Source organism: Scomber japonicus, chromosome 10 (assembly GCF_027409825.1).
Source record: "Scomber japonicus isolate fScoJap1 chromosome 10, fScoJap1.pri, whole genome shotgun sequence".
NCBI lineage: Eukaryota > Metazoa > Chordata > Actinopteri > Scombriformes > Scombridae > Scomber > Scomber japonicus.
In genome coordinates this window covers 33530489-33591436 of record NC_070587.1, presented here as the reverse complement: position 1 = coordinate 33591436, position 60948 = coordinate 33530489, and the positions used below count along the sequence as shown (strand labels likewise).

The 60948-nt window shown below is 42.1% G+C and overlaps 2 protein-coding genes and 1 long non-coding RNA gene across 3 annotated transcripts in view; all 3 read right to left on the bottom strand.

Annotated features, from left to right (window-relative positions):
- Positions 1 to 696: 696 nt before the first annotated feature.
- LOC128366624 (DENN domain-containing protein 4B-like) lies at positions 697 to 24548 on the bottom strand. Its single transcript, XM_053327360.1, has 28 exons — positions 24160 to 24548; positions 20882 to 21137; positions 20432 to 20501; positions 19952 to 20121; positions 19131 to 19372; positions 18056 to 18122; positions 17396 to 17454; positions 17029 to 17173; positions 16727 to 16902; positions 16075 to 16175; positions 15580 to 15795; positions 15244 to 15389; positions 14739 to 14872; positions 13265 to 13379; positions 10175 to 10381; positions 9113 to 9241; positions 8821 to 8965; positions 8124 to 8276; positions 7355 to 7592; positions 5908 to 6196; positions 5220 to 5324; positions 4679 to 4854; positions 4406 to 4562; positions 3327 to 3566; positions 2682 to 2778; positions 2186 to 2351; positions 1410 to 1468; positions 697 to 884 (listed from the first exon to the last, which is right to left on the bottom strand). The coding sequence occupies exons 1-28, from the start codon at positions 24501 to 24503 to the stop codon at positions 739 to 741; spliced, it is 4548 nt and encodes a 1515-aa protein (XP_053183335.1). The 5' UTR covers positions 24504 to 24548; the 3' UTR covers positions 697 to 738.
- A 22700-nt stretch (positions 24549 to 47248) lies between these two features.
- LOC128366634 (uncharacterized) lies at positions 47249 to 48547 on the bottom strand. Its single transcript, XR_008321874.1, has 2 exons — positions 47728 to 48547; positions 47249 to 47695 (listed from the first exon to the last, which is right to left on the bottom strand). It is a non-coding gene; the product is annotated as an uncharacterized LOC128366634 (long non-coding RNA).
- A 4747-nt stretch (positions 48548 to 53294) lies between these two features.
- LOC128366627 (CREB-regulated transcription coactivator 2) overlaps positions 53295 to 60948 on the bottom strand; it is a 41260-nt gene continuing 33606 nt past the window's right edge. Inside the window, 6 exon segments of the mRNA XM_053327364.1 lie at positions 53295 to 53736; positions 54826 to 55030; positions 56405 to 56476; positions 56989 to 57207; positions 57875 to 58237; positions 59403 to 59884. Of these exon segments, the coding sequence (XP_053183339.1) occupies positions 53546 to 53736; positions 54826 to 55030; positions 56405 to 56476; positions 56989 to 57207; positions 57875 to 58237; positions 59403 to 59884 (1532 nt within the window). The 3' untranslated portion in view covers positions 53295 to 53545.

Sequence of the window (60948 nt, the reverse complement as noted above, 5' to 3'; positions counted from 1 at the left end):
AAAGTCTCAAACCTCGATCATGTCGGCTGAGAGACGATTAAACACTAAACAGCTTCATATTTAACAACTTTCCAGAAGATGTCCCACAACATTTAACAATCATTCCCTTTTTTAAAAAAACCCTCACTGCCTAAGATCTGAAGTTCCTCTTCTTCTTCTTCTTCTTCTTCTTCTTCTTCTCGTGTTGTGTTCATGGACGTCGGTTTTTTTCATGGACGTCGTTGTCCTGTGTCTAGTGACGATGACGAGCTCCTGCAGTGACTTCACTTTTCATCAGTTTTGTGTTTTTTTTAAAAGAAGAAAAAGAAAGAAAGAAAGAAAAAGAAAGAAAAAAAACAAAAAAAAAAAAAAAAGTTCACGACCACAGCTGATCCCTTCTGAAACATGCACGAACCCATTTCCCCTCCGCTCCTCCTCCTCCTCCTCCTCCTCCTCCTCCTCGTCATCTCGCTCTCGCTTTGGGTTGCTCCTTTGCCCGACTTCTTTTCTTTTTTTTTGCAGGATCTTGAATGGAGACGAAGAGCTGCTGGATTCACACCGACGAGGCAAACGCAGGTACAGGAATGACCACCAGGAGGCAGCAGAGAGGTGAAGAAGACAAGCAGGTGAAGGCAGCAGGGGATTTTTGCCGTTTTCCTTTTTTTTTTTGTGTTTGTTTTTTTCCCCTTCCTCTTCCTCCTCTAAGGGAGATGAAGGCTGGGATCATCAGGAAGTGGAGTGTCTTGGTTGGTGGGCTGATCAGCACTCGAGCGGCGGGTGGAAGCTGCGTCTGCAGTCGATGGCTTTGGGGCTCGGAGGCTGAGCTCGTTTCTTACGCATCTCCTCGCGACCCATCGTACCGCTGAGACGAGAGTACGCCGCCTTGTACTTCTTATCGAACGCAGCTGACAGGAAGAGACAGGAAACAGAAAGATTAATATCAAACTTATATTCATCTCCACACTGAAGCCTGACTCATATACGAGCTGATAATATAAACCAGAGGAGTCAAACTCATCTTCATTCAAAGGCCACATACAGGGCAGTTTGATCTGATGTGGGCCAGATCATTAAAAAAGATGGAGGGAAGGAAGGAAGGAAGGAAGGAAGGAGGGAAGAGAAGGAAGGAAGGAAGGAAGGAAGGAAGAGGGAAGAAAAGGAGGAAGGACAGATGGAAGAAAGGGAGGAAGGAAAAAATGAAGGAAGGAAGGAAGGACAGACAGAAGGAAGGAAGGAAGGAAAGAAGAAAGGGAGGAAGGAAAAAAGGAAGGTAAGAAGGAACGAATGAACTAAGAAAAGAAGGAAGGAAGGAAGGAAGGACAGAAGAAAGAAAGGGAGGAAGGAAGGAAAAAATTACGGTAAGAAAGAAGAACAGACAGAAGGAAGAAAAGAACACAGGAAGGACAGTGGGTCAGAGTGAGGAGTCTTACCAACGTGATCTTTGCCCATAGCTGCCAGCGTGAGGAAGAGGAACTCTCTGTATAAACTCCTGGTGGACAAAACACATAAGATTCATTTTAACCACAGTCTGTCTGCTCATATATTCATTCATTCATCCTTCCTTCCTTCCTCCCTACTCCTTTTCTTACCTCCTTCCTCCCTACTCCTTTCCTTCCTTCCTTCCTTCCTTCCTTCCTCCCTCCCTCCTTACTCCTTTCCTTCCTTCCTTCCCCCCCTCCTTACTCCTTTCCTTCCTTCCTTCCTTCCCTCCCTCCCTACTCCTTTCATTAACTCCTTCCTCCCTACTCCTTTCCTTCCTCCCTTCTTTCCTTCCTTCCTTCCTTCCTTCCTCCTTTCCTTCCTTCCTTCCTTCCTTCCTCCCTCCTTACTCCTTTTCTTCCTTCCTTCCTCCTTCCTCCTTTCCTTCCCTCCCTCCCTCCCTCCCTACTCCTTTCCTTCCTTCCTTCCTTCCTTCCTTCCTTCCTTCCTTCCTTCCTTCCTTCTCTCCTTCCTTCCTCCCTCCTTACTCCTTTCCTTCCTTGACCTGAGGAAAACAGGAGGGTTAAAGTAACATAATTGTATTTATATATCTTATTTATGTCTGTAGACCATCAACATTAATTAAAATTAAATTAATCAATTTACAACATTTACTTCCTCCTCCTCCTCCTCATATTCCTTCCTTACTCCTTTCTTTCCTCCCTCCCTCCCTCCCTCCCTCCCTCCTTTCCTCTTCCTCCTCGTCCTCCTCCTCCTCCCTCCTCACCTCTGTATCCTGGGAGATTCCCGCTGTTTGGCCAGCGTGTCGATGAAGAGCGTGACGGCTTTGTGCACCTCGTTCATGCCGACCCACCGCAGCACTTCCTCCAGGAAGGCCAGCGTGAACGGGTGGTTGTGTCTCCGCCAGCTGTGGCTCCTCATGGGGACGCCACCTGGTGGACGGAGGAGGAAATGAGATATACTATTAGAGATAGGAGGGGAGAAGGCTCTGTGTGTGTGTGTGTGTGTGTATGTGAGAGTGTGTATGTGTGTGTGTGTTGATTTGTATGTATGTGTGTGGATTTGTATGTGTGTGTGTGTGTATATATATGTGTGCGTGTATATGTGTATATACGTGTGTGTGTATGTGTGTATGTACTGTATGTGTGTGTGTGTGTATATGTGTGTCTATGTGTGTGTGTGTGTGTGTGTATATATATATATGTGTGCGTGTATATATATGTGTATATGTCTGGATATGTGTATATGTGTGTGTCTCTTACTGTGGATCCTCCAGAGGATGTAGAGGGGGGGCCACTGGTCCGTGTCTGGAGTCAGCGTGTCCCACAGGAGTCTGACTCTGACTGCAGAGTTCTCTGACTGGGAGACAAACAGCAAACCATCAAACCTCCATAAACTAAACATTCATCGTACAAAGAGTCATAATTAACCTTCTAATGGTGATAAATACTTCAGGTTTCTACTCGTCATCATTTGTTCTCTTTTATAACATTATTTCATGATGATGAGGAAGGGAGGAAGGAAGGGAGGAAGAAGGAAGGAAACGAGGAAGAAGGAAGGAAAGGTGGGACGAAGAAGGAAGGAAAGGAGGAAGGAAGGGAGGAAGAAGGAAGGAAAGGAGGGACGGAGGAATGAAGGAAGGAAGGATGGAGGAAAGAAGGAATGAAGGAAGGAAGGAAGAAAGGAAAGAAGGAAGGAAGGTAAGAGGGAGGGAGAAAGGAAAAGAGGAAGGAAAGAAAGAGAAGGAGGAAGGAAGGTAGGAGGGAGGAAAGGAGAAAGAAAAGAGGAAGGAAAGAAAGAGAGAAGGAGGAAGGAAGGAAGGAAGGTAGGAAGGAGGGAGGGAGGGAGGGAGGGAGGAAGGAAGGTTAATGAACATGTATTTGGTTTCTCTTCCCTGTCGTCGTTACCTGTGTGAGCTGGTTGACGAGCGGCGAGGCGCGGACCAGCTGCAGCAGGTTGCTTGGCAGACCGAGGCGCTGGAAGTACCACACCAGGTTCCAGAAGATGATGGAGTGACTGTCCAAGAACTGAGGCTGAGCCAGCACCGCCTCGCCCTCGTTCTCCAGCAGACTCTCCAGCTCCTTCCTCAGAACCAGAGGGCTCAGGTAGGCCACCGCCACCTGAGGAGCGCCGCCCGCCGACGAGCCCTGAGGAGGAAAACCAGTCAGCGAGACACCAAACCAGAACAACAAGCTGACTGAAAAGAGACAGAAATACCGCTTTTCCACTGAGCTAGAGCTGGAGCTGGTGCTGGTTCAGAGCCAGAGCCTGACTAAGCACCGGTTCTTTGCTTTTCCACCACAAAAACTCCAGCCCCGAGCCTCAGAAAGGAGCCAGAGCAAGCACCAAGTCTTTGCTGGTCTAAAGCTAGAACCGATTACGTCAGCGGACTGGGGGCGGGGCTAACGTTTATTAGCCGGCTAGCGGGGTTAACGGTTTTTTTAACCGGCTAGCGGGGCTAACGTTTATTAGCCGGCTAGCGGGGCTAACGTTTATTAGCTGGCTAGCGGGGATAACGGTTATTAACCGGCTAGCGGGGCTAACGTTTATTAGCTGGCTAGCGGGGATAACGTTTATTAACCGGCTAGCGGGGTTAACGTTTATTAGCCGGCTGTGGGGTTAAAGATTTGTTGATTAAAAGTACTATTTTTATCATTTTTTTACCAGAGCTGTCATCTGCTTCTTCTCCTTCTTCTTCGTTTCCGGCAGGCTAGATGCCTTGCGCCATTTTGCTGCCTCTCACTGGTGAATCATGGAAGTGCTTCAAAGGCGCGCTGGCTATGTTATACAGTGACGTAATCACGTGGCTCCTTGCCGGTGGAAAAGCAACAGGTTCATAAGAGGAGCTTAGATTAGCACCAACTGAGCACTGGCACTAGCACTAGCTCCGAACCAGCACTGGCTCCAGCACTGGCTCTAGCACTAGCTCCGAACCAGCTCTGGCTCCAGCTCGGTGGAAAAGAGACAGAAAGAGCTGCTTGGTTACCGTGGTGGTTCTGCTGTTCTCCGAGTAGCTGCTGGTTTCAGAGCTGGAGTCCTCGCTCAGGCCGTTACACTGGTGTCGCAGCGACGCCTCATGACCACTAGGGGGCCTCACTGCGCTCTCCACCTCGTCCTCCAGGTTCCAGTTACTGCGCTCTACACTGAGAAGCACAAGAAGAGAAGACGGCTTAGACCTGGAGTTTATTCCACTGAACAACTTAAATGAGTTTATTTCAGTTATGTCTGTGTAATAAAGGTTTAATAAACTGCTCTCTACCTGCTGATGGGTCCGAGGTCACAGATCTCAGCGTTGAGGAACGGGACGAAGGAGGCGGAGCAGTACGGACACGACGAGTTCAGGTTGGAGTCGTCTGACGTCCAGCCGGCCATGATCTCCTCGTCATAAACCAACAAGTTACAGTTACGACACAGAGAGCAGCTGGACATCAACACCTGGACAGAGAGAGGAGGGAGGAGTTAGAGAGAGGAAACAGCTGGATATCAACACCTGGACACAGAGAGGAGGGAGGAGTTAGAGAGAGGAAACAGCTGGATATCAACACCTGGACACAGAGAGGAGGGAGGAGTTAGAGAGAGGAAACAGCTGGATATAAACACCTGGACACAGAGAGGAGGGAGGAGTTAGCGAGGAAACAGCTGGATATAAACACCTGGACACAGAGAGGAGGGAGGAGTTAGCGAGGAAACAGCTGGATATAAACACCTGGACACAGAGAGGAGGGAGGAGTTAGCGAGGAAACAGCAGTGTTTAACTTTAAGAGCAGAAAACACTTTAATAACATTAATGAATCATTTACCTCGAGCCCCACCCCCTCCTGGTTGGCGTCCCAGGACCTGCGCAGAGGGTACGCTGGACTGGGCGTCTCTGTCAAGTCGAGGTCACTTCCTACAGACAACGAACTCTGATGAGAGAGAGAGAGAGAGAGAGAGAGAGATTAGAGAGGGAGAGAGAGAGAGGGAGAGAGAGACAGAGAGATTAGAGGGAGACAAAAGTCCTGCTGTCCAGCTTTAAGTACGAGTAAATGTACATTAATGACATTATAAAATGAAATACCGATATTTGTGTTACCATCATTGCAAATTTTAACAAAATACTAATCATGACTTATGAATTAACATTTTTAAATGCAATTAAATCATGAAACTAATATTAAATCCAAAATATAATCAATCATGAACTTAAATCACTATGAAATACTTAAATTATTCATGTCATTCAGTAGGGATGAGTATTGATGCTTTCACTAAATATTTGCACAATAAGACTTTTGACAAATAATTTGGATATAATCACAAAGTGGCTATATGTCTTTTTCCATAAGATTAATCAAATATTAATTAATGCCTGATGGGGAATTTATGGATGTGAATTGGTGTCGAGTCAGAATATGAACAGCATGTAAAGAGTTAAGAGTTCAATAATCTTCATCAGGCGTCAGTGAGCAGGTCAGAGATATAAAAGTTCAAATAAAGCTGAAGTCAGACCTCTGAGGTAGCGTTGACCAGCCTCTCCTTGGCTTTCAGCAGAGTTTCAGCCACTTGAGCTTTCCTCGACTGCCTCTGCTCAGACACCCTTCGTCCTATCCCTCCTCCTCCTCCTCCCGGCCGCCGGTCATCCACGCTCGCGGCCCGTCGGACAGACACACGATGTCGGGTCGGGGTGAGGAGCTGCTGCAGTTTCCCCGCCAGGCCTCCTCGGTTCGGGGAGGTGACGTTGTTGTAGTTCTCGTCCACAACTTTGTTTCTGCTGGCCGAGTCACGTGACACCGCAGGTCTGGAGACCCAAAAGCACATTAGGAAGAAGAAACCTTAAAAACATCTAAACATTACGAGGGAATTAGCGTGAAACCTGGTACGAAATGCACAAAAAAAAAATCAAAATAGTGCAGAAAGAAACAAAAAGATGAATTCATAAACAGCAGTAGTAGAAGTACGATATATATAATATGATCCGATACGTATCTAGATACACGGAGTACAATACGATTCAGGAACTATAAATTTAAAAATGGATGGATGGATTTGGTTCGATTCAGTACGTTACGATACATTACAATATGGTACGTTACGTTACGTTATGATGTGTATGATACGATACGGTACGATAAGATACAATCCCGAACAATTTGATAGGATACGATGTAATCTGATACAATTCTTTGATTCTTTGTAATCTACAGTTAGACCGATCCAGCAGTCTGTCCGATGCTCTCACATCTTTTTAACCAAAACCAATTTTTTGATTCAAATCTTATATTTGTTTAACCCCTAGGCAGTACGTAATTATTAGGGCTATCAGTGTTAACGCGTTAATCGTGATTAGATTAATGCAATCCATAACGCGTTCATTTTTTAAAAAATCTCATTTTAATGTTGCAAGCCTTTTTGTCCCTTCTACTCCCCCGTAGACGGCTCCTCTAGCTGTAGCGCTATGCTTTGAAGTGGCCTCCTGCAGTAAACCTACCGCGCTGATGGAAAGTAAGAGAGCTACTGGACTTTTGAACGGCTTGTTTAACTTTAAAACACTTCCAGACGCTTCAGTTGACAAGTCAAAAATAAAATGCAACCTGTGTCAAACGGAGTTTAACTACCACCGGAGTACGTGGAGTTTGAGTTAGCACCTCCACGCTAAACACCCAGGTGCAGCCAAGCCAGCCTCAGCTCCACCAAAGGACCATTTTGGAGTGTGGGAGTCGCAGCAGAGTCGTGATTGATTCCCAGTTAAGACACTCTGGTAAGAAATGCTTTACATTATGGGCTTAAAACTGCCTTCAAATGGAAAATAACAGGATTTTAAACATGCAATTCAAAACGCCATTAATCGTGATTAACTATGGAAATTCTACGATTAATCTCAATTTAAAAAATTAATCGTTTGACAGCCCTAGTAATTACACATTATTATATAATTAAGGGTTGTTTCGGTTCTGACCTGCCATCTCTCTCTGCAGGCTGGCAGCTGCAGTCGGGCTCCGAGTCGGCCGACTCTGCACACTCTTTGTAGAAGGTGGAGAGGCAGACCTGACTCCTCCGAACGAGCACACCAGCAGGGGGCGCTGGAGGTGGGGTGGAGGTGTCTCTGCGAGCCAGAGGAGGTTTGCTGGAGATGGTGTCTCCGCAGCCGTTGGTCCCGGCGTTACGGAGGACGGTCTTCCTGCTGAGTTTGACCTCTGAAAGGAGAGAGAGGACGAATCGGTCAGAGAAGTTCAAACAAAGCGACTTCATGATGGATTCACCTGTTTATAGTCAGATATCAGTTCATTACATCCTGCTACTAGTCTACAGGGTTGATCTGTGAAATCATCTATGTGACTTATACTAATAAAGACTGTAAATGTTTCCTGATCTCCATGGTTACCCAGATGAAATGTAATATTTAGAACAATAGTATTCCATTAGCTTTATTTAATATAAAAGTTATAATGTAAGATCATGCCAAACTAGTTGATATGCTGTTTTATTGACTATTTACTGTTTTTAAGCAACGTTCAATTATTTGGTACAAAGTTTTTATGGTTACACCACTTAGACATTTTTACCATAATCCTCTAATATATTCTCTCTAAATGGATTAAAAGCAGAAATTTGATGCTGGGTCCACATAAAAAGAATGTGTGAAGTTATTCATACGTTTATTTTCACTTTTTAACCCTTTAAATTTAAACTAAACCACATGGAGACAGAGAGAGTTCAGGTCTTACTGTCGCTGGTCTTCATGCTGTTCAGACTGTTGCTCTTCACCAGCGATCCCGTCAGAGACTCGTGACTGGAGCTTTCACTCAGCCCGCTCCAGCTGGACTGACGAATCAGAGCGGAGGAGGGGCGGGGCTTCTGATCCGGGTCCATCATCGCTTCTTTAATAAAACATAAAGATTACATATCACCTCTTTTATACAACTCTACAGTAGATAAAGACATAAACACACAATACATATAATAATAATAATGCATTTTATTTAAAGGCGCCTTTCAAACCACTCAAAGAAACCTTAAGGACACACATAAAAAAAAAAACATATATGTACACACAAACACACTCACACTCACTCTCAGACACACACATACAAACACACTCACGTATACACACACACACACACTCACACAAACTCACAAACACACACTCTCACACACACAGAGAGAGAGACACTCACTCACTCACTCACACACTCACACACACTCACACACACTCACAAACACACACACACACTAACTCACAAACACACACACACACACACACACACACACTAACTCACAAACACACAAAAAAATCTATTTATTAAAAAAACATTAAATAAACTCATCGCCTACATGCTGAATATAATAACCAGTTTACGTACTAATGTTACAGTCAGTATGAATTTAAATGATTATTAAATATTATAATAAATATCTTCTGACCTCCCCGCGACCCCACAGAGCCGCTCTTCTGCCGCCGTTTGATTGGCTGTCTGAACTGAGCCACGGCCAATAGGACATTCCTCAGCTTGGCCCAGCGGAGACGCCCGCCCTGATTGGTGGAGGGCCACTTGCTCTCCAGCACCGCCTGATGGGGGGGGGGGGGGGGGGGGCACACAGAGAGTCAGTCAATGTAATGTCCCCATAAGTGACCATGGTGTGTGTGTGTGTGCATGTGTGTGTGTGTGAGAGAGTGAGTCTGTGTGTGCGCGTGTGTGTGTGTGTGTGTGCAGACCTTGTTGTAGTATCCGTAGGTGATGGTGTTTGGTGTGATTCCCGCCTTCTTCATCTCCAGCAAGACTCGAACAGCGAGAACCGGCTGACCGTACTGACCACACAGCTGCATGAGGATCCTGTAACACACCTGGAACACACACACACACACACACACACACGCGCACACACACACATACACACACACACACACACAGAGGGACTCTCTAATATCACGTTGAGCTACAGGAAGTTGATACTCTCTGCCAGCTGGAGCTAAACTTCACAATAAAAAACTAGGACCATAAACACAGATCAGCTGTTTCACTGCTGATCTGTAGAGAAGCAACCAAAGGAAAGAGAGGAGGCATGACTGGGCTTCTCTACTGTTTGAGGAGAGGGAGATACAACACAGAGACAAACACAGCAGCAGGAATTAAAAAAGGAAAAATGAGAAATAAAGCAGCTGTTTTATAGAACATCAAACAACATGAAATCTATCAAGACCAGTCTGAATGCTCACAATAACTACTTTAACCTTCCTGTCATCCTCTCTTTCTTTCCTTTCCTTCCATTCTTCCTCCATCCTTTCCTTCCTTCTTTCCTCTTTCCCTTCTTTCCATTCTTCCTCCATCCTTTCCTTCCTTCTTTCCTCTTTCCCTTCTTTCCTTTCTTCCTCCATCCTTTCCTTTCTTCTCTTTCTTCCTCCATCCTTTCCTTCCTCCTTCCTCCCTTCCTTCCTTTCCTTCCTCCCTTCTTTCCTTCCTTGGTCCCTTCCTCTTTTCCTTCCTTCATTCCTTTCCTTCCTCCCTCCTTTCCTTCCTTCTTCCTCCCTTCTTCCCTTCCTTCTGTTCTTCCTCCCGTTCCTTCTTTCCACTGTCCTTCTTTCCTTCCTTTCTCCCTTCCTCTTTTCCTTCCTTCTTTCTTTCCTCCGTCCTCCGAGAGAGAGAGAGAGACGGAGAGAGAAATCTGTTTTATTAATTATTTTTCATTAATTCAACCAACAATAAAACACTCCTAAACTGCTGCTGTTGTTCAGACTCGTACTAAACATAAAACATGTTCGCTCCTCTCCGTGTCTCACCTCGTCCGGCAGCACCACCTTGCGGTTCTCCATGTGTTTGAGGACATCGTAAGCAGCGTGCAGGGCTCGGACCTTAGCGCTCTCGGCCCGGACGAAGGTGGGCAGGTAGATGAACCAGAGCCCGTAGCAGTGACCCAGCAGACACTTAGACCACATGTCTGGTACCGCTGCGTACTTCTGAGCTCGCTTCTGGGCCAACTTTATCTCCTGAGAGAGAGGAGAGGAAGAGGAGAGGAAGAGGAGGAAAAGGAGAGGAGAGGGGAGGAGAAAAGAGGAGAGGAAGAGGGGAGGGGAGGAGAGGAGAGGAGAGTAGAGGAGGAAGAGGAGAGGAGAGGAAGAGGAGAGTAGAGGAGGAAGAGGAGAGGAGAGGAAGAGGAAAGGAGAGGAGGAAGAGGAGAGGGGAGGAAGAGAAGAGGGGAGGAGAGGAGAGGAGGAGGAGAGGAGAGGAGGAGAGGAGAGGAGAGGAAGAAGAGGTCACATCAGTAATATTCATAGTTTATAATTCATTTGTGTTGTAATTTGTCCACAAGGCGGCGCTCCTGCTTCACTGCTTGGAGGGAAAAAACCCACCAGACTGAAACATGTACCACTGAATATATATATAATATATAATATATAATATATATTCATACTTTACAGATACTGAAGTTGTTATCCCTTACATCCTGTTCAGGTAGTTTAACAGCTGTAAAAACACCACATACACATTTCTTCTAGATGGACCTTTCCTAATATATAAAAATGGAAATTAAATGCACTTTTTAAAGTTTTTGTGCAGCTGATACACATTTTTATAAATGCAAATGTACAAATTTGACCTGTGTTAGTTACAAAATGTATTATTTATTCATCATATTCTATAAAATAGTGATTATAAATCTATTGTTTCCATATAGAAACACACTATTTGCTCTATGACTGCTTTATTAAGGATTAATCAAACATGTATTAATGACTGATGAGGACTTTTTAATTATGAGTCACAATATGAACAGTATTTAAGGGTTAATAACTTTGTGAAGGTGGAGGGGAGTGTGGAAGTTCCTCACTGTTTAAAGATGTAAGAATGAAACTTACATCTGGTTTTAATAACAAGTGAATTAAAACATTTTCCAACAGATTTGCCAGTTTTCACTCCTTCATGCATTCTCCCCATCTTTGATTTAATCCATTTTTTAATCTGTTGTTTTGTTTTTCAGTCTATTCACAAACTACTTTCACTTCATCTTCCACAAAATGAAACCAGCCATTTATCTCCACCAATTTATTATAGTCTGACTCTGAGCTCTTTTCTGTCTAAAATCATTTAAGAAATTAACCACACATCTGTAAATTGTCAACACTTCAGTATTTGTATGTTTTTACGTAGCTTTTGTCTAATATTTCTTTACTTTTTAAGTTTTTATGTTATTTATCTCACAGTAGGAGGAATACCTGACGAGCCCTTTTGAGTTTTATTGGCTCATTCTGCTCATTTCTCTTTCTCTTTTTCTTTTTACTTAATCTCAAAAAATTCTGCATGTGTAATAAAATAAAAAAATAAAAAAATAATAATAATAGCCTGCATTTTATCATTCAACACTGTTTACTCGGGATGCTAAATGAATCAAACCTACTCTACCTTAACCCTAAAAAATCTCTTTAAACTCAGCGGCACAGAAGAGGACTGCAATCATTTAAATCTATTTTTTGGATCCAAAAATTTGATCTAAATACCTTTTTTCTTTCTGTCCCAGTGATCTGAAAATAACTGCTGTGGTTCACACACACACACACACACACAGACACACACAGATAGACACACACACACACACATATATATATAGACACACACACACATACATACACATAGAGACACACACACACAGAGACACACAGACACACACACACACATACATACACACACAGACACACACACACACACATACATACACATAGAGACACACACACACAGAGACACACAGACACAGACACACACACACACACAGTCTGTGGCTTGTGAATATTGGATGAGCAGTGAAATATTGATAGTGATCCACCGTGAGACTGTTCACACGCTTCCTCCTCTTTTCTCCATTCAGGGAAAACTGGGTCACAATGAAACAGTGAAACAACTCTTTGTTGCTATAGTAACCACCTCACTAAAACTGAAGCAAAGGAATTCACGGATAAAACTCCCCAGATTGTAATGATATTAATATGACACTAGTAACCACTGATCCATATCTTTAACAGTCACTCCAAATAGACATATTTCTCTTCATAAGAAATAAGTAAGATGATTCATATCTACTATTTTGAGACTAATTTCACTTCTTCCTCAGTTCTCAATCATTTCATTGGAAAACAAAACAGTGTGTGCTAATACACGATGATGTCACATGATGATGTCACATGTGGAGTTCCCCGAGGTTCAGTGCTGGGCCCAAAGGTGTTTATACTGTAATGTGTCCTGTGACTAATATATATAATATTAATATACACACACACACACACACATATATATATATTGTTCTGCAAAGGATCTTAAGCAGCTGCTGGATACAATGGAAACAGAATTAAAAACGTTAAAAGGATGGTTTGATATAAACAGGTTGTAATTAAATATTGACTTTGTTTATATATGTGTGTTTGAGTTTAATGACTAAAATAGACCAAATCAAACCAAACTAAACTGAATCAAAGCACACTAAAACTGAACTAAACTTAACACTTTATGAATAGATTACTTTATTAATGACATTAATATATAAACTATGTAATAACTGATCTACTCTCTAACAGCTATACTATATTATTCCACTTGATCATGTTAACACATTTACATTGTACTACTTAATATATATTTCTATAATCATGTTAATATATTCAGGATGAATGATTTTATGTAATTCTTTGTATAAATGCTGTAATTATGTAATTGTTGTAATAATTGTTTGATTTAATGTGGACAGCAGGAAGAATAGTCTTCATCTCTATGAAGACTAAAGGGGATCCAAAGGATACAATAAACAATACAACAGCAGCATCTATATTAATATTGTTTTATGCATTTTATATATTTAAATATAAACTCTTGGTCTTGGTTACCTGTTTGGTGCGTCGGGGGGCGGGGCTACTGGGAGCGCTGCCTTTAGCCGGGACGCGGAGCTGATCCTGAGGACGGTCAAACAGCTCCGTCTTTAGCGTCGGGAAGGTTTCATAACTGGAGACGAGAAGAGAAACATCCTTTTACATCAGACTGTGGGAGAAGCTGGGAAAATGCCCCCCCCCCCCATTAAATACCCCCCGCCCCATCAAATATATAAAGAATATATTGACTTATTTCATACGAGTGTGCTTGAGACTAAACTAAACCCAACTCAACCCAACTCAACCCAACTCAACTCAACTCAACTCAACTCAACTCAACCAACCCAACCCAAACCAACTCAACTCAACCCACCTCAACTCACCTCAACCCAACTCAACTCACTGAACCCAACCCAACCCAACCCAACCCAACCAACTCAACTCAACTCAACTCAACTCAACTCAACCCAACCCAAGTCAACCAACCCAACCAACCCAACCCAACCCAAATCAACTCAACTCAACCCAACCAAACCCAACTCAACCCAACCCAACTCAACCCACCCAACCCAACTCAACTTAACCCAACCAATCCAACCCAACCCAACTCAACCCACCCAACCCAACTAACCCAACCCAACCCAACTCAACCCAACCCAACTCAACCCACCCAACCCAACTCAACTTAACCCAACCAATCCAACCCAACCCAACTCAACCCACCCAACCCAACTAACCCAACCCAACCCAACCAAACTCAACCCACCCAATCCAACTCAACTTAACCCAACCAACCCAACCCAACCCAATTCAACTCAACCCAACCCAACTCAACTAACCCAACTCAACCCAACCAACCCAACCAACCCAATTCAACTCAACCCAACCTAACTCAACTCAACTCAACTAACCCAACCAACCCAACTCAACCCAACCCAACCCAACCAACCCAACCCAACCCAACCCAACTCAACCCAACCCAACCCACCCAACCCAACCCAACCCAACCCAACCCAACCCAACCAACTCAACCCAACCCAACTCAACTCAACCCAACTCAACCCAACCCAACTCAACTGAACCGAACCAAACTAAACTAACCTACACTCAACTCAACCAAATAATACACATTTAGGCTTTTCTATATGATCTCCTTTTAATAAGTAATGCAATATTTTTTCCACTTCCATTGATCGAGCCTCCCTGAAAATGTTGAAGCCTCTTTTGTAAGAGCATTTAAATCTTACTGACTAAAAAGTTCCAAGACGCACATAATACTATAAAGACTATAACTATATATAACAAGAGGAACTAAAGTCAGGAACTTAACGAGGAACAAAGTCCCTTTTTTAACCCTCCTGCTTGCTTTTCCACATTTTAAAGTGTGTCGATAAAGGAAGTTACACACATGGGTTAAAAAAAAAAAACAACCGCAGAGTTTTGAATCCAGATTTTAAACATGTTTTTTTGTATTCGTAAAGTGCCGTTGTACCTGTAGAGGGCGGGGCACTCGGAGCCGTCAGCTTCCTGCGGCTCTTCGGGAGGCATGATGAAGACGGTGTGTTCTCCGCTGTGAGTCTCATCCAGGTCAATCAGCCTCACGTCCTCAGGCTTCTCCACGTCCACCTGAGAGCAGAGCAACACACCCATGCATTTTTTCCCATTATGTTTAGTTATAATCTTGAAGATCTTTGAGAAGTAACTGTACGAGCAAACACGAGCCTGTGGTCCACTGAGGGAAGCTCCTGCATTTGCCAACCTTATACTTCCAATAATAGACATTAAACTTCAAAATGGAGATTATTCCATCATGCTAACCCAAGTAAATGTTCCCATAACCTTCAACTGTGTCCCCTGGGCTTCATCAGCAAAGTGACTTTTGAGATTGGGACTTCAAACTAAGTCGAAGGTGGTTTTGCGCCATTATATTTAGTATTTTTAGTATTTTATTGTGAGTAATAATCAGCGGGAAAGTAACAGAAAGTCTAAATTCTGACCTTTTGGACGCACTCGTCGAAGAACTCGAGGCAGGCGTGTCGGTCGCTAACGAAGGAGCACTCCTCAATGAACTGGGTGAACATCTGAGTCCTCGTCATCTGGTTGTAGAACTTCTGCTGCGTTCGATCCCGAGACTTCAGGAAGCCTACAACAGGAGGAGGAGTCCAGGTTTTAAGGGGTTTTATTCATCACAATTAGCTCGTAAATTTCCCCCTAAAATTAATGATTTACGTTAAGAGGACTCGCTTATACAGGAGGCGAGTCCCCACAACATGAGGAGTAACTGGTATAAACACACACACACACACACACACACACAGTTTGTCAGTGCGCACCCTGCAGGTTGAACAGGGAGCTGCAGTCGGTGGTGGTGTCTGACGGAGCCTGTGTGATGGGCAGCAGGAAGGATCGGTATCCTCGCAGCAGGCAGCTCATGAACCGCAGGAACGCCTCCTGGATCTCCAGCTCCAGCTGCTTCTGACGCCTGTAGATCTGATCGTAGTCCGTCAGCAGGAACTCCAGCGTCGCCTCCTCCTGGCCGGGAGTGCAAACTGCAGGAGGTATTTAAAAAAAAACATCCTGTAAACTATATGTATGTAAGATTCAATGATTTAAATGTTTGTAGGATATTTAATTTTTGTTTGTGAATTAAAATACTGCAGAGTGGAAATTCATTTTGTGTCATTAGTGCACTTGATTGACTTTGGGTTTTTTTGACTGGTTGGCGACATAAACGCACTACGCTGCCTGCAGGTGGCACTAGTCGGAGTGAAACCTGTGTTTGTTTTTTTAACAGGACGAGGCCTCGTGTGTTTGCAGCTGTCACTCACTCTTCTCCAGAGTCTTGTGGAGGTTTGTGAGGGTGTTGAACAGAGTCTTGCCGTGCTTTCTGGGTAATGATCGCCACGACAACGGCTTCTTATCCTCCAACCTGCAAGACACGAGAGGGAATAAGAAATCGTTAACAGTTTTAGTTATAGTTTTCAAGGCTGTGTTGGTTTGTTAAAGATGATATTTATTAACTATTTATTAAAACTGTGTAACAGTGAAGAGCTGAAGACGACCTGAGAACCTCCCCGCCCATGGCCCCGCCTCATGCCTATATAAGTAGAATCCATGTTTTTATTTTTCCCAGCATGCACCTGAAATTTTCAAGATGGCGCTGCCCAGATTAGAAACTATTGGCTTCCGAGCAGCAGTCCACAAACCAATGGGTGACGTCACGGATGTTACGTCCATTTCTGGAATGGCTGGGAATCAGTACTCAATGCCTTTAATCGATATCAAGTAGTATCGAAACGTCTCCCATTAAACGCAATCGATCCTTTTTGCACCCAGAGATAGAAAATATGAGTATTTGTGTGGACTTGCTCAGAGCCAATCATCGTAAGTGTTCTTGGATTTAATGCAACATTAAGACCAGAGGTGATATCTTCATGTTGTGTGTATGTCTGATGGTGACACATCTGGATTCACACTCACTGGAAGATGGTGTTGGTGTCCAGGTCGACACACACCACGTCTGTCGGGGGATCGTACAGGTCAAAGTAGCTGGAGTGGACGCCAACGATGAACGGCATCGGTGCAAGAAGCACGTCGGCCATCTGCAGCGGACACAGAGGGATGTAGGGACAGATCCAACGCAGAGGGAAACTGATCTGTAGAGAGAGAGAGAGAGAGAGAGAGAGAGAGAGAGAGAGAGAGAGAGAGAGAGAGAGAGAGAGAATCATCACACTGAGCTGACATCATGTTAAAAACGTCCTCTGAGTGTTTGAGTGTCTTACGGAGACGAGCGCCTCGCTGACGGAGGTCAGCACGTCGGGTCGCAGCGAGTGCAGCAGCAGTTTGTGTTCGGTGAGGACGGCAACCAGCAGCGTGCAGGCGTTCTCTGGGCCCAGGTTCTGCAGCAGCTTCAAGAAGCTCGCTCCACTGTGACACACACACACACACACACACACACACACACACACACACACACACACACACACACACACACACACACACACACACACACACACACACACACACACACACACACACACACACACACACACACACACACACACACACACACACACACACAAGCCTGTTTTTATTCAGTTCTATGATGTATAGAGAGACTTGGTGTCGTTCGTGCTGCAGGAAACTGACCTGAGAGGAAGAGGAGAGGAGACCGGCTGGCAGAGCAGCAGGTTGTCATACGAAGAGAGCTGCAACACACACACACACACTATGTTACTGTTATACACACATATACACATATATATATACATACACAAACACACACACACACATACATATACAAACACATTTATATATACACACACACTACACATACACACACACACACACACACACACACACACACACACCTCCACCTCATTTGTTCCCTCAGTGATTAAATCATCTTCATGCAGCTTCATCATTAATCACATCTGAATTATTTCTAATTATTTTATCATTTTAATATTTCTTAAATAAATTTCTCGCCCTCTGATTGGACAGGATCACTAGAGCGACTGATTCTGATTGGCTGTGGTTACCAGGTTCAGTGTGTGACCAGATCAGCGCCTACTTCCTGTTGGAGGAGGAAGTGAAGGGTTTAACACTTATGATGATTAATCTTCTGTTACTTTCACATCAAGTTAAAGTTAAAGGTTCAAACTGTCAAAAACTAAAACAACGTATTAAACTATTACACTCGCTTTCAAGCAGATATTTACAATTATTGCATCTCCATTTTAATACTTTTAAACTTCCTGTCGTTCTCCTCTGTTTTGACTTCTTTGAGGTGTGAGTGTGGGTCGGTACCTGAACGAGGATGCGCGGCCGCTGTGGAGAAGGAAACGGGACGTTGTGCATGAAGCTGGAGATGTGTCTGCACAGAGAGAAACATCAGTCAGGATCAATACATTAAAATATCATATCAAACCCTGAAATCTGCAAAAAAGGCTAATTATGAGTCAGAATATGAGAGTTAAGAGTTAAAGAGTTAATCAAAATGAGAAAACTCTAAATATCATTTGACTTGAAAAAAGTCAGGAAGGAAGGAAGGGAGGAAAGAAAGGAAGGAAGTAAGAAAGGACGGAAGGAAGGAGGGAAGGGAAGAAAGAAGGAAGGACGGACAGAAGGATTGGAGGAAAGAAAGGAAGGAAGGAAGAAAGGAAGGAAGGAAGGAAGGAAGGAGGGAAGGAGGGAAGAAGGGGAGGAAGAAAGGAAGGAAGGAAGAAAGAAAGAAAGGACAGATGGAAGGAAGGAAGGAAGAAAAGGAAGGAAGAAAAGGAAGGAAGGAAGGAGGGAGGGAGGAAGAAAGGGAGGAAAGGTAAGCAGGAAGGAAGGACAGAGGAAAGAAGGAAGGAGGAGGGAGGGAGGAAGAAAGGGAGGAAAGGAAAGCAGGAAGGAAGGACAGAGGAAAGAAGGAAGGAGGGAGGGAGAAAGGAAAAGAGGAAGGTGGGGGATGAAACAATGAGAGAAGGAGAGAGGGAGGGAAGGAAGGAAGGAAAGAAAGGAGGGAAGAAAGGAAGGAAGGAGGGAAGGAGGAAAGAAAGGAAGTAAGTAAGAAAGAAAGGAAGCAAGAAAGGAAGGAAGGAAGGAGGGAAGGAAGGGAGGAAAGGAAGGAAGGAAGGAAGGAAGGAAGGAAGGAAGGAAGGAAGGAAGGAAGGAACAGTCAGAACAGACGGGGTCAGTTTGACCCGTGAGGACGACAGGAAGGTTAAAGAATGAAACAAACAAAGTAAAAGCTAAACCTAAAGTCTGAAACATCAGAAATAAATAATAAATAATAATAAATTAAAACATTAAAAACATTTTTAAAAAAAAACAATAAATAAATAAATAATAAATAATCCCTCAGCTGTGATTAAAGAAGGAAGTGTTGCAGACTGACTTCTCGAGGGGCAGCACGTGGGGGCCAGAGATGGAGTATCTGTAGACGAAGGTGAGGAACTTCTGGAAGACGTTGAAGAAGGGCCAGTGAGAGAGGACACAGATGCTCTTCTTCACCTGCAGGCTGCGGTTAGTGATGGGCCGCCGGTCCACCACGCTCAGCAGACCCAGCCTCACACTCTGACGCTCTGACAGCAGCTCCCGGGGGAACGACTCGTAGAACTGGATGGCTGCTCCGTACACCTAAAGGGGGGGGGGACAAAGGGGGGTGGGGGGTAAAGACAACCAGGGTTTACAATAGGAGGAAATGCAGCTTTTACACTATTTTACATATAGCAACTCAATACAAGGTCATCTGTTTTTACTGTTACTTCCTTCCCTGTCTCCTTCTCTCGTTGTTTCATCCTTCCTACCTTCCTTCCTTCTTCCTTTCTTTTCTTCCCTCCTTTCCTTCCTTCCTTCCTTCTTTTCCTTCCTCCCTTCCTGCTTTTCTTTCCTTCCTTTCCTCCCTCCTTCCTTCCTTCCTCCCTTATTTCTTCTGTCCTCCCTCCCTCCTTCCTTCCTCCCTTCTTTCCTCTGTCCTTCCTTCCTTCCTTTCCTCCCTTTCTTCCTCCCTCCTTCCTTCTTTACTCCTTCCTTCCTTCCTTCCTTCCTTCCTCTTTTCCTTTATGTGTGTGTGTGTGTGTGTGTGTGTGTGTGTGTGTGTGTGTGTGTATGTATGTATATGTGTATGTGTGTATATATGTATATGTGTGTGTGTGTGTATGTGTATATGTGTGTGTGTGTGTGTATATATATGTATATGTATGTGTGTGCGTGTACCTTGTCCCCGCAGGCGGAGGTGAGGACGAAGGTGGAGAAGACGGGCAGCTGGTATTTAGTGTTCAGAGGCCAGCTCTCCACAGTGACACCCATCGGCAGGCAGAAGACCGGCACCGACTCCGGCAGAGGAAACGCCTCCAGGTCTTCCTCTGGGTACCGGCTGATCAGACCTGCAGACGGTGACAGTGTTACCACGGCAACCACACATCAGCTGCTAACATGTGTTCAATCTGGTCGGTAAATATCGACCAAAACTAGACGCGTAGAGGTGAAAGGTCAAAACTCCTGCAACACTTTTACTTTAAGGATCAGTGATAATAAGTGTTGGTAAGATGATGAATTCATATATCAGTTCAACTAGATTTAAAAGCAGCATCAGGTTTGTTAAAATATACATTTAGTATTTTTGTTGGTTTTATTTCATTTAAATGACATTTGAAAAGTTTTCCTGAGTGGAGTGGAAACTGGGATGATACTCACTGGCCTCGTACACCAGAGCGTTGGCTTTGGCCACGGCTCTCTTGTAGCACACGTACAGAGCTGGACCCCACTATACAGGAGGGAAGGAAGGGAGGAAAGGGAGGAAGGAAGGAAGGAAGGAAGGAAGGAAGGAAGGAAGGAAGAGTTAAAACAGACAGTGTCAATTTGACCCGGGAGGACGACATGAAGGTTGAAGTGCAATTATCCTCCTCGCCCCTCTCCTTTCCCCTCCTCTCCTCTCCTCTCCTCCCTCTCCTCTCTTCTCTCCTCTTCCCCTCTCCTCTCCTCTCCTCCTCTCCTCTCCTCCCCTACCCTCCTCTCCTCCCCTCCCCTCCTCTCCTCTTCCCCCCCCCCTCCCCCTGCTCCCCTCTCCTCTCTCCTCCCCCTCCCCCTCTCCTCCCCCTCTCCTCCCCTCCTCTCCCCTCTCCTCCCCTCCCCTCCCCCTCTCACCATGCCGGTGTTCAGGTTCTTGTCGACGCGGCAGAATGTGTGTGGAGCGACCTCGGCCTTGCTGGGCAGCAGCAGAGCGATGTCTGTGACTCCCAGCGTGTGGAGGCCCTGAGAGTCCAGCGCTCGCCGGTACATCAGGAACACGCGGTGAGCCGTGGGAGCGCCGCCGGAGCTCAGGCTGGCCGAGCGACTGTACGGAGTCGTCTCGATGACGTACCAGCCCTGTTTCAGAGGATCCTTCCCCTCATACAGAACGCTGCAGGGAGAACAAACAACATCTGAAATTAATATATTATTATTATATATTCAATATTCAATTATTCGTTAGTTAACCCTCCTGTTGTCCTCAAGTCAAGGAAGGAAGGGAGGAAGATGGAAGGAAGGAAGGGAGGAAGATGGAAGGAAGGGAAGGAGGAAGGACGGAAAGAAGGAAGGAAGGGAGGAAGAAGGAAGGAAGGAAGGAAGGAAGGAGGGGGGGGAGGAAGGACAGAAGGAAGAAAGAAAGGGGGATGGAAGAAAGAAAGAAGGAAGTCATCAGCCAGGTCTTATTAAACATCAACGGTCCAAAGTCTCTGAAACACTGAGTGTCCCTGATTCTCCTCCAGAGTCTCAGACCACGTTACACAACAGCTCTCAGCTAGAGGCCGTAAACCCAGTCTGACGAGGACAATCAAAAACAAGGGAGATGTAATGTGATGTGTAATGTAAGAGGATTTGTTTCATTATCCACTAACAGGAGTTTAATCCACAGTAATTAAATAGTTCAATGAGATGAGAAGAAAAAGACAATAGATTTGAGTGTGATGGTGACGACACAGTCTGCCCACCACAGCCTTACATAATCCTCTATTATATAAGCTGAGGCTTTAATATGCAGCACATGAACTACTAACACCGTGTCAGAGGGGGGGGGGGTGGAGAGTTGATTTATTTATTCATTTCAGACTAAAAGAAGCTGGATCATGTGTTGATAACTGCTTTACTCTTTACATACTGGAAGGGAGGGAGGAGGGAGGAGGGAAGGATGGAAGGATGAAGGGAGGAAGGAAAGGAGGGAGGGAGGAGGGAGGGAGGAAGGAAAGGAGGGAGGGAGGAAGGAAGGAAGAAGGAAAGAAAGGAGGGAGGGAGGAAGGAAGGGAGGAAGGAAGAAGGAAGGAAAAGGAGGGAGGAAGGTAGGAAGGAAGGAGAGAAGGAAGGAAAGGAGGGAGGAAAGAAAAGAAGGAAGGAAGGGAGGAAGGAGGGAAGGAAAGACAGAGAAGGAGGGAGGGAGGGAGGGAGGAAGGACAGGTGGCAGGGAGGAAAGGAAAGGAGGAAGGAAGGAAGGAAGGAAGGAAAGGAGGGAGGGAGGGAGGGAGGAAGGAAGGAATGGAGGAAGAAGTAAGGAAAGGAAGGAGGAAGGAAGGAAGGAAAGAAAGGAGGGAGGAAGGGAGGGAGGAAGAAAGGAAGGAAGAAGGAAGGAAAGGAGAAAGGAAGGAAGGAAGAAGGAAGGAAAGGAGGAAGGAAGGAAGGAAGGAAGAAAGAAGGAAAGGAGGAAGGTAGGAAGGAAGGAAAGAAAGGAGGGAGGAAGGGAGGAAGAAAGGAAGGAAGAAGGAAGGAAAGGAGAAAGGAAGGAAGGAAGAAGGAAGGAAAGGAGGAAGGAAGGAAGGAAGGAAGAAAGAAGGAAAGGAGGAAGGAATATGCAGCACATGAACTACTAACACTGTGTCAGAGGGGGAGGATGGAGAGTTGATTTATTTATTCATTTATTTGTTTATTTGTTTGTTTCAGACTAAAAGAATTCACATTCATAAATTCACCATTATAAAAGGTTTGATTAAACTTATGGGAGGAAAAAGACATTTACAATCATAATTTTTAAAGAATATGATGAATACAACATGTTTGAATGCAGATTTTTGATTTTTTAAAAATTAAAACAAGTCCATATGAGTGTTTTTATATTGTTAATATCATAATTACGTAAATGTTTGTCTGCTAGTCTGCGCTATATTTACTTATCCTGTTTTAATATATTATTTTTACACATTAATATACCTCTTTACCTTAATCTAATTATACATGTGTATAAACATGTTTGAAGGTATGTGTACACATGAATGTGTAGGATGATGTATGTGTGTTTTATTACTTATTTTTATTTATCTAGTTAATCATTTTATTAATTAATTAATTTTATTCTTTTCTACTCTTATTATTTATTCTTATTTTAATTCCCCCCTCCTTCTCTCCCCTTTTAATTTATCTTTACATTTCCTCTCCTCTCTCTTCCTTTAGCAGAGGATGAAGTGAGAACATGTGCTGCCAGCAGTGAGCAGCAGATTATTGTGGGAAGCATCACATCATCAGAGCAAAGTTGACCATTACAACATCAGCTAAAGTTAAAGCCATGGTTACCAGAGTGTTCAGTCCTCCACACTATTTCCAGCCTGTACATGTTAAATAAATGTGCAGCGTGTAGACGGACACTGAGATAATCTGTTCATGTTCTCCTGACTGGATGGATTTAACGTTGGGAAGTGAGAGCGTTGTGATTCTGGAGGATAGATGGAGAAACAAACAGAGCCTTTTCTTTTTAAAAAGGAGGGCAGCGGTCTCTTCCTCTATCACAGACAGGCTTCGGTTGTTTGGGTCTGCTGCAGAGGACAAGTGATGAGTTCAGATCAGCTCAAATAAATCACCCAGACTGAACAAGCACAGGGCTGAACACGCTTCTAAAACTAACCCAGCACGTTCAATACAGTTATACATTTACATTTATAGAGTACAGCTCAGAGTGCACTTGGTTTTTATTTTATAACATAACAGATAAAATGCAAAATGCAAAGAAAGAGAAATAATTAAGAATAAAATAAAATAAAAAATAAAAAAATGAATAAGAAAATGAATACAAATAATAATAATAATAAATAAATAAAATTAAAATAATAATAATAAATAAATACAATAAAAAATAATAAAATAAAATAAAAATAAAACGAAATAAAAATAAAACGAAATAAAAATAAAATAAAATAACAAGAACAAGAACCTCTTCACTAGAACCTGATCACATTTCATTTTGTTCTTGCAGCTTTCTGCTCGTCCAAACTCTCCATTAAGACACTAAACCCTCATTTAAATACTGCTGTCTGCTCCTGTTGCTCCTGTTTTCATTAAGCACTTATTCTCAGTAGATCATCTATTACACTGAGCTGCTGTTTAGTACCTTTATTTGGGATCTTAGTAAGTAAGTAAGTAAAAGAGGACTCAGTGTAGCTGCTGTCTGCTGCGTGTCTCACCTGATGTCCAGGATGGGCGGCTTGTCTTTCCCTCTCCGGTAGCACAGGTACAGATGCGGGTTGTTGATGAGTCCGGCGCTCAGCTCGGCAGAGTGTCCTCCCAGCGTTCTCTCGATGCAGGTGAAGCCCTCCGGCACTTCCTCCCCGAGCCCCCGGGCGATCACAGCCAGGTCCGTCACCGGCTCCACCGCCCGGCCCGACGAAGAGGAGGAGGAGGAAGATGAGGAGGACGTCGAAGAGGAGGAAGACTTGCCATCCTCGTCCAGGGGCCTCCAGGGCCCCGCAGGGTCCAGACCTGCCACTACAAAGTAGTCCACCAGCTGGGGACATTTCTCCTCCGTCATGCCGCCTGTCTGCCCTCCACTGCAGAGACACACAGAGACACACAGAGACACACAGAGACACACAGAGACATTTACACTCATTATCTAAAGGTTAGAGGAATTACATCTCTACATTTAACCTTCCTGTCAGCCTCACCGGTCAAACTGACTGTTCCTTCTTTCTTTCTTCCATCCCCCTTTCTTCCTTCCTTCTGTCCTTCCTCCCACCCTCCTTCCTTCTTTCCTCTGTCCTTCCTTCCTCTTTTCCTTTCTCCCTCCCTCCCTCCTTTTTTCCTCCCTCCGTCCTACCTTCCTTCCTTCTTTCCTGTCCTTCATTCCTTCCTCCCTCCTTCTCTCTTTCTTTCCTTTCCTCCTTCCTCTCTTCCATAATTCCTTCCTCCCTCCTTTCCTTCCTTCCTTCCTTCCTTCCTCCCTCCTTCCTTCCTGTCCTTCTTTCCTCCCTTCCTCCGTTCTTTATTCCTCCCTCCGTCCTACCTTCCTTCCTTCTTTCCTCCATCCTTCATTCCTTCCTTTCCTTCCTCCCTTCCTTCTTTCCTTTCCTCTCTTCCTTCTGTCCTTCCTTCCTCCCTCCCTCCTTCTCTCTTTCTTTCCTTCCCGAAACCTGCTCCTCATCTCTGCTGCTACTAACATACACACACCTGAATCTCTGACTTAACTGTTGGTGGTTGAGTTGCATTGTGGGTAATGTAGGCATTAGTTTTGACAACTTATAAAAAATAGAAGAAAATGTCACAGCAGTACACTTATTATTTATTTATTGTATTATTATTATTTTACTTTCACTTTAAACCAAACCGGACAAACTCTTTACAGTTCAAAGTCGATCAGATACACACATGCAAGCACACACGCGCAAGCACACACGCACACGCGCACGCGCACACACACACACACACACACACACACACACACACAGAGACAGAGACACACACAGACACACACACACACAGACACACACAGATAGAGACAGATAGAGACACACACACACACAGAGACAGAGACACACACACACACACACACACACACAGAGACAGAGACACACACAGACAGACACACACAGAGACAGAGACACACACACACACACACACACACACACACACACAGAGACAGAGACACACACAGACAGACACACAGACACACACAGAGACAGAGAAACACACACACACACAGAGAGACAGAGACAAACACAGACACACACACACACACCATGACTCAGTGACCTGGAGATAAAACCGCTGAGTCAAAGTCTCGTGATGCAGACAGACAGCTGAGCATCCTCAAAACCTGACTCGTCCTTTTCATCTATATTCATCTTCTGTTTTCCATTCATGCTACAACACTTTATTCCTTTACTATAGTATTTTACACACACACACACACACACACACACACACACACACACACACCACACACACAAATATATATATGTACAGTACCAGTCTGTTTTGACTTCCTTCTTTCCTCCGTCCTTCCTTCCTTCCTCCCTTCTTTCTTTCCTTCCCTCCTCCTTCCTTTCCTTCCTTCTTCCACCCTTCCTCCCTCCTTCCCTTCTTTCTTCCTCCCTCCTTTCCTTCCTTCTTCCCTTCCTCCCTTCCTTCTTTCTTCCACCCTTCCTTCCTCCTTTCCTTCTTTCTTCCTCCCTTCCTTCCTTGATTCAAGGACAACAGGAGGGTTAATTAAAACTGACTCTGCAGCAGCGAGCAGAATGAAATGGTACTTTTTAAAACCTCCTGAAGCCTGTTTTGAGGGGTTGACCCCGTCGTCACGGCGACACACAGCTGATGTAAAATATAAGAGAGCAAACACACACAGAGAGGACGAGGTCGACTGCTCATGGAGGGTTACGTTACAGAATCAATATGTTATTAAACTGAAGAGGGGAGGACAGGCTGGTGTGTGTGTGTGTGTGTGTGTGTGTGTGTGTGTGTGTGTGTGTGTGTGTGAGCAGTGATGTTCCTCTTATGTAACTGTCCATCCTTTCCTCTGGCTCTCTCCTCTTCACTGTGAGTCACATTCATCACTGTCGTCCTCTAAACCTCAACATGAAACCTAACAGTGATGCTGCTGAAGGTCCTTCCTTCCTTCCATCCTTCCTTCCCTGTTTGTCCTTGCTCCCTCCCTCCTTCCTTCTTCCTCCCTTCCTCCTCTCCTACCTTCCCCCATTCCTTCTTTCCTTCTTTCCTCCCTCCCTCCTACCTTCCTTTCCTTTCCTCCCTTCCTAACAGAGACGCTGATGAAGGTCGTCCTCCCCGTCTGTTGTTACTGTTCCTTCCTTCCTTCCTTCCTTCCTTCCTTCCTTCCTTCCTTCCTTCCTTCCTTCCCCATTCCTCCTTTCTTTCCTTCCTTCTTTCCACCCTCCCTCCTACCTCCCTTTCCTTCTTTCCTTTCCTCCCTTCCTAAGAGTGATGCTGATGAAACATCTGTGGTTAAACTGTTCATATTCACATTCAGTCATCAATAAATATTTGATTAATCTTATGGGAAAAAAACAACTTTAACAATCACTATTTTTTAAGGCTGATTTTTGATATATATAAAAAAACAAAGACATCCATCCATCTATCCATCTATTCTATCCACCCATCCATCCATCCCTCCATCCATCCATCCATCATCTATCCATCCATTTATCCATCTAGCCATCTATTCTATCCACCCATCCATCCATCCATCCATCCATCCATCCATCATCTACCTATCTATCCATCCATCCATTTATCCATCCATCTATCCATTCATCCATCCATCCATCCATCTATCTATCCTTTCATTGATGCATCTATCCATCCATCCATCCATCTATCCATCTTTTTCCGTAACTTAAACCAAACCTTTTCCAGTTCGGTCTCATTCTGAAGGTTTAATTATTCTTGACACATCAGCAGATGAAACATTAGGTTTCCTTCCCTTCCTGTAAAACAGAAATATTCCTTCCTGTGGGGGGGGCTCATCGCTGTCATCAGAACGTGAAAGTGAGAGCGAGACGTTAAAAAGGGCGAAAGGAGGAAGTGGAACAACCAGCTGGATCAAAGGTCAGTAGGAAAACAGGAAGTGGACTGCCAGCCTGTTTCCTGTTCATCGATGACTTCCTGTCTCCCAAAGGTGATAAAACTTAAAACCTGCTGTTATCTCTCCAACAAATGCTTCTACTGTAACTCCACAGTGTGCTGCGGCTCATAAATCATCCGTTTATCTGTGAGGTGTGGAAGAGACTTTACTTTTTAAAATCAGACGGAGAACGAGGTTTAGATATCGGCCTCTAGAGGGCGCTGGTAAAATAGTGAGATGTTTACCTTCAGTACTTTTACTTTCTAGACTTTTACAACAGCATGTGGTTGTCACATGTTGGTCTATAAACACATATTTCGTCCTTTCTGTCTTTTGAGAGAGAACAACGAGCAGGAAACAAGGGTCAGACTCCTCCAAATGTGAAGCTCAGAGGTTAAACTGCTCAATATTGTTTTAGAAGGATAAAAATATGGTTAGGTTAGGGTTATATTTTCAATGAAACTTAACATTTTAAATTAATTTCTAATATTGATCTACATCGTCTAAAGCAGGGGGGGCACTTATTAAACTTTATTTTCTGGAAGGTTTATTGGACTTTAAATAACAATAATTGGGATTTAAAGGAAGCTTGTGTTGATTTTGTTATTTGTAAAAAAAAAAATCACGTTAAAGTCAGAATTTTCATCAGAGGACCAAATACCAAATATTTTCCCTCTGACTTCAAGTCCAACATCACTGAGGATTAAATATAAGGATGTGAGAGATTAAAGGTCAACGTATTAATGCTGTGAAGGAGTAGAGCAAAGATGACAGGAAGTAGATTCAGATGTGTTCTCGTGTTCCTCTCTATATGCATCTGAACTCTGAGCAGAATATTCAGTTTGTGTTTGACGTGAAGGGAGTAGTCTGCACACGTTAAGCTGAAGCAGCAGTTTTCATCACAGCCACTTCCCTTTTCAATAACCGACGTGCAACAATGGAAACTGCACACACACACACACACACACACACACACACACACACACACACACACACACACACACAGGAAAGTCCACAGAAATGCACCAGATTTCCTCACTGACAGAGTTTACTACAGTACATCAGTGTCAGCAGTGCTGACATTCATTCACATTCAAAAAAAATATGAAAATCTGACTATTAACAGGCCGTTTTAGCTCCTGTCTCTTTAAGGCCCTCCTTAGTAACCACCTTAGCAACCAAAGCTTCTACATAAACTAACTATAGTAGCAGGATTTCACTTCTTTTTCTCCTTCTTTACTCCAAACGTTCAATTTCTCTAATCACATCTGTACATGTTGGAGCTGAATCACATCTGAGATATGAGAGTGGAAACACCTTAGCAACCGCCTTAGCAACCGCCTTAGCAACCACCTTAGCAACTGCCTTAGCAAAGTAACCAAGTAATGAATTAAGGTACGAATTAAATAAGTAAGTTACAAACTAAGTAATGAAGTTTCGAACTAAGCAGATAAGTAGCTAACTCTGCTCCGATTGGTCGGCTTCAGGATTTCACTTCTTTTTCTCCTTCTTTACTGCAAATGTTCAACTTCTCAAATCACATCCGTACATGTTGGAGCTGAATCACATCTGAGATATGAGAGTGGAGACGCCTTAGCAAGCGCCTTAGCAAGCGCCTTAGCAAGCGCCTTAGCAACCAGCTTAGCAACCACCTTAGCAACCGCCTTAGCAAAGTAACTAAGTAATGAAATAACAAACTACCAAAGTAAGTTATGAAGTAACAAACTAAGCAGGCAAGTAAAGAATTAAGTAAGTAAATTACGAACTAAGTAATGAAATAACAAACTACCGAACTAAGCAAGGAAGTAACAAATTAAGTAACACCGTCCAGTAACACTTCTTTTTCTCCTTCTTTACTCCAAATGTTCAGCTTCTCTAATCACATCTGTACACGTTGGAGCTGAATCACATCTGAGATAGGAGAGTGGAAACACCTTAGCAACCACCTTAGCAACCACAGCAACAAAATGGACAGCAGTTTTTGGGACATGTGCAAACGAGCTGATGTCACCAGGAAGAGGAAGTAGAGGAAACTCTCGCAAACGAGGCCCTGATTTCTGACTTACAGGCAGCAGTGTTTGGAGCTTTGACCATGTTTAAATATTCAACATTATATAAATAAACAGGATATAAATGAGAGAAAACCACAAAAAAAAGGTCTGATCTGTTTTCCCTTTAAACAGTAACTAATAATAGGTTCCTAACAAAACATTACACTTAACCTGATGTGATGTAACATGGGAAACTTTGTGATTCGGAGTTCTGTTTCACTTCCACTTGTTTAATTAATTTTGATTCCCGTTGCCGTGGAAATGGCATGGATGTGAGTTCGTGTCAGTTACAAACGAGGTCGAACTGACCTGTAGTTTCCTTTCTTGCAGGTTGACAGCGGACGTGCCTGTCAGCAGCAGTCACTGTGGTCTGTTTGTGGTGTGATCAACTGCAACTTTTAGCAAAAGATGTAAGCCACTTCCTCTCCGCTGTACGAGTACTGTGTCTGCAACGCCTGACCAAAGTGGAACTGCTGCACTCCAGTATTATTGTTAGCTGTGCATGAAGTATTGAAGATATTTACAGTGATGCATTAAGTGTTTTAGTACTTTGAGTTGTGCTTTATAAATTAAATGGATTATTATTATTATTGGAAGGAAGGAAAGGAGAGAGGGAGGAAGGAAGGAAGGAAAGAAGGACGGTAATGGGGAGGAAAGAAGGAAGGGAGGAAGGAAGGAAGGAAGGAAGAAGGAAAGGAGGGGCACAATCAAAAGCTTTCTATAATGCACTTTATTTTGAAATCCCATCTCTATTTAAAATAAGAAAAGGAAATGTATTTATCTTCTTTCAATTCTTATTTTATCTATTTGATCATTTAATTGAATCCCACCAGGAAATGTTTGGTCCCAGATCATACATGAGAAGTTATTAAAAAGCTAAAAGTATAGAAACTGACTATTAGTATATTCATATTAAATGAATCTACTGATTTTTGTATCAATCTCTCGCTCATACTTTCGACCTCGCTCGCTCTTTCATTCATTTCCTCTGGCATTTTTCACCTGGCTTTTGTCCAGTTCGGCGTCTCATACAAACCCAGACCCTGAAGCGATGAGGCGCCTCAGAGAGAGAGACACTGGGTCTGAGAAGTTCCTGGATGGTTTACTAGATTCTCCAGAAATGCAGAGTATGCATCAAGAGCTGACTACTCACACTCACATTACCCAAGATGCAACGCTACTACTCACATTCACATTACCCAAGATGCAACGCAACTTCTGAAAAAACCCCAAAATACAAACGTCACAGATCAGCAGGGTATGGTCGCTTCCTGTTTTCAAAATAAAAGCACCAATTCTATCGTTATGGTTTTCTTAACCTTCCTGTCGTCCTCCCGGGTCAAATTGACCCCGTCTGTTTTGACTGTTCCTTCCTCTCTCCTTCCTCCCTTCCTTATTTCTTCCATCCTTCCTTCTTTTCTTTCCTCCCTCCTTTCCTTCCTCCTCCTTTCCTTCCTCCTCCCTCCCTTCCTTCCTTCCTTCCTTCCTTCCTTCCTTCCTCCTCCAGCCCTCCCTCCTTTCCTTCCTCCTTCCATTCCTCCCTCCTTTCCTTCCTCCCTTCCCTCCTTCCTTCCTTCCCTTCTTCCTCCCTCCCTCCCTCCTTTCTTTCTTCCTCCCTTCTTCCTTGACTTGAGGACAACAGGAGGGTTAATAATAAAAGGCAACGGGTGTTTTATTGTGAAAATGACAGGAAGTGCGTTACTTGAGTGGCTCTGAATTCTCAGGAACAAAACTTTAAACAGGTGTTATTTGGACAAATTAGCGTCACATTGTGGATCTAAAGGGCTACTTTACTTTCTTCCTAAAAAGGTTAGAAATGTGGATAAAGTGGTTTATTTACAGAGTTAGAGCTAAAATGAAATCAGCTTCAGCCTGATGATTTCAGCTCGGATAGGAACCAAATGCATTGTGGGTAATCGTGTAGTTTACTACAGTGTAAACGGTCTGCTTACTATGTGGTCGGTTTGATTTTTAATACATCATATAGGTTAATGAGTTTAAAATGATTATGAATCCACAATAGTCTAGAATATATAATCATAACAACATTTCTGAAGCAGCTCTTTGTTAAACAGTTCAGCCACGACTGTTAAAAACAAAACAAAAGAGGAAGTGAGAAGCCAAAGAGGAAATCTCTCAGCAAATGAAACTATTATTAATAATGACAACAGCTGCTAAAACCGGAAGCTCTCGTCTGTGAATAACTTCACTTTACCACGCTCTGTCTCACCAGGCAGGTGAGCGTGCTGCAGTTAAATGTGGAAATGGGACCTCAGGGTTTAACCAGGTGTGACCTCGTTAATAAAACCGACTGCTGCTTCCTGATCAGCTGACCGGTAAACCGTCACATGTCTGCAGAGGGCAAAGCAGCACAGAGGCAACTCAATGTGCTTTATATGGGATTTAAAAGCTAGAATTGGAAGCATAAAAACACCTATTATAATAAAAACATTAAATGAAGTACAAGGTAGACTAACATTAAGCAGGAAGACAGGAAATAGACAGAGTGTGACCTCTGGCTCCGAAAAGGACGGCCTTCAACTTTCAGCACATTTTATTATTATCTTTTATTTTTTATTTTTTATATTCGACTTCCTGTAGAGCCTGAGCCGTTAAGCTTCCTCTCTAACACCGCCCTGATTCTCTGCTAGCAGCTGAAACTGAGTGAGACACTAAATATATCAAACAGCAGATTAAGTCTGTGAGGGTCTGTTGTAAACCGCATACTACTACTCGTACTAACTCTGACGTCATTTGAAGTATGTAGTGTGTTTAACTGTGTAGTATGTGATTTAGAGTATGTGAGAAGTTCCTGGATGGTTTACTAGATTCTCCAGAAATGCAGAGTATGCATCAAGAGCTGACTACTCACACTCACATTACCCAAGATGCAACACAACTTCTGAAAAAATGGTATAGAAGTGTGTAGTATGTAGTATAGAAGTATGTAGTATGTAGTATAGAAGTATGTAGTAAAGAAGTATAGAAGTGTGTAGTATGTAGTATAGAAGTATGTAGTATAGAAGTATAGAAGTGTGTAGTATGTAGTATAGAAGTGTGTAGTATGTAGTATGTAGTATAGAAGTATAGAAGTGTGTAGTATGTAGTATAGAAGTGTGTAGTATGTAGTATGTAGTATAGAAGTGTGTAGTGTGTAGTATAGAAGTGTGTAGTATGTATTATGTAGTATAGAAGTATAGAAGTATGTAGTGTGTAGTATAGAAGTGTGTAGTATGTAGTATAGAAGTATAGAAGTGTGTAGTGTGTAGTATAGAAGTGTGTAGTATGTAGTATAGAAGTATACGGTATAGAAGTATGTAGTATGTAGTATAGAAGTATAAAAGTGTGTAGTATGTAGTATAGAAGTATGTAGTATAGAAGTATGTAGCATGTAGTATAGTGGTGTGTAGTATGTAGTATAGAAGTATTTGGTATAGAAGTATGTAGTATAGAAGTATGTAGTATAGAAGTATAGAAGTGTGTAGTGTGTAGTATAGAAGTGTGTAGTATGTATTATGTAGTATAGAAGTATAGAAGTATGTAGTGTGTAGTATAGAAGTGTGTAGTATGTAGTATAGAAGTATAGAAGTGTGTAGTATGTAGTATAGAAGTATACGATATAGAAGTATGTAGTATGTTGTATAGAAGTATAAAAGTGTGTAGTATGTAGTATAGAAGTATGTAGCATGTAGTATAGAAGTGTGTAGTATGTAGTATAGAAGTATTTGGTATAGAAGTATGTAGTATGTAGTATAGAAGTATGTAGTACGTAGTATAGAAGTATGTAGTATGTAGTATAGAAGTATAGAAGTGTGTAGTGTGTAGTATAGAAGTGTGTAGTATGTAGTATACGGTATAGAAGTATGTAGTATGTAGTATAGAAGTATAAAAGTGTGTAGTATGTAGTATAGAAGTATGTAGTATAGAAGTATGTAGCATGTAGTATAGTGGTGTGTAGTATGTAGTATAGAAGTATTTGGTATAGAAGTATGTAGTATAGAAGTATGTAGTATAGAAGTATTTGGTATAGAAGTATGTAGTATGTAGTATAGAAGTATGTAGTATAGAAGTATAGAAGTGTGTAGTGTGTAGTATAGAAGTGTGTAGTATGTATTATGTAGTATAGAAGTATAGAAGTATGTAGTGTGTAGTATAGAAGTGTGTAGTATGTAGTATAGAAGTATAGAAGTGTGTAGTATGTAGTATAGAAGTATACGATATAGAAGTATGTAGTATGTTGTATAGAAGTATAAAAGTGTGTAGCATTTAGTATAGAAGTATGTAGCATGTAGTATAGAAGTGTGTAGTATGTAGTATAGAAGTATTTGGTATAGAAGTATGTAGTATAGAAGTATGTAGTACGTAGTATAGAAGTATGTAGTATGTAGTATAGAAGTATTTGGTATAGAAGTATGTAGTATGTAGTATAGAAGTATGTAGTATGTAGTACAGAAGTATGTAGTATAGAAGTATGTATTATGTAGTATAGAAGTATGTAGTATCTAGTATAGAAGTATGTAGTATGTAGTATAGAAGTATATAGTATAGAAGTATGTATTATGTAGTATATAGTATAGAAGTATGTAGTATGTAGTATAGAAGTATATAGTATAGAAGTCTGTATTATGTAGTATAGTAGTATGTAGTATAGAAGTATGTAGTATAGAAGTATGTATTATGTAGTATAGAAGTATGTAGTATGTAGTATAGAAGTATGTAGTATGTAGTATAGAAGTATGTAGTATAGAAGTATATAGTATAGAAGTATGTAGTATGTAGTATAGAAGTATATAGTATAGAAGTATGTAGTATGTAGTATAGAAGTATGTAGTATGTAGTATAGAAGTATGTAGTATAGAAGTATATAGTATAGAAGTATGTAGTATGTAGTATAGAAGTATGTAGTATGTAGTACAGAAGTATGTAGTATAGAAGTATATAGTATAGAAGTATGTAGTATGTAGTATAGAAGTATGTAGTATAGAAGTATGTATTATGTAGTATAGAAGTATGTAGTATCTAGTATAGAAGTATGTAGTATGTAGTATAGAAGTATATAGTATAGAAGTATGTATTATGTAGTATATAGTATAGAAGTATGTAGTATGTAGTATAGAAGTATATAGTATAGAAGTCTGTATTATGTAGTATAGTAGTATGTAGTATAGAAGTATGTAGTATAGAAGTATGTATTATGTAGTATAGAAGTATGTAGTATGTAGTATAGAAGTATGTAGTATGTAGTATAGAAGTATGTAGTATAGAAGTATATAGTATAGAAGTATGTAGTATGTAGTATAGAAGTATATAGTATAGAAGTATGTAGTATGTAGTATAGAAGTATGTAGTATGTAGTATAGAAGTATGTAGTATAGAAGTATATAGTATAGAAGTATGTAGTATGTAGTATAGAAGTATGTAGTATGTAGTACAGAAGTATGTAGTATAGAAGTATATAGTATAGAAGTATGTAGTATGTAGTATAGAAGTATGTGGTTTCAAACACAGCGCCAATGAACAGCTGGATCCCTGAGGTCACTTCCTGTCCTGCGTCCGTCCCTCAGAAAGGTCAAAGCTTCGCTAACACTCGTAGTGAACAGAACAACATGTTTCAGCTGATTGGTCATCATCGATCACATGACACACAGCATTTAACGAAGGTCGTTAAGAAGCAGAAAAATATTCAAAACGGTAAAAAAAAATTACAATAAATAAACAATGATGTGCATCCAGACGTGTATCAGCCAATGGGGACCTGCCACGATAGTTATCATTATAGCTATCGTAATATAGTTATAGTTATCGTTATAGTTATCATTATAGTTATCGTTATAGCTATCGTAATATAGTTATAGTTATCGTTATAGTTATCATTATAGCTATCGTTATAACTATCGTAATATAGTTATAGTTATCGTTATATTGTTATCATTATAGTTATCGTAATATAGTTATAGTTACCGTTATAGTTATCGTTATCATTATAGTTATCGTAATATAGTTACAGTTATCGTAATATAGTTATAGTTATCGTTATCGCTATCATTATAGTTATCGTAATATAGTTATCGTTGTTGTCATTATCATTATAGTTATCGTTATAGTTATTTCAGTTATCATTATAGTTATCGTAATATAGTTATCGTTATCGTAATATAGTTCTCGTTGTTGTCATTATCGTCATAGTTATCGTTATAGTTATTTCAGTTATTGTTATAGTTATCGTTATCATTTTAGTTATAGTTACGTTATCTAGTATCTATCTATTTAGTTGTTATAGTTATCGTCATCAGTATCAATATAGTTATCGTTATAGTTATCATTTTAGTTATTGTTATCGTTACAGTTTTCATAACAGTTTTCGCTATTTTAGTGATTGTTATAGTTATTGTTATAGTTACAGAGTTAACGTTAGCTTGTATATGACAGTTTTTAAGTAGTATAACGTTTAATTTGCCGGCAGATTAAAAACATAAACGACCAAAATGTCTGGCAGGAAATATGCCAATTAAATAAACATATAAACTCATTAATAACATTTTAAATACTAATATTATAAATATAATATTACGTGACATAGCCCAGAAGATGTTGCCATGACAACAACAACAACAAACTTGAGCTAACGTTTGGTTTGAGTGATTGTTCTCGGTATGAAGCAGAATCACTAAACTACAAAGTGATGCTCAGATGAGATTACAGGCTACAAAATAAGAGTTTGTGGTTCTTAGTTAAATATAAAACATAATCATTTGTTCTGTTGTTACTGCTAACCTTTCAGTCAGTCAGTCCTCTCACCGTCTTCACCTCTGCGTCTTTTTTTATGTCACCTGAGTCAGAAGCCGTCTCGAGTGTCGGCTCTAAGTTCTGACAGTTATTTTTGACAGGCTGCCACAGGAAGTCCACAGAGCTGCGACGGAAAAAAGTAGAGCTTTCATTTCCAGTTTGTCAAGAGAGTAAAAAAAAAAAGTGCAGCTGAGAAGGAAGGAAGGTAAAAGAGAGAAGAAGAGACGAGAGAGAGAGAGAGAGAGAGAGAGAGAGAGAGAGAGAGAGAGAGAGAGAGAGAGAGAGAGAGAGAGAGAGAGAGAGAGAGAGAGAGAGAGAGAGAGGTTTATGTCTTCTTCATTCAAAAGACGTAGAGGTGACATCTCCAGCACGGACACACTGTGAGGATGTGTGTGTGTGTGTGTGTGTGTGTGTGTGTTGCCGCGGACTACAACGGTTCTTTGTCGAGGGGGGCGACGCGTGAGCAGCAGCACCGTCCACGCTGTCGGTACAAAGATAAACGAGTGACATCACCGCGTGCAGAGTCACATGATCACAGTTCGAGCATTATGACAGAAACAATTGCGTCAACCGACACTGTCTGTGGGGGTCATGTGACGACTTCTAAACCTGAAGAGTAGCTGAACACACACACTGACTGTCACACTGATGCAACAAACACACACACACACACACACACACACACACACACACACACACACACTGATTACCAAAATAGTTTGCGATTAATTTAATAGTTGACAACGTCTTTTTCAGCATTTCTGAATCGATTCAGAATCATAGAGGATAAAAAGCCGCCTCCTAAAAATAACAGCAGCCTCACATGTGATAAAGTTCTCATGAATAATGAACAATATAACTTCTGTTTACTTCTGGTGAAATGATACAAGAACAACTGGCTTCACTAACGTCACTGTAATGTAACTGAGAACAACTTTCACTTTCAGTCTCTCATCTCTCGTCCTTATGTGACCTGCGTCTGTTGGAAGTCACCAAACAAACCAGAGTTTAAAGGGGAAACTCCAGCAGAAACGATGCATTCAATGTCTCATCGAAACCACTCCAACAGAAACGATGCATTCAATTTCTCATTGAAAAAAACTCCAGCAGAAACGATGCATTCAAGGTCTCATCGAGACCACTCATATTGAACAACGTACACACAGATACTGATAGATCTGTCAGGCTTATTTTTTCATCTTTGATTTATCGACTGAGGATTTTTTTCCACCCAATTTGTTCTATAAAACGTTCCTAAAGTCCAAAATGACGTTAAATATCCAAACAATCCAAAACTCTTTCTATTTGAGATATTTGTTGCAGGTTTAATTAAAAAGTTTGATGGATTTCCTGTAAATAATAATTATTGTTAGTGTTAAAACGAGACATGAAGACATCAGGAAACTCTGATCCACATTTTTTGGACATTTTATGGAAGACGACTAATGTGTGTGTGTATGTGTGTATGTGTGTACGTGTGTATGTGTGTGTGTGTGTGTGTGTGTCCCTCTGCTTGTTTACATCATGAACGTGTGACTGTGATTTTTCGGGGAGCGCCTGCTTGTCCGCTCTGCTGTTCACGGACTGACTAAATATAACCTCCAGACATTTAGATCTCCTTCAGGAGCCGTCCGAGCTGCTCCTCTTTCAGCTGTGTGTGTGTGTTTCTCTGTGTGTGTGTATGTGTGTGTGTGTATGTGTGTGAGTGTGTGTGGGAGATAATTACTGTTTACCACACAGAGCAGAAGCCAAGCAGCAGGGAGCTTCTGTGTTTTCTCAGGATGCTTTAAATAGCCGAATGTGGTGTAACCGCTTCAGAGTCCCCCTCCCCCCCTTCACCGTGGCCCATACGGATCTCTAAGAACCTCCAGGTGCCCCCAGGAGCCTCCAGGAGCCACTAAGGCCCCCAGCAGTGTCGTCCATACACTGCCTGAGCCCAGTTAACTGAGTTCAGGACAACAGAACTACAAACACTTAAACACAAAGTCTGAATGTGTTAAATGTAGAGATGGAACTACTTCTATTCCGTCTGTCCGTCTTCTTCCACTTATCCAGGGTCGGGTCGCTTGGCCTGCCGGTACCTGCCTGCTGCCTCCCACAGGCCATCTTCAGCTTGACGGCATCCCTCACCGCCTGTGTCCACCAGCGGGTTCGGGGATTGCCGCTACGACAGGCACCGACCACCTTGCAGCCACAGCTCCGGTCGGCCGCCTTAACAATGGAGGCACGGAACATGGCCCACTCGGACTCAATGTCCCCCGCCTCCCCCGGTACACGGTTGAAGGTCAAGGGAGTGCTTTCCAGCACCCCCTCCAAGGAGTCCAAGAAGGTGGATACTCTGAGCTGCTGTTTGGACCATAGGCACAAACAACAGTCAGGATCCGTCCCCCCACCTGAAGGCGGAGGGAGGCTACCCTCTCGTCTACCAGGGTAAACTCCAGGTACTGCCTCCCCTGCCTGGCGCCTCTCAGCAGTGGAAACTCCAGAGTGGACGAGAGTCCAACCCCTCTTGAGGAGACTGGTTCCAGAGTCCAACCCCTCTTGAGGAGACTGGTTCCAGAGTCCAACCCCTCTTGAGAAGACTGGTTCCAGAGTCCAACCCCTCTTGAGGAGACTGGTTCCAGAGTCCAACCCCTCTGGAGGAGACTGGTTCCAGAGTCCAACCCCTCTCGAGAAGACTGGTTCCAGAGTCCAACCCCTCTGGAGGAGACTGGTTCCAGAGTCCAACCCCTCTCGAGAAGACTGGTTCCAGAGCCCTTGCTGTGCGTCGAGGTGAGGCCGACTATATCTAGTCGGAGCTTCTCAACCTCACGCACCAGCTCAGGCTCCTTCCCCACCAGAGAGGTGACGTTCCACGTCCCTAGAGCTAGCTTCTGCAGCCGAGGGTCGGACCGCCAAGGTCCCCACCTTCGGCTGCCGCCCAGCTCACATTGCACCCGACCCCTTTGGCCCCTCCTATGGATGGTGAGTCGATGGGAAGGGGGTCCCATGTTGCCTCTTCGGCCTGGCCACCAGTGCGGCCGAGCCCCACCCGCAGGCCTGGTTCCAGGGGGGGGGGGGGGGGGGCCTGGTGACCCACATCTGGGTGAGGGAATCGGAAGACCATTTATAGTACTCATCACAATGGGTCTTGTGAGCTACGCTTTGTCTGGCCCCTCCCCCCGGACCTGTTTGCCATGGGTGACCCAACCAGGGGCATAAAAGCCCAGCTGAGCTCCTGGGGTCACTGGGACACGCAAACCCCTCCACCACGATAAGGTAGTAGCTCAGGGAGGGAACTACTTCTATTATAAAACCTATAAACGTTTATTATTAATTAATCTGTTGATATTATTAATAAAAAATCGATTTGTCGTATTCCATAAAATGTCAACCATGTGGATCAGAGTGTTCTGACGTCTTCACGTCTCGTTTTAACACCAACAATAATTATTATTTACAGGAAATCAATCTTTCAGTTCATGAAGCTGCAAGTGACAAAATAAATCAATACGTTTTGGTTGCAACTCGAGACTTTCAGTGAAAATCTGTGAAATATGAACAATGAAACAATAATCTGGAGGCATGTGTGTGTGTGTGTGTGTGTGTGTGTGTATGTCACTGTGTGTGTGTGTGTGTGTGTGCGTGTGTATGTGTGTATGTATGTGTGTGTGTTTGTTGAAACCCACAGAGCAACAAAAACACGGAGCAATATTCCCTCACAGATGGTGACGGATGACGGAGGCAGGCGACTGGCCAACATGACCGAGGGCTACAAACACACACACAGTGACATACACACACACAGCGACATACACACACACACGACTGTCACTTTCGAGCTGTTTTGCAGAGCCAGACACACTCACAGATCAACAACAGAATCTAGTTTACATTCCTGCAGTAAAAAAACAACTGACGGTAAAAGTCAAAGGTCACAGAGCACACACACACACACACACACACACACACACACACACACACACACACACACACACACACACACACACACACACACACACACACACACACACACACACACGTAGATTCATCCACAGCTTAAAATAGTGCCCAACAAATGCACTACAGACAGCAGCTGGTTTACACATTAAAGGACGATTTCACCATTTTCAAGCGTGTTGAACCAACATTACATGAACATGAAGTGTGTTTATGTGTGTGAGTGTGTGTGTGTGTGTTTATGTGTGTGTAATGATTCCTCCTGTTCATACTGACCATTAGATCCTTCATCATGTTTACAGGAAGTGATGGAGGACTAAATCCACAGTCCTCCTTCTGTGGAAACATGGATTTAAAAGTTGATCCATCTTTCCTCCCTTCCTTCCTTCATTCTGTCCATCCTTTCCTTCCTTCCATCTTACCTACATTCCCTCCTTTCCATCATTCCTACCTACCTACCTCCCATCTTTCCATCCATCCTTCCTACCTACCTTCCATCTTTCCTTCCTTCCTTCCATCTGTCCGTCCTTCCTACCTACCTTCCTTCCTTTCATCTTACCTACCTTCCTTCCTTCCGTCCTACCTTCCATCTTTCCTCCCTTCCTTCCATCTTTCCTCCCTTCCTCCCTTCCTTCCATCTTTCCTCCCTTCCTTCCTTCCTACCTACCTTCCTTCCATCCATCCTTCCTTCTTACCTTTCTTCTGTCCTTCCTTCCTTCCTACCTACCTTCTTTTTAATGGCCCTTGAATGAAAATGACTTTGACTCCTCTGATCAATGACGACACATCACGTTAAAAGGACGAGTTCACAGGTTTTACATTAAATTACCATTCCTCCTGTTCATACTGTGTGTGTGTGTGTGTGTGTGTGTTTGTGTGTGTGTGTGTGTAATGATTCCTCCTGTTCATACTGAGCATTAGATCCTTCATCATGTTTACAATGGAAGTGATGGAGGACTAAACTACTAAAATACTTCCACCACAGCTCAACAGGGAACCACTAAGAGGGTATCTGATACTATAAAGACAGTAAATGTGTCAGATATCACTTGATATAATAACTCAGACTGATGAAGCTCAATAGAAGCTGATCACTTTACATTGAAATCACACCAATTTGATCTGATGTGGGCCGGATCATTAAAAAGATGGAGGGAGGGAAGGAAGGAAGGAAATAAGAAGGGAAGGAAGGAAAGACAGGCAAAAGGAAGGAGGGAAGAAAGGACAGAAGGGAGAAAGGAAGGAAGGAAGGAAGGAAGGAAGGAAGGAAGGAAGGACAGATAGAAGAAAGGGAGGGAAGGAAGGAAGAAAGGAAGGAAGGAAAGACAGGCAAAAGGAAGGAGGCAAGAAAGGTAGGAAGGACAGATGGAAGGAAGGACAGAAGGAAGAAAGGAAGGAAGGAAGCAAGGAAGGGAGGAAGGACAGAAGGAAGGAAGGAAGGAAGGAAGGAAGGAAGAAGGAAGGAAGGAAGGAAAGATGGATGGAAGGAGAAGAACACAGGAAGGAAAGTAGGCCAGACTGCTCCCCTCGGCGGGCCGGTTCTGGCCCACGAGCCTCATGTTTGACACCTGCTGCTTTAACACCTGTCCTGTGTTAAAGGTGAGAGCCTCCATCAGACTGTTGCGTAATCAGCTAAAAACAAAAGAAGCCGTGTGTGTGTGTGTGTGTGTGTGTGTGTGTGTGTGTGTCTGTGTGTGTCTGTGTGTGTGTGTGTGTGTGTGTGTCTGTGTGTGTGTGTGTGTGTGTGTGTGGAGGAATGCTGAGGAGTGAGTCTGCAGAGATCAACAGCTGATTTATTTTACAGTCTGCGTGTTTGTCTGTGCCCCAGTGCATGCTGGGACGTGTTACCCCTCTGCTTCTCTTCTACTTCATGTTATTTATTTATTATCATTTTATAAGTACCTTCCTTCTGTCTTTCCTTCCTTCCTTCCTTCCTTCCATCTGTCTTTCTTTCCTTCCATCTGTTTCACGTCTTATTTTCAAACCTAGTTTTTAATCTAGTTTTTATTAATTTTATCTCTGTTATTTCATTTAGTTTTGTATTTTTAATCTATTTTAATGAACTTTTTCTCTTATTCTTTCTTATTTTATTTATTTATTTATTTTTTCTTGCTCATTTCATTTAAATGTTCTAAACATTTTAATAATTTCCTCTTGTGAATAGTTATAAAAGCAGCATCAGGTTTGTTAAAATGTACATTTAGTATTTTTGTTGGTTTTATTTCATTTAAATGACATTTGCACCATTTTTTACCAAAAGTAAGACTGAATGCTCCTGAAAATGTCAAATGGTGTAACCACAAAAGAATGATAGATATTAAATAATGTTAATATTTAGAACAATAGTATTCCATTAGTTTTATTTAATATAAAAGTTATAATGTAAGATCATGCCAAACTAGTTGATATGCTGTTTTATTGACTAGTTACTGTTTTGAAGCAATGTTCAATTATTGCTATTATTATTATTATTGTGTTGGGTCCACAAAAAAAGAATGTGTGAAGTTATTCAAGCTCTCCTGATGGAAAACAAACAGTGAACTTTCATCACACTGAGCTGCTGCGTCTCTCCGCAGCGACAAATTCTTTAGCAAGAGGCGACACGTCCCAACAGCCTATCTCAGGTATCTCCTCTCAACACAAATATGCTTTTCTACAGAGTTTCATCTGCAGGTCGCCGACTTCCTGTCCTCATGTCTGCTGCTGCTGAGTGTCTGAGCTGATCAGAGACTCACTGAGGAGATATTATATTCAGCAGGAGAGTAAACAGGAGGACTGCAGCAACATGTTAACGTACCAAAACAACACCCGACAACTCAAACAGGAAGATCAAACCTGTTTAAAGACATTTAAATAACAAACAGCTGCAGTTATCAGGAAGGAAGGAAGGAAGGAAGGAAGGAAGGAAGGAAGGAAGGACAGATGGAAGGAAGGAAGGGAGGAAGGAAGGAAAGATGGATGGAAGAAAGAAAGAAAGAAAGAAAGAAAGGACAGGTGGAAGGGAGGAAAAGAAGACAGGAATACGAGAAGGAAAGAAGGAAGGAAGGAAAGATAGATGGATGGAAGGAAGGAAGGAAGGAAGGAAAGATGGATGAAGGAAGGAAGGAAGGAAAGATAGATGGAAGAAACGAAAGACAGGAAGGAAGGAAGGAAGGAAGGAAGGAAGGAAAGATAGATGGATGGAAGGAAGGAAGGAAGGACAGATAGATGGAAGGAAGGAAGGAAGGACAGATAGATGGAAGGAAGGAAGGAAGGAAGGAAAGATAGATGGATGGAAGGAAGGAAGGAAGGAAGGAAAGATAGATAGAAGGAAGGAAGGCAGGAAGGAAGGTAGGAAGGAAGGATGGAAAGACAGAAGGAAGGAAGGAAGGAAAGACAGAAGGAAGGAAGGAGGGAAGGAAGGAAGGAAGGAAGGAAGCAGCAGACTGAACATTTTCCTTGATAAACAGGAAGTTTTCACGCTGCTTCCTGAAGGCTCTGATTACATCATCGCCTATCATTGATATGATTGGCTGTAAGTTCGTTGATCCCGCCTTAAATACGAGGAAATGAACGGCTCCTCTATCTCTCAGAGCAACGTTAAGAAGTTCTATCTATTAGACATGGAGCTGGAATATAAACTGACTCATTAAAGACGTTTACACATATTTACTTTTTAAAATGTGAAATTAAGGTTTGTTGTTGTTCCTGTTAAAAACCTGAAATCAACTATAGAGAGTTTATGTGATGATGATGTTTGTGTTTCATCTTCAACACACACACACACACACACACACACACAGGTTAACACACACACAGCAGCTGTAACACACACATAGACACAGGTTGACACACACACACACACACACACACACACACACACACACACACACACACACAGGTTAACACACACACACACAGGTTAACACACACACGCGCAACACAGGTTAACACACACATACATATACACACACACACACACACACACACACACACACACACACACACACACACACAGGTTAACACACACACACACACACACACACAGGTTATAATATACATACACACACACACACACACTGCAGCATTAAGGCCCCTCGCAGCAGTAGCAGCTGCTGGACCTTCAGCTCATCTGGTTCCATTATCGGACACGGCTTTACTTTCTCCCCCGATCTTAAAACTCTGTGATTATTTGAAACAGAACAGCTGACGTAAACAAACAGCTGACGTCAACAAAACTCTCTCTTCTTCTTTGGGTTAATTTTGTCTCCTGCGTCAGTTCACCGTGTAACAGACGATGCAACGCAATGTTCCCTCCTCGATCACACAGTTCCATTATCGGACGCAGCGCAATCCTGTTTATAATTTTTACATTTTGTGCTTTTTAAAATATAACGTCTTGCCATAATCGCACACTTCTATCTTAAAGCTGGCTAAAAAACATGTATATTGCATCTTTATAATAAATAATAATCTGATGTTAAAAATGTTAATGTTTATAAAAAGAAGCGTTTCGGACGGAGGCGTGTCCGATAATGGAAGCATTGACAAGCGGTTTGCCTTTAGCTCCCCACCGCGTTTAGCTACAGCAGCTAACCGGGAGCTTTTCCACCGTCTCCCGTTAACCGTGCGCGTTAACCGGGACACACTAACCGGATAAAACCCCCGTACTCGCTCTCACCTTGTTGTCTCTGTTGGTTTGTCCCACAGACAGCTGGAAGTCTCATGTTTAGGTCATTCTCTCACATGTGACGTCCATGTTTGCTCCGTGAAGCTGCAGCGCGACGTCAAGCTAGCGGAAATGCCATAATATATATTCGAGAAGCTTCCGGTCAGCGTCTTCACAATAAAAGGTCTGACTGAGTGAGAGCGAGAGAGACAGAGAGGGGAGCAGGTGTTTTAATTTGTAAACTGTTTTTTAGTTGTGTGCTGCTTTTAATGTTTAATGTATTATTTATGTATTTAGTTTGTTTTTTGCTTTTAATGTTTTAATGTTTAATGTATTATATATTTAATTATTTATGTATTTGTTTGTTTTCTTTCCTGCTCTTCGTCTTTCGTGTAATGATCTTTAATTTTTTATTATTCTTATTTATTTATTTATTTAATTTGTTTGTTTGATATTGTAGTGTCTACTTTGTTACTTTGTATTATTACAATATTATTATTATTATTATTATTATTATTATTATTATTATTATTATTATTATTATTACAGGTATCTGGAACAGTGTAAAATGCATTACAACCAAGATTATTTATTACAAAGTTAATTGTTAAACTGATAAATATCACAGCTTCCATTAGATAACCTTGTGTTTAGATAATCTCATTTTGAGGAATCGTTCAGTAAAAGCAGAAACTTAAAGTAAATCAGTGTCGTCACTTCTTCTTTTTCTTCTTCTTCTGTCTCTTCATCTTAACCTCAGATTGACTCCATGATGATGATGATGATGATGATGAAGACGGTTCTTTATGACTCTGGATGGACGTTTAGACTCATCATAATCAGACGCTGCCTGATGGTTTTACATTATGGAGAAGAATCTAAACATCTTATATCATATCTAACCCTCAAAAGCAGAGAAATATTATCTTAAAAATGTAGTGAAGTAAAAGTACTTAGTCTGTAGAAACACCCGTCATGTGTAGTTATTGATATTATTATTATTATTATTATTATTATTATTATTATATATTATAGTTTATTTTTTACCACTGATGCATTCAAATGTACCTTCAGAAAATGGGGAATCCTTATTAACAGTTTTTGAGGCAAATAAATTAATATTCTTCTTTAAGCCTTTTAAGCACCTGGAAGTTTAGATAATGTAAAATAAAGATAGAAAAAAAGAGCACAGAAATGAATAAAACATACAAAGGAAATGGTCTTTATGTTCATTAAATCAACAAAATAACATATAAGTAGCTTTTATTTTGGGGGTGCAGCAGCTGGTTTCCGGTGTGGTGCTGTGCCGCTTGACGCAGCTGCAGCTGTCAGAGAAACTGAGCTCACAGTCAATTTAATGATCCTGGATGTTAAAACATAAACTGTCTGCTGGAGGATCTTCATCTTCATCATCATCATCATCATTAAAGCAACATCACCAACTCAGACTTTAACCAGGTGTGTCTGGAAACGGCAATATTTAACATTTTCTGGACTATTAATTAATATGAGATATTTTTATACTCATATTTTAAACCACACTAAACCACAGTAACACTTTTTTTTATCTCCTTATAATTTGCACCCCGTTTCTGTTTATGTCCTAAATATTACTGTTGTGGTCCGAGGTACAGATCCCCCACAATCAGACCCAATAGAGCCAAAAACTCATTTGTTCCCATGGCAACGACCCAATTAAACAAGCTGAGGCAGAGTTTGGACTGTAGGGAAAACAAGAGGACGTTCAGTATGAAGGACAGTCAAGTCATTTATACTTCACTAAAGTATATCTTTATAAATAATAATAACAGTGATAAAAAATATGAATAATAATAATGTTAATAATAATGATAATACAGATTAAAAAATAATACTACTGAGAAAAATATTAACAATATTAACAAATAATAAAATAATGATTAAAAAAAATAATATTAAAATTAATGATACTGATAAAAAATAAAATTAAAACAAAAAATAATACTGATAAAAATAATGAAAAAATATATATAATGATAATATTATATTAAAAGATATTAATAATAATACTGATAAAAATAATAAAATGATTAAAAATATAATAATGATAATATAATAATGATGGTATATTATTATTATTAATAATAATAATAATAGCAATATCATTTTATTATTATTGATAATAATAATAATATTATTATTATATAATAATAATAATAATTTTTATTATTATTATTATTATTATTATTATTATTATTATTACTATATGTACATAAGACAGAAGCAGCAGGTGATCCAGGTTTCATTTGTTTATTTTCTGGAAAATAATGTGAAGGTACAGTCTCTTTAAAAATCTCTCCTGTTAGCTTCAGAAGCACCTCTGGTTTGAAAACATATTAATATTTACAACACACGCATCATTCCCTGGTTATTACAAATAAAAATATGAATAGAACAAATAGTCAGATTTATTATTCAAATACAAAGCAAAGACGCAGAGCGCTCGTTTTATCCTCCGGAGCCTAAAACAATAAACCATTAATAATAATGTGAAAGCAATTAATATCAGACATCAATAAAAAATATGAAAAATATGAAATATGGCCTTTAACTGATCCCTAGTCTGCACACACACACACACACACACACACACACACAAACTCTACCTCGCTGGTCAACAGCTCCCCCTACTGGCAGAGTCTGGAACTGCATGTTAAGTTTATTGCATAACGGCAAAGATGCTATACACACACACACACACACACACATATACAGACACACACACACACATACAGACACACAGACACACACATACACACAAGCGGAGAGGATGAAGTCAGTCTTACGAGTGAATTTCGTTGATATTTTCAACCAATAATGAAGTTTATTTTTCTTTTTTTTTTAAAACCTCAATATTTTGTTTTTGACCTTCTTGTAAAAAAAAAAAAAGAAAGAAAGAAAGAAGAAAAAACTCAAGTGTAAAAAATAAACATGACGGTGCGTCTGAAACAAATATCAGCTTCATCTTAAAGGAAATAAATCACCTTAAAAAACTATTTAACTGTAAAAAGTGTAAAAACCTCCCGGATCGATTCTTCTTCTCCTGATTTGATCTTTTCTAGTTTTGTTTTTATTTCTTCTGTTTTTCTTCGTGGTGAAAAAGCTGCTCGTCTCTGTCGAGTAAAAACCTTCCTTCACATTCAGCTGGACCTCAACTTCTCCACATCCAGTTTATCATCAGACTTTAAAAAGAAATCTTTTAATTTTTCTTCTATGAAACTTCTTTAAAAAAAAAAAAAATCTCTCAGAAACTTCTCTGAACCTGCAGAAAGTGCCGTCACGTGTCCACCGCCATAAAATCAGTTCAGTACATTTCACTGCAAAAATAATCACATAACAAAGTCATTTAGTCCGAGATTAAATTGAAATATTTTGGGCATTTCTATTAAAATAAAGTGATAAAAATACACTGAATGTGTTCAGACAGGAAAGAACAAAGAAAAGGAGAGAAGAGTTAAATTTAAGCAAATAAGGGGCATAAAAAAGTGAAAAAAGGAAATTAAATCAGCTTTTTTTTTTTGGGGGGGGGGGGGGGGGGGTAAATCTGAGTGTGTTGGTCCTCAATTCAAAAAAAGTTGCTTAGTTTTGACTTCCTGTCTTCAAAAAATAAGATTTTAAGATTTAAGAGATTAAAACAGATTAAATGACTTAAGGAGGTTTGTTTGCAGTGTGCTTAATTAGTACACTGCAAAAAAAGGGATAAACAACAATAAAAAGTGAAAAAAGGAAAATGATAAAGGGTAAATGTTTGTCTGTTGGTCCTCAATTCAAGAAAAGTTGCTTAGTTTGCACTTCTTGTTTCTAGTCTTTAAAAAAAAAAAAAAAAAAAAAAAAAAAAGATTTAAAGGGTTAAAAAAACCATGAAATGACTTGTTAGGGAGATTTTTTTGCAGTGTGCTACACTCATAAAAACCTGAAAATTAAAAACAACCAAATTAAAAGAACTTACAACGTCCACAAAAACCTCAGTGCTTCAGTATCCAACAGGCAGGAAACCAGCAGATGGCGTTAAATTAAATCTCGTCACGCTGGCGGTCGTTTCAGCGCAGTAACATTTCATCCAACAAACAAACTAAAACAATCACTTCCTGGTTTCTACCCCGAAAACAATCCGATAAAAAAACAAAAAACAAAAACAACAACAACAAATCTGTCTGTCTTTAAAAACATCATCTCTTCTATCGGCTGCCACACACACACACACACACAAACACACACACACACACACACACTCTGACCTGCTGTTCGGCTGTTTGTTTTTCAAAATAAAATTCCAACCAACCAACCAACCAACCAACCAACCAGACAACCAACCGGCCGACCAGACAAAAGACCAAACAACCAACCAACCAGACAACCAACCAACCAACCAACCAACCAACCAACCAACCAACCAAAAAACCAAACAACCAACCAACCAACCAAAAAACCAAACAACCAACCAACCAACCAAACAACCAACCAACCAACCAACCAACCAACCAACCAACCAACCAAAAACCAACCAACCAACCAACCAACCAACCAACCAACCAACCAGACAACCAACCAACCAGACAACCAACCGGCCGACCAGACAAAAGACCAAACAACCAACCAACCAGACAACCAACCGGCCGACCAGACAAAAGACCAAACAACCAACCAACCAACCGACCAGACAACCAACCGGCTGACCAGACAAAAGACCAAACAACCAACCAACCAACCAACCAGACAACCAACCGGCTGACCAGACAAAAGACCAAACAACCAACCAACCAGACAACCAACCAACCAACCGACCAGACAACCAACCAACCGACCAGACAACCAACCAACCAACCAACCAACCAACCGACCAGACAACCAACCAATGAACCAACCAAACAACCAGACAACCAACCAACCAACCAACCAAACAACCAACCAACCCGACAAACAACCAACCGACCGACCAGACAAAAGACCAACCAACCAACCAACCAACCAACCAACCAAACGCTAGACTCTCCGACAAAACCACGACGATGATTTAAAGCGTCAGACTTCCTGTGAGGCGGAGGCGGGGACACCGGACATCGTAAATGAAAACGCTCGATCAAGACACGTGCGGCTAGTTTCACATTTCATCCACACAAACCGACAAAAAGCTGTTGTTCAGAAACTCTCCGACTCCAACACATCTAACAAGCTGTTTTTTTTTTCTTCTTCTTCTCTTCTTAAATATACTGTTTGATTTTTAATTTTTTTTAATTTTTAAGCTATTATCTGAGAAATTATATACATACAGGTTTAGATTCAAAAATAAAACTTCTTTTCTTTTTTTCTTCTTAATATAATCGTAATAATAACAATAATAATTACCGTTGTTACATAAAAAATACGTTACGTTGCTCTGGGTGACGCCGTCCTCGCCGGGCCAAAAAAACAACAACAACAAAAAAAACATGCAGCAAAAGTGCAGGCGGAGAAGGCGGGGCTAAGGGCTGTCAATCACAGTGACGAGGGATTAAAGGGCAATACCAACAAAAACATCGATTTCAAAATTCAGTTTCACATCGTTGCGATCCCGGTAATTTCGGTTTTCGCTGCCCTCCAGTGGTGCAACGATGTACTGCAGAACACCGTCACGCCACTGGAGGTTAAAACAGGCCTGAAAATGTTCACGGAAACGTCAAAAACACTTCGACGTGTTTGATTACGAAGCCCTCAAAGTCCCAAATATGAATGTTTGTTTGAGGAGGATGATTAAAAAATATTTGTGCACATTACTTTTTTATCTTCTTCATGTGAATCTAGTTAATACACAATGCTTATTATACTGCAAGAGATAAAAGAGATGAAACCCATGGAGAGCTGAAAAGTCAATTAATCAGAATTTAAGTAATTTAAATAGGTTTTCTGGGGGCAAAAACAAGCTGTTTGAAGACTCATTTGGTTTTTTACACCATATGATCAATCAATAATGTAATAAAACCATTAACCCTTTATATGACACTCAAAATATTTCAACCCCAGACAGTTATTGGGGGATATAACTTCATTTGTATATCATGTTGCAGATTAAGTTACCATATGTGGTTCCTCGTCGGTCTATAGGGTGAAACATTTTCCAAAAAGTGTCTATATAAGAAATCCACATGGTTCTCCTCACATAGGCACAGGCATGTGGAGGCTGTTTTGGATGTTATTGAACCAATAAAGGGTTAACAACTCTTTAAAATCTTTACTTGAAGCTCTGGATTCATATTAAAAGGCATAAATCTGCTTATATCAGCACATATTATTATTATCATTCTTCGGGACTTTGAGGGAGATTTCTCAAGATTGGTGAAAACTGATTTCTTTTTTTTTCAAAACAACAACAAACCCCCCCCCCCCCCCCAAAAAAAAAAACAGTAACATCAATGTGTAAGTTAGTGGAACTGCCCTTTAAAAACTTCACCTGAAAGGGAAATAAAGCTCTGAGTCTGCAGCTCTCGTACAAACACAGACGCAGATGTTCCTGCACACTTCCAGATTTTGGACTTTAAGATTTCAGTCGCTCTTTTCTTTTTTCGAGGTGTGCAGGAACGTCGCGTCTCACCCCCCACCCCCTTCCCTCCCTCCCCATCCCCGATTCATTCAACCTCTCAGTCTCATTCAAGCGTTCAGTTTCATCATTAAAATGCATAATTATCCTCTCAGTCTCATTCAAGCGTTCAGTTTCATCATTAAAATGCATAATTATCTCTCGTCAGGCGAGTGCATCGGGTGCGTTTCTTCTTTAGAGAAACGCCCGTTTCTCTCTCTCTCTCTCTCTTTCTCTCTCTTTGTGTTTTTCGAGGGAATGTGGAGGAGAGTAAAAATCTAAAAACAGGCACACAAACACGCTCACAGCTGCACATCAAACATCCGCCACAGTCTGACGCCTGAAACACGACGACGACCGCAGGCAATGGCTGCACGGACACAAACCAGGTTTGGGAAGTTTGCTTGGATCACAGAGATGAAATCAAAGAGGTTTTCTTCACCTCTATTTACTGCAGCGGGTTAAAGCCTTCGTCTCATTATGGACCCAGTTCGGACTTGGCTTCCTTAATTGGTTAAAGTCGAGTTTATTTAAGCTTCGCTCCATCGAATCTTTCATTCAGGATCGAGTTTGTTTCTCTCTGTGAAACTACAGGCGTCTGAATAACAGTTTTAGTGGTAATAGTTTTTCTTTTCTTCTAAAATGTGACAATCTGAAGATTTCTAACATAAATGATGATAAACTGAATTTCTGTGAGTTTTGGACAAAACGGTTGGCAGATTACAGACATTATGAACACCATTTTTTTCTTTTTACATAACTATTAACTCTCCTGTTGTCGTCAGGTTAATTTAGAGCCAGAAGGGACAACAGGTGTTAACTCAAAAATAAGGAACAGTTTCTTTAAATGAAGCTTATTGACGATAAGTTCAATGATCAACGAGGAGAAACAGGAAGTTTAAATGATTAATTAACTGATTAACTGAAGAGTAGTTATCAGCTGAGGCAAAAACTTCTGTTGTCGTCCTTTAAATGTCAATCTGTGAATATATAAGTTACAGCTGTTGTTCTATAAAACAGATGAAATGTGTTTTGTTGTTGAAAACTGAATCTTCATTTTCTAAAGTGCCTAAAAAGATTCAATGGAGGGATTTTAAACGACTCTGAGTCTATTAAATGTTGAATCTAATCTCTCGTGTTGTTGTTTTTTTAAAGATGCATCTTCGTGTTTCAGGCTGACAAACTGTCTCAGCTGTTAAAGGTTTCCATCTGTGAACGTGAACATTTTGAGATTTGACTCAAACAAAAGCAATCCTGAGAGGACTCCAACCCAAACCTGCTGCCTGATGAACTGCTTGTTTCTCCTCAGGGGCAAGAAATCTTACTTTATACACATATATATAAATCTTCTAAATCATGGCTAACTTCCTGTCAAAGTGGCTGATAAATGCAAACAAAACAAAAACAAACATAAAAAGCCAATAGTTGCAGGTTTTGGCTTCTGGCTGGTGTTTATTTCCTAACCGAAAGGTCGAGTTTGGGGTAAAATAATCCAACCCAAGCTCATAGAAAGTCTTTCCTGTGGAGATGAGACTGCAGGAGGCAAAAAGAACCTCCAGACAGGAAACAGGTCAGAAAGCTCGGGGGTGGGGGGGGGTGGGGGGCTAGCTGTTTATTTTAACGCACAGTTTGTTACATAAAGCTGACGTCACGTGAGCGGTGTTTATTCCTGCGTGGTTTTTTGCATTGACGCGAGTGCATTTGTTTCTTTTCACTGACATGCAGATACGACTCGTACAAGCTAATGCCTAAAAGAAGAGAAGCATCTTGGGTTTTTTTTTTTTCTTTCTTTCTTGACTTCAAGCATTGTGAGAGCAATTTTTTTCAGTTAAGTGCCTTCGATGAAAAAGCCTGCGCCCCGTTCTCTCTCTCTCTCCTTCCGACAGAAACATCAGCTCCTTCCTCTTCAAGACTTCATCGTCGCCATCGTGAAGAGATTCCCGAATTTGTTGGGCGGGGGGTGATGGCGATGGTGGGGTCACTTCAGCCGGTCGGAACGGAAGGAGTCCTCCACTGCCGGGTCGGCGAGCATCAGGTCGCCGTCCAGCATGTCCAGAGCCAGCGGATCCATCCTGAGCGGATCGTCCAGAGAGAAAGGATCCATCTCAAAGCCGGGGACGTGAGACAGAGCGCTGGCGATCTCCTTAGACAGGCCTGGTGGTGAGTCACCTGGAGGAGGAGGAGGAAGGGGAGTAGGAAGGGGAAGAGGAATGGTAGGAGGAATGGGAGGAGGAAGAGGAATGGTAGGAGGGGGAGGAGGAGGAGGAATGGGGGGAGGAGGAGGAGGAGGAGGAGAAGGAAGAGGAGGAATGGGAGGAGGAGGAGGAGGAGGAGGAGGAGGAAGAATGGGAAGAGGAAGAATGGGAGGAGGAGGAGGAAGAGGAGGGGGAGGAATGGGAAGAATGGGAGGAGGAATGGGAGGAGGAGGAGGAAGAAGAGGAGTAAGGGGAGGAAGAGTAGGAGGAAGGGGAGGAGGAGGAATGGGAAGAGGAAGAATGGGAGGAGGAAGAGGAGGAATGGGAAGAGGAAGATTGGGAGGAGGAATGAGAAGAGGAAGAATGGGAGGAGGAGGAGGAGGAAGAGGAGGAATGGGAGGAGGAAGAATGGGAAGAGGAGGAGGAGGAATGGGAAGAGGAAGAATGGGAGGAGGAATGGGAGGAAGAGGAAGAATGGGAGGAGGAATGGGAGGAGGAGGAGTAATGGGAAGAGGAAGAATAGGAGGAGGAATGGGAAGAGGAAGAATGGGAGGAGGAGGAGTAATGGGAAGAGGAAGAATAGGAAGAGGAATGGGAGGAGGAATGGGAGGAGGAAGAGGAGGAATGGGAGGAGGAAGAGGAGGAGGAATGGGAGGAGGAGGAATGGGAGGAGGAGGAAAGGAACAACAGATCAAAACAGCTCATTCAGGTCATATGGAGGTATTTGGTCTATAACATGGTGATATTTGATCTTTCACCCTCATTTAAAGTCCTTCCTGTGGTCTCAGACAGTATCCTAGCAACACTAACCCTTCCTGTGGTCTCAGACAGCAGCTTAGCAACACTAACCCTTCCTGTGGTCTCAGACAGCAGCCTAGCAACACTAACCCTTCCTGTGGTCTCAGACAGTATCCTAGCAACACTAACCCTTCCTGTGGTCTCAGACAGCAGCCTAGCAACACTAACCCTTCCTGTGGTCTCAGACAGCAGCCTAGCAACACTAACCCTTCCTGTGGTCTCAGACAGCAGCCTAGCAACACTAACCCGGAGCCTGAACACTCACCAGTGAGGATGATGTTGGGAACGTTGTGTCGTCCGTCTCCTCCGCTGTAGTTCTGGTTCTGGTTGTTGAGCAGCTGCTGGTCTCCGTGGTCCTGCAGCTCCAGGTTCCCCTGCGTGTTGGAGGGGAACGGGTTCTTATCGTGGCCCCCGCAGCTCAGACCGCCGTGGTTCAGGGAGAAACCGTCAGACTGGTTCTCTGCTGTGAACTACAGCGGGAAGACAAAGAAACAATGTGGAAACTTTTATATTCAAACATGATTTAATGATTTAATGATTTAATGATTTAATGATTTAATGATTTACAGCTTAGAGACAAATAAGAGCTGGAAGATGAGGTACCGTATTTTCTGGACTATAAGCCGCTACTTTTTTCCCACACTTTGATCACTGCGGCTTTTACTACGGTGCGGCTAATGCATGTTTGTTTTTTTTGTTCGTGGGTGTTGTTGTTACGTACTTTATTATTTTTTCACTTTGCTTCATGTTTGATAAACGTTGTTGTCCGACTCGTTCATAGGAGAGAACGGGAGAGTTCACTCAGTAGGTAAGTTTTAATTCAAAGTTTTCCAATACATGATGTACAGTGACAGGTGCGAACGAGGTAGATTACTCCAGTAAAGGTAAGACTTAGTTTAATGACTTAGAAGTCACCAAATGACTTACTTTAACAAATTTGGTTAGTTTATATAATGCAGATTCATAAAATATTACTTTTATGAGGGTCACAGTCACAGACAATAAACTTACCATTTGATAATTGTGGTAGCAGCGGTGCAGCAGATGTAATGACGTCCACGCAGCACGCTGGATGCAAACTAATATTAAGCCTATAGCCTATTCATTATAATGTCCATGGACATAAATTGAGTTCTTTTGCCTTAATAATGACAAAATAATACACAAAAAATGGTCGGATTGGGAACCCATATGCATAATGTCTCCTCACTCGCATTTACTAGTGTTGCTTGAAATGACCAGGGCTCAGCTAGTGTTGCCTTTTGAAACATCGTCGATTTCCCGGGATTCCCGGGAAAATTGCCTCCCTCAAGCAAGGTACACGTGCACTCACAGCACACTACCCAAATAATCCGGATTTTAGGGGGCAAACGTGCTTGGGCACGGACGGTACAATTGCCTAGTGCGCCCTAAATGTGTGTAGTCAGGGGGGGGGGGGGGGGTTGCGTGATGGCTGTCAGGCATCGCCGATCGGACCAACCCTAGCTAATATCTCATATTACAACGTGGGACACCTGCGGCTTAAAATCCAGTGCGGCTTGTACAAGTACAAAATTGATTTTCTTTCTAAAATTAGAGCATGCAGCTTTTAATCAGGTGCGCTCTGTAGTCCGGCATTTACGGTAACTAATAATGACTTCATTTAAAACATGAAGTGCAAAATATGAGTGTACTTTAAAATCAGTTTCTGACTTTGTAGTTGCTGATTTATATTTAATTTTATAACTTGTAATTTGAATGATCTTAAACAAGGTTTGTGAGTTTGAAGAAGCAGTGAGTCATATTATAGCCTGAAACCTAAAAACCTTTTAAACAGGAAAAGAACAAACTTGATGGAAAGTTACCTGCTGGTTGGATTTTCCGGACAGCTGCAGACTCAGGTACGGATCATCCAGCAGAGAGTTGAACAAAGCGTCCTGATGACAAACAAAACGTTTTGAAACTTTATCATCTATCTACAGTAGTCCTGTCATGTCACTCTTTCTGCTGAAATTAATGAATTCAAACTCTTTAATTCAAAGAGTAAAAAATAAAGCTGCTTACAGTTTTGTATTCATTCTTTCAAATTCAGACACGAGATTTTAAGATATTTGTAAAAAAATGATCATGCAGGAGAATAAATGGCATTATATTATGTATGTGTGTGTGTATATGTGTGTATATGTGTATGTATGTGTGTGTGTATGTGTGTATGTACATGTGTTTGTAGATGTGTATGTATGTGTCTATGTGTGTATATGTGTGTGTGTGTGTGTATATAGCTACAGAGCTACAGTAGTCCTGTAGGGGGCAGTAGAGCTACAGTAGTCCTGTAGGGGGCAGTAGAGCTACAGTAGTCCTGTAGGGGGCAGTAGAGCTACAGTAGTCCTGTAGGGGGCAGTAGAGCTACAGTAGTCCTGTAGGGGGCAGTAGAGCTGCTGGTACTCACGTTGTAGAGGTCTGTGGCCAAGCTGTGGCTGATCTGCTGCAGCTGAGGAAGACCTCCGGCTCTCTGCTGCTCCGCCTGCTGCTCCGTTTCCTGTTTGACCTGACACTGAGAGGAAGAGGAGGAGGAGGAAGAGCTCTGGATGCACTGGTCCAACGCACCCTCGTTCTTTATGAGCGGAGAGTTGGTCGTGTTCAGCTGCTGTCCCAACGACCGCTGCTGCTACAAATATAAAAACACACACAACCATTTGAACAAACACGTTTCCTTCACAACAAGATAAAAAGAGGAAGTACACAGTAGAAAGATAAAAGCTACAAAATAAAATGCACCGCCCGCACAACATAAAAACATGCATATATACACATAAAATCAACACTCTATATCAGGGGTGACAAACATGAGGTCTGTGGGCCAGAACCGGCCGGCCAAGGAGTCCAATCCAGCCCGCTTTCCTTTCTGTCTTCTTTTCCTTCCACCCTTTCTATCTTTCCGTCCATCTTTCCTTCCTTCCTCCCTTCTTCTCTCTTTCCTTCCACCCCTTCTATCTTTCCGTCCATCTTTCCTTCCTTCCTCCCTTCTTCTCTCTTTCCTTCCCTCCTTCCTTTCTTTTCTCCCTTCCTTCTTCCTCCCTCCCTTCCTTCCTCCCTCCCTCCCTTCTTCCTCCATCCCTTCCTTCGTCCCCTCCTTCTTCCTCCCTCCCTTCGTCCCCTCCTTCTTCCTCCTTCCCTCCCTCCCTCCCTTCCTTATTCCTCCCTCCCTCCCTTCCTTCTTCCTCCATCCCTTCCTTCTTCATCCCTTCCTTCCTCCCCTCCTTCTTCCCCTCCTTCTTCCTCCCTCCCTTCATTAATTGATTACCCTAATCGCCCAGCTCTACGATCAAATCTACCGTTGCAAAGTGCTGCTGCTGCATGTGCTGGTTGTGTGTGTTGCGAAGGTTCTGCAGGTGGAGCTGCTGCTGCTGTTGTTGCTGCTGCTGCTGCTGCTGCTGCTGCTGCTGCTGCTGCTGCTGCTGCTGTTGCTGCTGCTGGGCGTTGGGCCGCGGCTGCTGGAGGCGATGCAGCTGCTGCAGGTGGTGCTGGCCCATCAGAGGGTTTGGCTGCTGGCCGGGCTGCTGGGAGCCGGGGAGACCTTGGAGAGGCTGGTGCTGGTGCTGGTGTTGGTGCTGGTGCTGGTGCTGGTGGGACTGGCTCAGCGGGTACGGAGGCAGCCTCTGGTCCAGAGGCAGCTTGCTGGTGTCCAGTGGGACGCCCTGCAGGAAGCAACCACAGCTAAGAGTCAGCAGCAGTGAGACTTTAATAAAATCTAATATCAGACTTTATGTAATTATATAGAGTTCTTTCATCCAATCAGCCATCAGACTGTACAACACCACAGCTCCCACTAATGAATGCATATCTATTGATTATTGTTTATAGTATTTAGAGATTGTTTATTGTATTTTTTTATTCAGATGTCAGAAAGTGGATGTAACAGTGAAAAAAATAAATGATTGTAATGTTTTTCTCCCCTCAGGAACAGTTTGACATTGAAAACTGAACATAAAGGAATGATCCAAACACTTTCTGTACTTTTCATATTGTCTTTGTGATATATGAGACAATGGATGGATATGGACAAAATATATGAAGCCAATACATTATGAATATAAAAGGCACAAACAGACACATACACACACACACACACACACACACACACACACACACACACACACACACACACACACGTAAAGCATTAAATGGTCTGAAGAAAATCACTTCTGCTTTATAATCCACTTCTCCACTGTTGATCCGTATGTTTATAACGTGTTCCTTAAACTCCACATTATTATTATTATTCTGTTATTTTAATTGGCCGCGTGACGATTATGTTTGAAAAAGGTTCAGAAATAAACTTAAATCCTTCCTGTTCAGTCTAAGTCTTTATTACATTTGTTTTGATGTTTTGTAAAATGTAGTTCTACTATATTTCATAGTATTGTGATTCTATGAGTTGTATCTTCTTATCCATGTTATTCTTCTCTCTTTTGTCTTTTTAATCTTTTATTAACCTAGTTTTTAAACTTTGTCTCTTACTTTTTAAATTTTATGTTTTGATTTTCTTTTATTTGACTTTATTTTTTTAAAATTAAACATTTTTATCATTGTTCTTATTTTCTCTTGTGTGCATTAGTCTCAATTTCTTTTTGTAATTTGTTCTTTTTATTCTATATTTCATCACTTGTTCTGTCTTATTATCAGCTTGTCAATCAAACTATGAAGCACTGTGAACTACACTGACTGACTGATTGAAAGACAACACACACATGATATTATACTTTATATCATTATAAACTGCTTTAAATTATTTCTAAAGATCACAGAATTACTACAAAATGCTTCTTTGACTTCTTCCAGGTGTGTTCTGTGTGAGTTTACCTGTGTGATGGAGGACAAGGTGGGGGAGATGGTGGGGGAGAACTGCTTGGAGTGATGCCTCCTTGACTCTCCTCCCATGGGCAGGATGAGCGGGGAGAGCTGGGCCCGTCTCCGCGGCGACGTGCTGAGCGACGGCTGCCCCTGTCCGCTCAGCAGCGGCGAGTAAGAGGAGGAGGAGCATGAGCCGGATCCACCTACGCCCCCGCCGCTGCTGCTGTAGCTCGGGTTGCCGCTGGACGCCGACTGGAGGGATGAGTTGCTGAGGGACGAGTGCAACGATTGGCTGCTGAGGGAGGACGGCAGGGACGGGGAGGAGCCGAGGGACGACTGCAGCGACGGGTTGCTGAGCGACGAGTGCAGGGAGGCGGAGCTCAGAGAGTTGGAAAAGGAGTGGCTGCTGAGCGACGACTGGATGTTGGGGTTGCTTAGCGACGACTGCAGGGAGGGGTTACTGAGCGTGCTCTGTAGAGACGCAAGGAGACCTGAGGAGAGAGACAAAAGATTTAATTAAAACTGAACATCCACAGAGACTGAAAACAGAAAGAAACACCTTAACCCTCCTGTTGTCCTCAGGTCAAGGACGGACAGAAGGAAGGAAGGAAGGAAGGAAGGAAGGAAGGAAGGAAGGAAGGAAAGGAGTAAGGATGAAAAGAGGAAGGAATTTAGGAGAGAAGGAAGGGAGGAAGGAAAGGAGGATGGAAGGAAGGAGGGAAGCAAGGAAGGAAATGATTAATCAGGAAAAGAGGAAGGTAAGTAAGGAGAGAAGGAAGGAAGGAAGGAGAGAAGGAAGGAAAGAAGGAAGGAGTAAGGAGGGAGGAGGATGGAAGGAGGAGGGAGCAAAGAAAGAGGGTAGGAGGGGAAGAAGGAAGGAAAAATAGAAGAAAGAGGGAAGAAGGAAGGAAAGCAGTAAGGAGGGAAGGAGGAAAGGAGGAAGTAAGGAAGGAAGGACGGAAATGATTAATGAGGAAAAGAGGAAGGAAGGAAAGGAGTAAGGATGAAAAGAGGAAGGAATTTAGGAGAGAAGGAAGGGAGGAAGGAAAGGAGGATGGAAGGAAGGAGGGAAGCAAGGAAGGAAAGGATTAATGAGGAAAAGAGGAAGGAAGGAAGGAGAGAAGGAAGGAAGGAAGGAGAGAAGGAAGGAGTAAGGAGGGAGGAGAAAGGAAAGGATGGAAGGATGGAAGGAGGAGGGAGCAAAAAAAGAGGGTAGGAGGGGAAGAAGGAAGGAAAAATAGAAGAAAGAGGGAAGAAGGAAGGAAAGAAGGATGGAAGAAAGGAGGGAAGCAAGGAAGGAAAGCAGTAAGGAGGGAGGGAGGAAAGGAGGAAGTAAGGAAGGAAGGAAAGGATTAATGAGGTTGTGGTGTGAAGGTTTGTGAGTGGAGAACTATTGATTATTTAGTTTTAGATAATAAAATGTAGTAATTATTGAGTTTAACAGGAACATTCAGAGTCAATGACATCGTCCTGTGTGTCTGTAGTAATTGAACTACAGGTGTAAAGTCTGTCCTGTTTAAAATAGAACGTCTGCTTCGGGGATTCGGCTCCTCAG

Coding starts and splice junctions, on each gene's coding strand:
- LOC128366624 (XM_053327360.1), bottom strand. CDS start 24,503: ATGACGGAGGAGAAATGTCCCCAGCTGGTGGACTACTTTGTAGTGGCA. Junction 16,903..17,028: donor TCAGCGAGGCGCTCGTCTCC/GTAAGACACTCA, acceptor CTCTCTCTACAG/ATCAGTTTCCCTCTGCGTTG. Junction 1,469..2,185: donor GAATCTCCCAGGATACAGAG/GTGAGGAGGGAG, acceptor TTTGTCCACCAG/GAGTTTATACAGAGAGTTCC.